The 72,089-nt window shown below is 36.2% G+C and overlaps 1 protein-coding gene across 1 annotated transcript; it reads right to left on the reverse strand.

Moving 5' to 3' along the window:
• Positions 1 to 15,504: 15,504 nt before the first annotated feature.
• LOC117722597 (vomeronasal type-2 receptor 116-like) lies at positions 15,505 to 56,212 on the reverse strand. Its single transcript, XM_034521839.1, has 6 exons — positions 56,016 to 56,212; positions 37,080 to 37,368; positions 35,887 to 36,693; positions 24,045 to 24,272; positions 23,194 to 23,317; positions 15,505 to 16,409 (listed from the first exon to the last, which is right to left on the reverse strand). The coding sequence occupies exons 1-6, from the start codon at positions 56,210 to 56,212 to the stop codon at positions 15,505 to 15,507; spliced, it is 2,550 nt and encodes an 849-aa protein (XP_034377730.1).
• Between the last annotated feature and the right edge of the window lie 15,877 nt (positions 56,213 to 72,089).

Below are 72,089 nucleotides of genomic sequence, written 5' to 3' on the forward strand. Positions count from 1 at the left end.
CAGAAGTTGGGTTTCTTCACAAGGGCAGAGCACAGGAGAAGGGGTACCAGGTCTCTAGTTACACAAAAGCTGAGTGCAGTCGAAATAGCAGTAGGTGGCAAAAGCCATAAGGAGAATAAAGCTGAAGGATAAGCTACTTTAGGTTCTCCCAAGCTTGGCACCACAGGTCAGACTAATCGTGTTCTATGTGAGCTAATGATATGTGCTCATGGTGTGCAGAAATGCGGCCCTAAATTAGCTGTTGTGGTCAGAATCAGGCAAAAGGCTGAAACATTATAAGCAAAGGGCCATGGGTCTGCGCAGGTGTAGAACATTTGAGCTAAAACAAGGCAGACACAGGAGACAAAGAAAAACAAATCTCTGGTCTACAAAATAAAGTCAGAGTGAGACCCTCTGTTGATAGATAGACTCTTGAAAATGAAAGCCTAAGCATGGGATTTCCAATGGAAGAGTTGGAGAAGAGACTGAAGAAGCTAAGGGGGTTTCCAGCCCCATGGGGGAGCAACAATGTCAACCTACCAGACCCCCTGGATCCTCCCTGGCTTTCGATGCCCCAGTGTAGGGGTATGCCAGGATGGGAAGGTGAGAGTGAGTGGGTGGGGAGCACCCTCATAGAGGCAGAAGGAGGGGGAATGAGATAGAGAGTTTGCTTCAGTTTCTGCTCCATTTTTGTCCCTGCATTTCCTCTAGAGAGGAACAATTTTAGGTTAAAATTTCAACTGGGGATCATAACTATCTACAGGAGGTGGTCTCTTCAGGTTCTATCTTCCCTCTGTTGGGTATATTGGCTAATGTCTTCCCTGTTTTGTCCTGGAAACCTCTTACTTCCCTGACTACAGGACCTTTCTTTTGGTTCCCCCATTCCCCATTCCATACTGCTACATTATTTCTATTCATCCTTTTGACACTCTGGACTTCTCTTCTGTTTCTTATACTTGGTCATGCCCTGTCCCCCTATAAAGATGCAATGTAAAGTTCTAGTCCTTTTTAAAGCTGCTATTATAAACTATTAGGAATAAATAAGAAATAAAAATAAGTAGTCAGACAGTAAAACTCAGTGATATTAGATACTAGTTTAGGTGCTTTCAAGGTTATTCAGATAGTAAATAACTAAGAATAAATTTTGACAATTCAAATATACTATAGATAAATAGCTGTTCTTTTAAAATCTCAGAGATCAACAGAAAATGGCATTTAAAGTTGTTTAGTTTTAAAAAGATCATTTTATGATGAGACAGGTCTGCTTTTGACAGTACTCCCGATCCACTTTAAAGAAGAGAATATGTACAAAATAATTTCCATATGGAATTACTTCAACTGTAGAAAGCTAGCCACTGGGAAAAGAAAATGCCCATGCATCAACTACAAATAAAATGCTGTCCAAAAAGGACAAAGAAGTCAACTGGCAAGGTCCTCAAAGACAAGAAAGTCCTTCATAATTCTTTCTTTCCAAAATGTCTGTCAGAAACATTGAGAAAGAAGTTGGAAGGTGGAGGTTCCAGCATTATAAAAAAATTCTGGGAAACTATTCAGACAACCATATATATGTCTGTATTTTATATAATTTCAGAAGTCACTTGTCTGTACTTTCTACTTACTAAAAAATATTTTTTCCTTCTTAGATCTCTAATGGGGTTAAAGACAAGATAATCATAGTCTCACAATTAATATTGACTTATTGAGAATTTAAGAAGATGTGTTATGTCTAAAAAGATGATTCTATATTAGTAATGAAAGTTAGGATAAAATTTGAGTTAGATACAAAACTTTGAATACACATAGATAGAATAGATAATAGAAAATTTCTTTAGGCCTAGCAGTGGTGGTGCATGCCTTTAATCCCAGCACTTGGGAGGCAGAGGCAGGCGGATTTTTGAGTTCGAGGCCATTCTGGTCTACAGAGTGAGTTCCAGGACAGCCAGGGTTACACAAAGAAACCCTGTTTTGAAAAAACAAAAAAAAAAAAAAGAAAACTTCTTTAGTTGCCAAATATTATAGACTGGACATTTTAATGTATATAATATGTTATAGTTTTCATAATTGTTATAATTGTATTCAATGTATATATGAAAGAAGAAGATCTTAAAAACACTATAGTGGACTAAAACACTATAACCAATTTCAATAAATTCCATATCTATCTATCTAACTATCTATCTCTGTATCTATATGAATCTATGAATTTATCTATGTATGTATATATACATATATAAATTTATTTATCTATCTATATCTATCTATCTATCTATCTATCTATCTATCTATCTATCTATCTATCTATCTGAAAATCTACCCATATAGATATATCCAACAATACCTCTCTGTGAATAGAAAGTCCATGAATCCAGTAGGTCACCCATTGCAGAGTATCTTAGCTGGTCTTCTATATATGCTGAAATCCCAGTGAAGTAGGCTTCAATCTCAGTGAAGGAATGGATGTGCAAACAAGGTGAGGACTAGCAAAGAACATAACATTCATTTTTACATTGTCTTTATAGTGGCTCCAAGAAGGTGTGATCCAACTTAAAGGTTTGTCATTTAGCCTCAGTATCTGCATCAAAAATGTGTGTCATTTTCCCCAAAGATTCATATTAAAACTCTGCAATTTTCTACCTTAATATCTGAAACACAGGTGTGCCTTACATTTCTAGATTGAAGATCATTCCAGATCCAGTCAAATTGACAACAACCAAAAATAGAATCCCAAATCCATTCCTTGTAAACTTGACACACAATCAATTCTCCTTTTGTCATTATTAAATTCCAAATGAAAATAGTAACCAGGTAATAATAATGCTTAAATATAACTATTCCACATATAATTGAAAACACATTACATATTGAATCCAGTCATAATTCACTTAACATGATAAAACTATTCCTTATAAAACTGCAAACACATTATAAATTTAGAATATGGGACAATGTCCCTTGGGGAATATTCTTTTAGTATCCCAAACTTAAGTATGACAATCAATGGTGTTCCCTACTAATGTTACAACATATGATGAAGAAATTGAAATAAATATTTGTAGAAATACATTTTTAACAAAATGCAACAGATGCACTAATGTCAATTACAATCTTCATTTTGCAACTGGTCACATGGCCTTAGTGGATATTTATAATTATTGCTCTGTACTACATATTCCTCTCTGCAAGTATCTCAGGAGGTCTGGACACTAATCCTGGTAAAGTGACCCACACTTTCATTCCTGATGGATCTGTGTTGGGAAGTGAGTTCTTGGTCAGAAACAATAGAATATGGAATATCATGATGGTAGATAGAACATTCTGTATGTTCATGGATGGTGGTTTTGGCAGAATCATTGCATATAGAAAAGAAAAATCCATAACCAAATTAAGTATCCACTCTAGTAAGGACAAAGCATTGTCTTTTCTACAGAGGAAATACTCCAATGTAGTCAACCTCCCACAAGGTTGCTGGTGGGTCACTTTTGAAAATGTGTCATATCCGGGGCCCGGATTTCTACTGTTGTCATATCTGGCACTCAGCAGCAGGTCTAGACAGGTCAGATTAGGTAAAAAGAAGTCCATGTTGCTGAATTCATGCATAACTCCCATTTCTTCCACCATGCCATATCCATTCATTGGCCTTTAGTCAATGACTGATTGTCCATAAAATAGGTCACCTTGTCTAATTGACTATTGAACTCTTCTTCAGCTGAAGTCACCTTTGGTGACCATTTACTGGGAACACATGTATCTTCACACCCTTTACCCATTTGGAGACATCTATCCACATATGTCTTCCCAAGATGAATATTCCAATCATGATAATTTATCCAGCTAATCCATTAGTGCACTATAGTGTACTAATCAGTGAATAATCACACATCTGGAAATTTCTCCTTCCAATCAAACTATAACATCATATGTACTGCCCAAAGTTCTGCCCACTGTAAAGATTTCCTGCAAGAGTATATTTCAGCATTGTCCAAGAAAGTGGATGTAATGTTATACAGCTCTCCACTTGTGAGCTGAGCCTGCATAACATACAGAGTCATCAGTGAATCCAGCCCTAGTCTTCCTTTGTCAAGCAATAATAAGAAACACCCCATGATGCTCTAGGTACATGACTGGCCGAATTTTAACAGGAGCAGAAAACAGAAACATTTGGACAACTTCTTCATATAACTATCTTGTGCCTGCAGGACCTGCTTGGGTAAAATTGGATGTATACCACTTCCATACCATAATAGATCACTTCTGTGCTCATCTGGCATTATGACTTGGTAGGTCTAAAAATATACCACTCATAATGGACAGTTCAGGCCACTTTAATTTGGTGGCTCCTTGTAAAATATTTAGTTTCCTTTAAGGCCCAATAGCAGGCCAAGAACTGTTGTTTAAATGGAGAGTAGCTGTCTGTAGAAGATGGTAGATCCTTGCTTCAAAATCTCAACATTCTCCTCTGTGCTTCTCCTGTAATTCCCTGAGAAAAGTTCCAGATGGCATTCTTTTTTTCCCACAAATGGCATTCTTATTTGCTACTGATACCATATCACAAGTACTATAGAATCTCTTGGATCATATGATATAAGTGCTAAAGCAGCCTGCATAGCAAACCTTCTCATCTTCTAGGCTCTAGACAAAGCTAGAAGATTTCTGAGTCTCTTGGTATATAAGACTGAATAACATACCCAATTGAGGAATGTGGTATCTCCAGAATCTAAATATAGGCCCAATAAATATGCCTCTTCCTTGGTGGGACGAACTATGTTCAATTAACATATCTTTCATCTGAGAAGAAATATATTTGTATGTCCAACACCACAGTGACCATAAGAATGTTGCTGAGGTAGAAGGTCCTTGAATTTTGCTTCAATTTATTTCCCATAATGCATATGTGTTAACGGTGAGTTCAAAGTGCTTGCTATTCCCTTTGACCTTCATCCAACTAGCATATTGTCATCCATATGAAGCACCCAGTGTGATATTTTGTGTAATGGATAGGTAACATGTTTCTTTCTAAGTTGTGTCACAGGGCAGAAGAGTTAATATATCTTTGAGATAAAATTGTAAAAATACACTGCTGGCCCTGCCAACTAAAAACAAATTGCTTCTTGTGGTCCTTTTGAACACATACCAAGAAAAAGGCATTTGCTAGATAAACAGACACAAACTATGTAATGCATTTGTATAAATTTGCTCAAGTAAGGATACTATTTCAGGTACAGCATCTGTAATAAGAGTTACTACCTAATTGAGTTTCTAATAGTCAACTGTTGTTCTCTAGGATTTATCTGCATTCTACACTGGCCAAGGAGGAGAATTAAAAGAGATATGATGTGAACCACCACTCATGTGTCTTTAAACTCCTTGATTCAGGTACTAATTTCTCCAATTCATAAAGGGATGCAATAGTTTTTTGATTTACAATTTCATTAGGCAGAGGAAATTCTAAAATCTTCCATTTAACTTTTCCAACAATAAGAGTTTAAATTCTACAAGTCAAGTAACCAGTTCAAGAATTTTATCCCAATTATACAATCTGAAAGTGGGAAAATAACAACAGGGGAAGGTCAAAGACCTACTGAAATTTCTTTCAATCAGCCAAAACTCTACTAATCATCAGGCCTCTATAATCCCCTACTTTAACTGGAGGGCCACAGTGTTTTCTGTAATCTCCCAGAATCATCATCAATCCTTAACTAGTATGGATGAGAGCCTTGAAAGTCTAATTTCCCCAGTATATAGTTGTTCTTGGAAAAACCCTTAAGTCTTTTTAGGGAAGAATGTCAGAAAGTCTAACAGTACAACCTTTTAGGGTCTTTTCAAAGTCCTTCCTTAAGGGACTCTTCCAACGCCTTCATTCAAGGGGTTCTGAGTCTGAAAACTTGCTACAGTCTAAAAATTCATTCACTGGCTAAGACTGACTTTTGACATGTAGGCTTTGTTTCATTTGTTTGAGAATTTTTCTGCTTATACAGGATAAACAAAATCTCAGTAGGCTTCTTATTTATTTCATGCCTGGAAAGACTATGATTGATTAGCCAATACTAAAGGTCAATATGGGCCATGCCAATATAAAAAGCATGTTGTCTGTGCTGACCAGTACAGTTTAGGCCATTATGGCCACTATTTTGTTCATGCTGCCCATTATGATAACTACTGTCACCTTAGATTTGGCAATTCAGTGTAGCTACCTGGCTCATGAAAACTTGCTGCCCAACAAAACACTTTGCATGACATTTATACAACTGAGCAGCAGCATCTCCATCTGCAAGGTCTAACACAAGGAAACATCTGACAACAGAACATTTTAAATGTCCTGGGTCCCCTCCCATGATTTCCCATCTTATAGGATTATTGAAGGAAATGTTTTATAGGCCTTCCCATTTTGGATGATTAGGTTTTACAAAACATAACCACTCTAGCATTCCAGTTTCCCTGGACTTTAAAATGCTTTAATCAATATTATGCTGAGGGATACCCAGCACCTCCAATTCCTTTTCAGAAGACTATCTTTTGATAAACAATTTAGCCGACAAATCAACCCCCCTTTTTAAAGATACTGTGACATTTTTAAAAGATTTGTTTATTTTTTATGTATATGAGTACACTGTCGCTCTCTTCAGAGACATCAGAAGAGGTTCTCAATCAGATTGTATCACAAATGGTTGTAAGCTCATTTCCCATGTGGTTTTTGGGGAATTGAGCTCAGGACCTCTGGAAGAGAAGTCAGTACCCTTAACCACTGAGCCATCTCTTCAGCCTGACAATTCAAACTTTTAATACCTTTTCTTTAAACTGTGTGATCTTTGATATTAAACCTAGATCTCCATTTAAAGGGTCCATGTCAATAAACCTAGATTGATCTTGTTTCTTCCACTATTTCCCACACTCATAAAATATATTTCCACACATATTCTCCAGGATTCTGTTTGAATGGATTATAAACTAATTAAGCTTTTTATTAGAATAGTATACAACCTCATGGACTATACTTTCTATCTCCACTCTAGAAGCCTGTTTTACCTTGTAATAAGTCCTGAGGGAAGTATTGGTGGTCCTAGAGGAACATCAGAATTGTCCTGCCCAGCATTTTCATCAGAGAAGCTCTCGGCTCTCTTAGCAGACAATTAAGGATTCTTTTCCTCAGTGAAAAGTGAAAAGTACTATGTTTCAAAAGGTGGAGTTCACACTTCTCAGCTTTAATAGGTTCTAGACACACATCCCATCCCATGTTTCAGGATCCCATTTTTTTGCCCATGCCCTTAGCTTACCAGCAGACATGCTTTTATACTGAGGACTGAATTTTTGTTACATTTCAGTCAACCTTTTAACAAGGGCAATGGTTTGACTTTCTGTACCTTGAGCTCTGTGACTGTAGGAGAGATGTTCTTCTAGGTCACATTGAGAAAACTTCAGATTATCTATGAACATCTGGAGCTGTTTAAATTTACCACTGAGTTTATTGTTGCCTCTCACTACTTACTAAAGTTGGTTAATTTTAACAAAGAGCTCACTTGCATTATTTATCACTTTATCCAGAGATATTAAGAGCAACCAACCAAACCAATATTTTTCTAATTTTTTCCCAAATTCTAGAAAGTTTTATAGATAAGGCTACAAAATGCATTGCCACTTACAACTAACAAATCAAGATAATTAAATGCATTTGAAGGTGCTTACAAATTGAAACACCTCTTCATATAATTCTGTTTCTCTAGAACCATTTTAATAATCAAATTAGTAACCAAGGTTATGTAGAGTACAGAACTTATGGAATGAATCTTTTAATCTATATACATTGAATATATTAAATAATATAAATATGTTATTTCTCTACATAAACATTTAAAATATAATTTTATAAAATTATATACAGATCTCCATATATACTACAAATAATTCCAAAACATATTTATGGAAACTAAGGAAAATATATAATACGGGAAGTTACTGATATGATTTACAGGCCGAAGTATAACTAATCCAACAATGGCTGGCTGTGAAGCGAATGGCCCAATAATCTTGTAGTTTCTCAGTCCTACCATGCTGGATGTCTTAGCTGGTTTTCTGTATATGCTGAAATTACAAAGAAATAGGCCCCAATGCCAGTGAAGAAATGAATGTGTTAGGCAAGGACAAGAAGGCAAAGAAAGCATTCTTTTTTCCATTTTCTAGAACAAGTTGTGGCTGAGATTAAAAGTGTGTCTTCCCACAGCAAGATCCTGATATTAAAAAAACCTGTCTCCAAGCCACAAGATTCAGAACAAAAGATTGCTTTCTCCCCACCTCAAGATTCAAATAGCAGGTGTGCCTTCCATTTCTAGATTGAAGTTGATTTCAGATATAATCAAGTTTATAACTAAGAATAAAGATCATGAAGGAGTGTTCCCCTTTCTCTACATCCTCACTAGCATCTGCTGTCACCCAAGTTTTTGACCTTAGCCATTATGACTGGTATGAAGAGGAATCTGAATGTTGTTTTGATTTGCATTTCCCTGATGACTAAGGATGTTGAACATTTCTTTAAGTGCTTCCCTGACATTTGTAATTCCTGTGTTGAGAAGTCTCTTTTTCACCCTATACCCCATTTTTGATAGGGTTATTTGGTTCTCTGGAGTCTAACTTCTTAAAATTTTTGTATAACTTAGATATTAGCCTTCTATTGGACTTTGGGTTGGTAAGGAACTTTTTCTATTCTGTGGATTGCCATTTTGTCCTATTGAAAGTGTCCTTCACCTTAGAAGCTTTTCAATTTTATAAGGTCCCATTTGTCAATTCATGATCTTAAAGCATCAGTCATTGGTCTTCTGTTCAGAAAAATTTTCCCTGTGCTAATATGTTCAAGGTTCTTTCTCACTTTCTCTTCTATTAGATTCACTGTATCTGGTTTTATGTGGAGGTCCTTGAAGCACTTGAACTTGAGCTTTGTACAAGGAGAAAAGAATGGGTCAATTTGTATTCTTCCACATGCTGACTATTGCATGATCCAACGGGGAGAACTTTAGTGAACATATCCAACAAAGGGAGATAGAACCTGTAGAGGCCATATCCAGTGGTTATGCACAGCCCCCAGTTGTGGGATGGGGCCACCTACCCATCTCAAAATTATTAATCCAGAATTCTTCCTGTCCAAAGGAAATGCAGGAATAGAGTGGAGCAGAAACTGAAGGATAGGTTATCCAGAGACTGTCCCATCTGGGGATCCATCCCATCTGCTGACATCAAACCTAGACACTATTGCTGTTGTCAAAAAGTGCTTATTGACAAGAGCCTGGTAAAGCTGTCCCTTGAGAGGCTCTGCCAGAGACAGACAAATACAGATGAGAATGTACATTGGGCTGAGTGTGGGGACCCTTAATGGGCAGTTAGAGTAAGGGCTATAGGAGCTGCAGAGGTTTGCTACCTCAGAGGAAGAATGACAATATCAACCAACCTGAATCCCCAAAGCTTGCAGAGACTAAACCACTAACCAAAGAGTATACATGGATACCCATGGCTCCAGTTGGATATGTAACAGAGGATTGCCTTATCTGTCTTCACTGGGAAGGGAACTCCTTGATCCTGAGGAGGCTTGATGATGCAGGATAGGGGAATGCTAAGCTTCTGAGGAAGGAGTGGATGGGCAGTTGGGGAGAACCATCATAGAGGCAGGGGAAGGAAGGGATAAGGGGCTTTTAGTGAGGAAACTGGGAAGGGGGATAACATTTGAAATGTAAATAAATAAAATAACTAATAAAAATCTTAAAAAGAATAAATATCATGTTGTTTATATTTAATTTTAGCATAGAATGTCATCATATTTTTGTCCATCATAGTAAGCAGGACTTCTATCTGTGGACACTTAGAGACTGTAAAATATCATTGAGGCCTTTTTTTATCTTTTAATGTCTCCACTGGAAAATTATTTGTAAATGTAGTAAGTTTGCATTTATATGTTACTTGGTCTTGTCTCCCTGCAGCTTTATCCAGTACATTTAATATCTGGAATATTACATGCCCAAGGAACTTTATTTTCCAGTCAAGTCTTTAATATTCTTCATGCTTCTTTTGCCTTGAAAGGTATTTGCATTTTTAGGTTAAGCCAATTTTTCTATAGTTTTGTTGAAAGTATTTTCTGTGCATTTGACATGGGTTTCTTCCCTGTCATTATTCTTATCTTTCCTAGATTTGGTCTTTCCATGGTGATCCAGATTTCTAGTATATTTTGTGGCAGGATTTTAAACAATTTATCATTTTCTTTGAGCAGTGAATCAATTTTTTATATTGGGTCTTCATGGCCAGAGATTTTCTCCTTTGCATATTGTAGTATGTTGGTGAGGCTTTCATTCTAAGAGTCATAGTCCATCAAACTAAACCTAAGAACCAGTATCGGAAACCTCCATTTTAGTTGTTTGCATTACAATGAAACAGAATAATAGGAATAGCTTCTCTTTAATATTCCCTTCAGAGGCAAGCTTGATATCTTCTGGGTTTCTGACAATATGGTACAGGATTGAAATGTGCTGTTTTTCAATATTAGTTTAAGCAGTGAATAAATATTTCAACACAATGGCTTTTAGGAAACCCAAATTCAAGCAGAATAATTACTTAGCATGTATTCTATGAATCATCATTGTATAAGAAAACACAAAGAAGCTGCAGAGATATCTCCAAGGTTAGGATCATTGACTTCTCTTCCAGGAGCCTGAGTTCTTAGTAGCTACATCAAATAGTACACAACAGTCTGTAACTTTAGGTGCATGGGAATCCACTATGTTCAGCCTATGTTGTTACCTACACTCATGGGCACATAATATCAACATCTACAAATAATCAAAAATAATGTAAATAAATCATTAAAAGAGAAAACACAGAAGCAGATATATGTGATTCTTAATGTAGATACTTGTTATAACTTAGTGTAATAACAATCTAGTTGTTAAGGATGTTTCATTTTGTAAAAGTATCTTTTTCTATACTTGTTATTAATGAATCCATAATTAAAAATAGTTAACTAGTTATCTTTACTCTGATTATAATATATAAAAACATGCTTTTAAAATATAATTTAATTTTGCATATTAATTAAAAGCAATGTAGGGTTGATTTATGTTTAATGGCAGTGATAAAATAAGTCTATGATTCTGGGTTTCTCAACATTAAAAATCTGAATACAATAAATTGTATATGGGTATAAAATGATTTGTGTTTTTTCCAAAGTCTGTACATATTGTGTATAGGTCTAATTAGAGGAGTCATTATTTTTGGACATTTATATTGGCTTTACAGCTCATCAACTGTCAGTCTTCAGATAAAGAATAGATGATTTTGAGTCTTGTTATTCAACCTTGATTTCAGATCTCTAAAACTTAATACTTAAATAAAATATTAAAATAACATAAAACTTTGTAAAACACAAAATGCCTTAAATTTTGATAACCACCCATCCACTGGTTTCTATCAACTATGGTTCTTTTAGACTATGGCAATGTTGTTAAATAGTGTGAATAATATGTCATTCACAAAGCTAAAATTTTCACATATCTAGCCTTTGCAAACAAGAAGCTAGACCTCAATTAGGCTGTAAAGCATAATTTTATGACCTTATTGCCTAATACAGTCAAGTTCACTTAGAAGCAATGATTGTCATTGTAAGATATGACTGAGAATTCACCCCAAATATAAGGATCAAATTTAGATGCACATATCAAAATTAAGATAAACAATTCTAGATCTGTATTGACAGTGACCAGATGCTTGGAAGAAGGATCATCTATTTTCATTGCCTTTGATAAGCATCAGTTTCAGTTGGGGACAATAACTTTTCTGTGGTGATGAGGTGTCTGATAAGCTACATAACAAGTAAATGCATTCAGTGCATCTGAAATCTTCATGTAAGATGATCAGTATTTGGTTGCATATAATTTAGCATTATTTGACATATTAATATTAAAATTCATACTGGTTATAAATTTAAGAATATATATGTGACTATGTATTGACTTACTGGATTCTTTTTATTCTCCTTTATAGTTTTTGGATTCATGAACTTACTTGTACAAGTCAAGTACTCTTCTGTAAACATTCACACACTAAGATATTTATTTTTACAACCAGCTAGCTATCAGTTAAGCATCCTGTGGTCTCAGAAAGTGGACCCAGGAACTCTGCTGCAAATTATGTTCTTCAAAAAGTTGTTCTCTTGGCCATGATTGCAGACACTTTAAAAAATTGTATATTCAATATGATCTCTGACAGTAATCTTGCCTTAGTAACTTTTTCACAAATCAAAGTGACAGGAAAGTGATGTTTACTGGAAGAACAAAAATGTCTGAATGAGAACCATTTTTTTAGAAGGGATTATAGGTTTTGGTGTTAATAACATGATTACTGTTAATGTCCAGATTTATATCTTGCTTATTCACTACTCTTGTTCTGTGACAAGTGGTAAAAATAATTTGCATACTCAGGCAAAGTTTTTTGAAATAAACTCATTGGTTATTTCCATATCTGACAGAAAAACTTACATTTAAATGTTTTTTTAAAAAATCTGGCCCATTTTTTAACTTTGCATTATGAAGTACAAGTATCAGTATGATACTTCACTGGCCATGTTTGGTGCATGGAATACCTAAGTTTACCATAAAAAGTACCATAATTTGGAGGCACATTTAAAAAATATAAATGGTGGAAATAAATTCAGAGTGAAAGGAGAGGTAGATTACAGATATACAACAAAGAACCATCTCAGTATTCACACAGCTAGAAAGAAAACTCTTCTATACAAATATTTGGAAATTAATGACATCTAATCATAGAATTCATGATGAATGTCAGGAAGAATGTTATCATGAGTTTTATGTGTGTGTGTGTGTGTGTGTGTGTGTGTATCTCAAAATAACAAATCACAAATCACAAAAATAGCTATATACATAAATATATATCATAATTTATGATTGTTATAACATTTAACTAGCAATTAAGAAGTAATAGATGTACAAAATTTTGACAATCAATATTTCATAAAAATATGAGTGAAGTAAAATGCCAGAGGTCATGCTACAATACGAGTACTTTGAGGAAGATAGAGAGGGGTACAGGGTCAGTGGTAAGGTCAAAGTTTATTTATCTTTAGCAATTCTTCTGTCTATAACTCTTTTTTATTCTAAGGCTAAAAGTCATTGGCTTTCTAGTAATAAACTCTGTTAATACCAGAGGATTATTAAAAAAAGTTAATAGTTGGAACTCCCTTCTTTTTTACCAGGACCTCAAGCTAGCCAGACAAACAGCTTGGACTAGCTAACTCTTCATGAACCAGAGATAAATAAAGGGAAAGAATTATATATTTTACACAGGCAATATGCACATAAACACAAACATTCATATACATACAGACACACTGGACACTGGTCAGGCCTGATCACCTTCTCATCAACCCATAAGTGTACATACATAGTTTCATATACATACATATACTCACATATTCATATGTACATTTGGTGAATAGAGCAGAAGCCCCCACAAGCAGAAAAATATGTCATCATTCTGAATTAAAAATTAGCTCCAACCTTTATTGCTCTGAAAAAAAATGCTTTTACTTTTTATTGATAAAAGTAAGAAAAATCTGAAAAAGAAAAAGCCTCTAAGGAAAGAATCTTCAAGTTAGAAAATGCCTTTCTCTACTATTCTTAGTTCTTACACTTTCTCTGAAAAATTGGTCACGTAGTGTTCCAAACATCTTTACATTCCATAAATTCATAGCAAGTTTAAGACAATAATTCAAGTAATAAAATGAGAGTTACAACAGAAATATTTACACGTGTTTCCATTAAAACTAGTACCTATCTAAACAGTCATTACTTGTTATTATCTCCATAATTTTTGTTTGTTTGTTTTTTGAGACAGGGTTTCTCTGTGTAGTCCTGGCTGTCCCGGAGCTCAGGTTGTAGACCAGGCTGTAGACCAGGCTGGCCTCAAACTCAGATATCTGCTTGCCTCTGCCTTCCAAGTGCTGGGATTAAAGGTATGAGCCACCACTGCCTAGCTTATCTTCATAAATTTGTTAAAAGTTTAAAACCAAAATTCTTGTCATAAATTAACAAGGTTTTACCAAGAGGTAAGTCACCTGACTTGTTTCTCATTAGGTTTGAAGTTTTGTAAATATAAACTAGTCAATATTTTATTTTCTCTCTTTATACCTACAATAAATTGTCCATTCCAAGTTTATTACCTTTAGTTATCAGATAATGGTTTCACAGCTAACCTAGAGGGAATCTTTTTCCAGATAGTGAATTTATTCCAGCTCTACATTCTTATATTAGTGCAATTAGCTCTTGAAGGTTTATAGAACTGTAGTTCAAGACTTCATTCTATAAAGGACTCAAAATTATGTTTACAGATTTAGATATTCTATAGAATCATTATTAATTATGGAATCATTGATTTGCCTACATAGCATTACTAGAAGGTTAATCTTCTAGTAGTCTGCATAATAAATCAGTCTTCATTGATCTGCAAAAGATCTGACCAATCAGGTAGAGTAATGCCCAGAAATCATTAAACTATGTAATGATAGCAGGGAAGACATAACTGTTACAAGAAGCAATCCTGAGATGAGATCACTGAAAACCCTGCAATTCAGAGTTTACCTATTATAGCTGTGCAACATTGTGGTCTACCTCCAGTATAATTACTTGGATACCTTTAGTCTTTCCTAGATGTCTCCTGACTGTAAATGAAATAAATTGTAGCAACACATCTCTTTTCAGTTTTCTGTTTTAATTTTTTAGTGTTTTGTCTTTTCATATAATTTCAAAGTTTTTAAAATACAAGTATAATGTAAGTATTTTGTTCTACATACACACATGTATAAATCTGTGCTACACTCAATAAATTTCTGAAATTACAAAAATGTCAGGGTAAATTATTAAACACCTGAATGTCTGAGTCTTTCCTAGGTCATCTTGCAATGTTCAGTACTTTTGCTTCTAACTTCTAAGTGCCACTTGTTTAACAAAATTACCCAAATGCCTCATGAGTCCACAATCATTCTACTTTGACAAATAATATCATTATTACCCAAGAGTTAAAGCTTTTTAAAACAATATGATGTGGAAAGCATTTTCCTCTAAGTATATATGTGTCTTTAAGTTTCATTTAGCATTCAACAATAATTAACACTCATATTTCCACCATTTCTCCCCAATAGACAAAAGATTAATTTTGATCACATTCTTAACATTTATTTAAAAAGTATAACTTATAACCTACCAAGAAACAAATTACATTTATAAATTAACTGAAAGGTTGTATATATAAAACTATAAATTAACTGATAAAATGTGGGTAAATAAAACCAGAAAACAGAGAATACAATATTTTTAACATTGCTACAAAGAAAAACCCAACGCATTAAAGAACAATTATAATTTAATTGTATATAGAAATGAATAGCCTATTGAAATGTATTATTTTTAGACTAGAATAGTGAATTATTGTCAACAGGCTTTATGGTAGTATTATACATGTGATTGAAACCTTAAGATTTCAGGAATAATTTTTACCCTTCAACTTTTGTATAAAATTTCTATCTGGTCTTAACACAATAATATAGCACTTGGGGATAAAGATGCAACCTAGAAGCCCTGCACTTGAGGCCAAGATGGAGAATACCTCCACAGCCACCATGACCTTCCCTTTGGTGCTGTGGTAGACAGGGAGAAAAGTGACCCAAACACTGCAAAACACAAGCATGCTGAATGTTAGGAACTTGGCTTCATTGAAAGTGTCAGGTAGATTTCTGCCCAAGAAAGCCACAATGAAGCTTGCTAGTGCCAGACAGCCCAGGTATCCCAGCACACAGTAGAAGGCTATGATTGAGCCCTTGTTGCACGTAATGGTGATTTGGTCATGCTCAGAGTTAGCATCTCTCTCTACAAAGGGAGGAGATAGTCCCAACCAGAATCCACAGAGCATTAGTTGTAAAATGGAACAGATTGGAATGATGACCTTTGGTGTCCCAAATAACAGCAGCCATTTCACTTTTCTTCCTGGAACAGTAATGTTAAAAGCCAGAAGAACAGTAATTGTTTTGGCCAAGACCGTAGACATAGCCACAGTGAACAGAATCCCAAACGTGATCTGCTGCAGGAGACATCTGGCTGAACTAGGCTGTCCAATGAAGAGTAATGGGCAAAGAAAACAAAGTGTGAGGGAAACAAGAAGAATGTAGCTGAGAGTACGGTTATTAGCTTTCACAATGGGAGTGTACTGGTGTTTCACAAAGATCACTAGAACAAGAGCTGACAATGTAGATAAACATAAGGCCATGCAGGCCAATATAATCCCTAGTGGGTCTCCATAAGCCAGAAATATCACAGCCTTTGGGAAGCAGTGATTTCTCTCTCTGTTGGCATACTGACCATCTGGACACTTCACACATTGTGCTAGATCTGAGGTGGAAAAAAATTTTCATTACTACTTCTTTTATTTCTGTTATTCATGAAATCTTTTAATATTTTTTCAGATGGTACCAAAGTTGCTTTTTTGTTGCTGTACAGCAAATCAATTGTATTGATGGACACCATGTATTGAAACCATTTCCTATTATACTTGCAGTAATGGGGGAGCCATTAAGTACTCCCCAGTAATGAACAAGTGTTCTCCTTGTTTTATATCCTCTCCAACATGAACTGCTATATTTATTACTGATCTTAGTCATTCCAACAGATGTAAAATGGAAGCCTAAAATAATTTTCATTTACATTTACTTGATGGCAAAGCATAATAAGGATTACTTTAAGTGTTTTTTAAGCCATTGAAAATTTCTCAAACTAGAATTTATTGTTTATATATGAACGTTATTTTCCAACTTAATTTAATTATATATTTAAAACATGTAATCTATTTTCAATATTTATTTATTTATTTATTTATTTATTTAAGAATTGTAGTCTCATCTTCCAGTTCACATCTGTACCAAGGAACAAACCTTGTGATCCAACTTTCACCCTACATCCAGAGACAACTTGACCTTTAGGATTTCTGACATCCCCAGGATCACAGGTGAGTCCCCAACCCTGCCACAATACCTGGGCATAATTGGAAACCCCTGGGAAACAAAAGATGCAGGACCTCCCTCCCTATAAGAGACACATTTTCCTTAAAGTTTGCAACTGCACCTGGAGGTTGATCCTGTCCTCCACCTCTCCATCCCAATTCACACCTAGAATCAGCTTGACCCCCAGAAATTTTAACAGCCCCAGGCCCACAGGTGACTCCCCTACCCCAACTCCAATACCTGGCCTAACTGGGAAACACTCAGGGTCCCAAATCAGGCTCTTACATACAGACCACCTCACATACCTAGAGACAGCCTAATCCAATGAGGCAGAATATAACCTGGCTCACAGGAGGGGCAGGTTCCAGTCAGAGACAGCAAGGGCAGTTAACACCAGAGATAACTAGATGGCAAGAGGCAACCACAAGAACATAAACAACAGAAACCAATGCTATCTGGCAATATTAGAACACAGTTCTCCCACGACAGCAAGCCATGGATACCCCAATGCAACTGAAAAGCAAAAGTCTGATCTAAAATCCTATCAAATGAAAGAATAGAGATGACTTTAAAGAGGACAAAAATAACTCCCTTAAAGAAATACAGGAGAACACAGGTAGAATTCTAGAAGTCCTTGAAAATGAAACATATCATTTAAAGAAATACAGGAAAGCACAATCAAACAGGTGAAGAAATTGAACAAAGCCATCAAGCATCTAAAAATGAAAATAGAAACATTAACGAAAACACAAAGGGAGAAAAACATGGAGATGAAAAATCTAAGAAAGAGTGCATGAGCCACAGATGAAAGAATCAGCAATAGACTACAAAGGATAGAAGAGAATCTCAGAAGAAGATAACATAGAAGACATTGACACAACAGTGAATGAAAATACAAAAAGCAAAAACTCCTAACACAAAATATCCAAGAAATCCAGGACACAATACCTAACCAACCTAAGGATAACAGATAAAGAAGTAGATGCCCCTAAACATACAAGAAACCTACAGAACAACAAACAAATTGGACTGGAAGAGAAGTTCCTCCCATCACATGATAATCAAAACACCAAATAAAAAAGAAATTAAAGATGTTTTTAGAATTTAAGGAGAATTAAAGCACAGCGTACCCAAAACTTATGCAACACAATAAAAGTGGTGCTAAGTGCTCATAGTTTTGAGTGCTTCTGTAAAGAAATTGGAGATATACTACACAAGCAGCATAACAGCACATATGAAAGCTCTTGATCAAAAAGAAGCAAATACACAAAAGAATAGTCACCATGAGGAAATAAACTTAGGGTGGAAATCAACCAAGCAGAAACAAAGAGAACTTTACAAAGAATCAACAAAACTAAAAGATGGTTCTTTGAGAAAAATCAACAAGATAAATAAACCTGTAGCCAACCTAACTAGAAGGCACAGAGAGAGTATCCAAATTAACAAAATCAGAAATAAAAAAGAAGATATAACAACAGAAACTGAGGAAATTTAAAATAAATCATGAGATCCTACTACAAAAGCCTATATTCAACAAAACTGGAAAATCTAGATGAAATGGATGATTTTTATAGACAGATAAAAGTTAAATCAGGATCACATAAACCATCTAAACAGACCCATAACCCCTGAGGAAACAAAAGTAGTCAACAAAATCTCCTGACCCCCCAAAAAAGCCATAGCTAGTTGGTTTAAGTGCAGAATTTTAACACATTTTCAAAGAAGACAATGAACACTGTCAATAACACAAGGATGATCTAAGGACTGGGAAAAGTTCTTCACCAACCCTACATCTGACAGAATGCTAATATCTAAAATATACAAAGATCTCAAGAAGTTAGACTCCATAGAACCAAATAATTATATTAAAAATGGGGTATATAGCTAAACAAAGAATACTCAATTGAAGAATCTTGAATGGCTCAGAGTACCTAATCAAATGTTTAACTTTTTAACTTTGTCATCAGAGATATCCAAAACAAAATGACCCTCAGATTCCACCGCACACCAATCAGAATGACTAAGAACATGGTTTAAAAAATGCTTAACCCTGGGAGTGACACTATTTAAAGATGTGTCCTTGTTGGAATACGTATGTCACTGTGGACATGTGCTTTAAGAAATAGTTCTATATAAAGACACAACTATACCTCTACTGTTTTAATAGATAAGTAGTACTCTGTTGGGTAAATTACTAGATTTTCTGTATCCATTCTTTCATTGACGGACATCTGCATTGTTTTCAGCTTCTGCCTGTTACAAATAAGGCTACTATGAACATAGTGGATTATGTATGTGTCCTTGTTATATGTTGGAGCATCTTTTGTCCAGTAGACTTTGTGGGATAGAGAATCTAAAAGAGAAGTTATAAACTTGTAGTTTTCTTAAATTTGACCAGTTATTTGGATTCAATCATGTACTGGTCTAAAAATCAATCCAGTATTGAAAATAACAATCTTCATTTGGATGTCTGATTCTAAACATTTTCACAGTTATATTTGGAAGTTAGATATAGTTCTCTATTATGTTAGGTTAGCAAGAGATAAGGTTGGGGTAGGATCTGGATTTCAAACAAGTGTTAGTACATGTGTTAAGGCTCTTTTAATTATCAAGTTTAAATGACTTTTGTTTCTTCTACAGTATTTAATGTAAGTTGCATTGATTGTACACTTTCTAACAGTGTTAGTGTGTTGAAATTTGGCATGTCAGTTATGAAGGTCTATTAGCCCACCTTTGTTTTATTTCTTCTTTATTTTTAAATATTTTCTGGTCCTTTGAGCTGGAATACTTCCTTTTCCTCTTCACCTATAATTCTTATGTTTGGTCTCTTCATAGTGTCTCAGATTTCCTGGATTTTTTAATCAGGAATTTTTGTAGATTTGATATTTTATTTGACATATGCAACCATTTCTTGTCTTGTATGCCTGAGATTGTCTTTCCCATGTGTTGAGGGGTTTTTTTGTGTGTTTACTGTTCATTGTAATAATAATTGCTAGCTTCCATGATTTAGAGTCTGCACATAGCCTGAGGAACCCTATATCAGGTTAATTCTGATTGGCAAATAAAGATTCCTGCAGCCAACAGCTGGGAAGAAGAGACACAGGCCAGGTTTAGGTTTTCAAGACTAGTGAAGAAGAGAAAGGAGGGAGAAAAAAAGCTGTCATGGAAGAGTAAGAAAGGCGGAAGAGAAGAAAGGATGGCTCACATTGGCTGGGGCTAAGAGAACATGGTCCAGTGGGCTGCCAAATTAGAGCTAAGAGTAGCCCAAATGAGACATACTAAGTAGTAACTTGGGTTACAGATAGAAGATAGATTTTAATAGCATGGTGGGTAGGAAGTTGCTCAGCTATTGTGCTGCAAAAGTCATATTAAAATATAAAGGCTGTGTGTGTGTTCTTTTACTCAAGAACATAAATGGTCAAAGGCATGTCACAACCCCACACTGGGTTGTATTAAATATTCTTTAACTACATCGATCTATTTTATTTTATTGGTAAGAGACTGTATAATTCCTGTTAAAATTCCCATTTTTTTTGCAGAGAATTTCTTCAGTTTGTCTTGTTATCATTGCTTCTATTTTCATTTTCAAGTCTTGAAATCTTTTGTTTCCTTCAAACTAGTTGGCTTTTTAAAATTCATTTTCTTTAATTAGTTGTTAGTGTTTTCCTGGCTTTCTTTGAGGAATTTATTCAACTCCCTTTGAGTACTGATACCATCTACATACAGTTGTTTACAAAGTCATTTTCTTGTTCTTCAGGTATATTAAAATAATTAGGATTTGTTGTGTTTAGATAACTGGGCTCTTATGGAGAAGTATTACTCTTGCTATTACCATGTTTTTACACTGCCATCTAGGCATCTGGGTTTGGTGTGACCATAGGTCTAGGCACTGATTTCTGGGTTTGTTTTGGTTGGGTGCCTGCTTTGTTTCTTGGTTTCTGTTTCCTCTATAAAATTTTCAAAGTCTATGCTACCTTTTTTTCTGGCTTGCTTGGCTGGTTATGTTTATAGGGAATAATTGCTTGTGGTGGAGGCTAGGGTAGAAAAAGGCCAGGAAGAGATGGTCTGATGGATCCACAGGATGTTTGGATAGTGGAGAGGTGAAGCATTTTGTTGCAACACCAGGGGTATCCATGAGAATTGAGTCTCAGGTATCAGAGAATGGAAAAATCCATGCCCAGTTTATTTGGTCTCCTGTCAGGCATGGGCTGTGGTTAAGCAGGGCTCTTGATTAAATTTTTATTGTAGTTAGATGATTTTGAGCAATTATAATTTTTTGTCTCTATTGAGTTCTTCTATTACTTTATAATGTATTTCTTTTTCTTCCTCTTCTTCTTCTTCCTCCTCCTCCTCCTCCTTCTCCCGCCCCACTTCTTCTTCTTCTTCTTCTTCTTCTTCTTCTTCTTCTTCTTCTTCTTCTTCTTCTTCTTCTTCTTCTTCTTCTTCTTCTTCTTCTTCTCTTCCTTTTCTTCTTCTTCAGTATTTTTCTCTAAGTATATGAGCATTTGGAATTACAGATTTAAAGTGTAATATAAAGTGTAATATATATTCTAGTTGTGATGCTGAATACTCAGCATTTCATTTATCATATAATTATCAAATAAAAGTGAATTATACACTTACAATCCCCAACTAAATATCATAACTAATTTGTTAGTTTAGATTATGTATTTATGTGATATTTAAAGAAGAATAATTATAATTTTGTAGCATTCCTTCCAACATATAACTATATTTAACTATATTTGTTGGCAGTAATGACTGTACTCAGGCCACAAAACCTTCCATATTGATAGGCTCCTGTTCTACATCATATTTAACCTACCCACATTTTTCTTAACCCCATATTGAAAATGTTGGAAAAATTTCTACAGATATGAAGTACAACAAACACCTAAACTCTTGATGTCAGATTCAAATCCTCATGCCTCAGAGATCTTGAGATAAAAGAAAAGATTTACCCAGTTTGCTATTTTCCATATATTAATTGCATCCTACTAAGACTATACTATGCATCCTACTAAGACTATACTATGTACATATTTCTATATAAAATCCTTCCTAAATCACCTATGAACTAGTGGACAATAGAAAATACAACCTGTTCTTTGATAGTATGCGCTGATGGAATATAGTTGGAAGTACAAAATTCATGTTGCTTAAGTTGAAAGCAGCATCTCTGAGAGTGTTCTACCCTTAAGTATTCTTGGAAGGAACTAAGACATAGGAGATTCAACAACCAATCTCAAATGCATGCATTATGCAAAGAGATTATTAAACATAGATATTCATGCTAGCATGAGTAAAATTCCCCAAATAATATAACACATTAAGGCATATTTCTTCAAATAGAAAATAGTCCACGCAGTACCTGTATGATGACTGAAAATACTTGGTTTAGAGAATAGGGGAAGGCCAGTAAGGCAGCTTAGTTAAGAAATTGTTTATAATAAAAGCTTGAAGACAATAGTTCCCACTCCCAGTATCCCAATAGAAAACAAATGGTCATAGCACACATTTTTACTCTCAACAGTGGTGTAGCAGAAAATGTCAAACTCATCTGCCTTGAACACCATTTGTATCCAGTCATTTTTTGGTTGTAACAACTGACATTGCTGCTCTCATTCTTAGAAGACATCCAAATTCATATTGTGTGGACTTGCCATATGAAATAAGGGATACTCTTTCACTTAGAATACCCGTGCCCTCCTAGGCACCCAGGTTCTTGAACCAAGTAATTATATATCTTCTGACTCCTGAGTATGAGACCAACCATTTTTGGACTACCCAAATCTTAGCATAAAAATTTCCTTTTACATTTTACTTTTTCTAATAGTTCTGTTTCTTTTGGGGACTCTGAAAACACAGGAATAAGTAAGAAAGACAGGGAGTGTCAAATATTACTTTCATACTTGTGAACATATACACAGTTGTACGTTCAATTGGAACAACACACATTCATCTCAAGACATATTCCACATACATACATACATGAAGGATACCACACAATATATTTGTAAAATAGTACTAATTATATAAAATAATATATTATTTTGAGAAACATAGGCATTTTATCTCTATATTTACCTTCCAGTTTCTTTCAAGGTCTTGTTTTGGAGGGAGGTGGGGAGAGAGACAAATATTCTGTAGGCTTTTCCCCTACAGTTTGCAATTACCTGTAGCATTTGAAATCTCATTTTCAGGGCAAGGGGAACAATCAAAACAGCAGGATGGTTTTTCTTTTGGGTAACATTTCTTAAATCCAGGAGCACAGTTCACACTGCATACAGAAGGGGGTATCTGTGGGGCAACGATATGCATTGTTACCAGATAGTACCTACTAGCTTTTAAACTATACTTTTTAGCACATATATAACTGACAGAATGTTTTGAAACAACTTTAATAAGAAAATTAAATTTAGTGAAAGGACTTATAATATACATACAATTCTATAGAAAGAAGACAACAAAATGTCATTCTTTCAAAATATTCAAAAGTTCAAAAAAAAATCTTATAATCACTGTGAGAAAGAAACAGTATATCACAATATTTCCATGGTTTTTTGTTGTGGTAAATCTCTTGCCTATAGGGAGTCCATAGAATAAAGACACAAGTCAATAAGTATCAAATGAATGCTGTATGCCTAGATTGGGCAGATTTACCATTAAACTACACTATTTCCCCGGCTAAGAGAGCTCTTAACAACTTGCGGTTTCCTAGGTCAAGGCCTTTTTCGTCTTCTCTCCCTCCACTTCGACTAACTGCCAACTCCCCCGCTTCTCTCTCCTCTCCCCGGCTCTCCTCCTCTTCTCCCTTTTTCTGCCTCTGGCTCCTCCCACTCCTCTTCTACTGCCCAGTCACTGGCTGTAACCTTTATTTAACAAATTTGATTGGACAGAAGGTTTATAAGATTCACTTCTCCTTCACAGCCCCTCCCAGGAGTGGAGTTACCATGACAACAAGAGGCTAGGGCTATCCACCACAGTTTGTGTCCACTTGTAAAACATTAAGTTATGCCAAACTCACCTGGCTATATCCTGAGACCCATTGTATCATGTCCTCATATAAGTACAATTTTTGATCATGCAGATAATGTGAATAAAACCGTCCTATTTTCACCTTCATTCCAAGTCCTTGTGGAAAATTCCAAATCATATGGAACTCATACTCTGCATCTGTTTTTGTTTTCTGATTAATTATTACTATGTCTCCAATAGGGTTTAAAAAATGCACATTTTTCAAGAATGCATGAACCTAAAGAGATGAAGCATTAGTAAAAACTAATATAAATTTACTAATTGGGAAACATATAATGGGGAGAGCCTTTTAGTTTTGAGATGTCTCTCAAAATTTAACTTTATTGGAGTTTCCTATCAAGTAAATAAAATCATATAAGCAATTTTTTAAAAAGGCATTGTGATTTTATGATTTCAGGCTTTCCATGAAAACACAAAAACTTGAGAACACAAATACTCAGCAAGCTATTGGGAGGATAAGTGTTGAGAAAATAATAATCTAAACACCCATTTTCTCTCTGAGTGTTTTCCTTGCATTGATGGTTAGTATTCCTCAGTTCTAAAAAAAATCAAAATTACTCTAATCCATGTAAATCACATTCAATTCACATATTTGTCACTTAATGTTAAAAGTTGTTTTTTCTAGTTTTTATTTAAGCATCATGATTGAGGCAACTCAGAACTAAAGAAATACTGCATGTGTTCTCTTATATGTGTATGTGGCGTTTAAGCTTTAGAAATGTGTGAATCAATCTTAATTACTGAATAATTGAATAGCTAGTAAGGGATTGTAGATGTTTGTTGCAATCTTTCAAGGCAGCAAATCTAGAATTTTATAGTATAAATAAAAGATGAATGGGTGTAGGACCATCAAAAGCAGCATGGATCCCAGTTGAGCTAAGGCTAAAAGCCCTAGAAACCTTGAAGAGATGGTAGGAGCTTTACTTGTCCCAGGCACCAGCCCCTGTCACTATCCATAGATTTGTGGCCATCAGTCATGTAAAAAAAAGTCCCAAGCCCCTCTACATGTAGAGGACATGACCTGTGGTCATGTAGGCTCAAGACAGGCCTTCACTCTTTATTGAGGTACCTAAAGGCCTGTAGAGAAAAAAAGCCAATAAGCTTTTCTTCCCAGACACTCCTTCCTGCAAAAGGTATTTAATCTCAGGCCCACAATGAGAAGTAGGTGTGGTTTTACACATCCACTTTCTTCCAGGAAAATAAATGCCTTAAAACCATGGACTGCCTTTTTTCATCAAGATCTGTCATGAGGAGCCATGGAGAAAGCATTTACCTATGAAGCCACTGTTTAGTCTCCCATAGAAGGCCTCACTGCACTCCCAACCACAACCACCAAGTCAAGCCCAAGCCTGCCACCATCAAGCCAAAGAATCTACCCATGGGACCAGCCAGAGTTTCCACCTATTTGCAGGCCCCAAGTCAGATCCAGCCCACAGCCAAAACTCTGTTCTCAGTTCTTCCAGAGTATCCAGTGGTACCTAGATGTCCAAGAGCCTGAGAAATAGACAGCCTCAACCATGCTGCAGGCCTGGGGATCCCTGAACCAGCTCTGGCTGTCCCATGTCTCAGACTGTGCTTTCCCACTCCCAGGGCAGTGTCTGTAGGGTTCCTAACACCTTAACACCTGCCTGGCAATGGTGTGGTATAAGCATAGCCAATTTCCTATGCCCTGCCTCCCTGAATGATCAAGCCCTGGGGCGGAGCAGAAGTACTACACACAACCCTACAAATATAGGTAGATTAAATGGGGAGAAGAATAGTAGAACTGGATAATGGAAGAAATATGTGGAGGAGTAACTAACATAAAAGTCTTTTGGAAAAGCTACATCAACATAGAAGCTCCTTAGATGTATACATATATAATGATAATTTAAATAGAGTCACTATAATTTGGAAGGCAATTCCCCAAGTAGCCATCTTATGCCACTGAATAAAACCTCCAGTATAGGGAATACATGGCATCTTGCTGAGTCACTGACCAAATTAGTCTTTTAACAACTACAAACAAATATCACAGGCTATTTTCAAGTGATAAAATGATGATAGGGTACTATTTCTGAATACAAAAATTACTTATGTCATTAAATGTTGAGAAATCAAACTGATGCCTAGAAGTCTCATTACTGTTAACTAGCTTTCATGGTGCTAAAAGATACTTTAAATGCTATCAGAGGAGAAAAATAAACATCAATGGTATTCAGTTACAAACACTGTTTGTACAACAACAAAGACTTGTCTCTAAGATAAAATGGTGCAATCCTGACATAATTGCTGTTAGAAAAACCAATTACTTTCTGGTTAAATTTAAGCCCTACTCCATGAGCAAGGACTTGAATCTGACAATGTAAAAGTGTTCAAGAATCCAAGACTAGAATGGCCACAGATCCTAGGAGCCATCCAGTACTGTCAGTTTGCTAAAGGAACATGGCAATAAAATTATATATACTGCTATACTTATATATTAGTGCCTAGCTCAATCATTATTAGAGAATTATTTTGCAGTTATAATCATTAACACAGACACACACTGAACAGTATAATATGAGATGAAAAAAATTGGTGCACTAATTTCTAAATGGAGAGTCTTAGGAAGCCCCCATCCTCAATATTAAACATCCATGTGGATGTTAAATAGAAGGATTATAAAAGTCAGAAATGGTGAAAGACTTTAAGGAAATTGTGTCTTTAGAGAAAAGACTTATGTGTGAGTTAATACACAGAGATTATTTGTGAACAAACAAAACCTGCATGAGTTTAAACCAAACAAAATCACATCATAGTGAAGAGGAAATAGATAAAATATCTCACCAGTGCCTTCTTGTCTGGGCCCAAGCACTCAGCAGATCCCAGGTGGCAGCTCTGCCCCCAGTCTCACAGAACCCAGAGTAAGTGGGCCTCCCAGGAGCTCTAACCTGAGCTGTATCATAGATAAAAAGACAGCAATACCCGTCCCAAACAGGGAATAACTGGGACCCAATAGGGCCCAAGAAGTCACTCCTGGACTGTAGCACTGGTTCCTTCCTGTCTGTGTCTGGAGCACTGAGCAGATCTTAGGCACTAGCTCTAACCCCAGAAGTATTACTCAACCCACACAGTTCTGATACAACCAAGATAATAGAAAAGGCAGGCTCCAGTCAGAGAAAGGGCAGGTAGCACTAAGGAGATCCAAATGGCAAAAGGCAAACACAAGAACATAAGCATCAACAACCCAGGGTACTTGATATCATTAGAACCTAGTTCTCTGACACAAAAAGTCCTGAACTCACCATATCACTAGGAACGCAAGAGTCAGATTTAAAATCACTTCTAATAATGATGATAGAGGACTTTAAGAAGGACATAAATAACACTCTCAAAGAATTTGAGAACACAGGTAAACAGGTAGAAGTACTTAAAGAGGAAACATAAAAATCCCTTAAAGAATTATGAGAACACACAAACAAACAGGTGAAGGAATTAAACAAAACCATCCAGCATCTAAAAATGGAAGTAGAAACAATGAAAAAAATTGAAAGGGAGACTACCCTCAAGATAGAAAACCTAGGAAAGAAATCAGGAGTCATAGACACAAGCATCACCAACAGAATACAAGAGATAGAACAGAGAATCTCAGGTGCAGAAGATACCACAGAAAATATTGACAAAACTGTCAAAGAAAACACAAAATGCAAAAAGTTCTTACCACAAAACATCCAGGAAATCCAGGACACAATGAGAAGACCAAACCTAAGGATAATAGGTATAGATGAGAGTGAAGATTCCCAATTTAAAGGGTCAATAAAAGTCTTCAACAAAATTATACAAAAAAACTTCCTTAATCTAAATAATGAGATGCCCATAAACATACAAGAAGCCTATAGAATGCAAAATAGACTAGACCAGAAAAGAAATACCTCCTGTCACGTAATAATCAAAACACCAAGTGCACAAAACAAAGAAAGAATATTAAATGTAGTAAGGGAAAAAGGCCAAGTAACATATAAAGGCAGACCTATCAGAATTACACAAAACTTCTCACCAGCTACTATAAAAGCTAGAAGATGCTGGACAGATGTCATACAGACCATAAGAGATCACAAATGCCAGCCCAGGCTACTATACCCAGCAAAACTCTCTATTACCATAGATGGAGAAACCAAGATACTTCACAACAAAACAAATTTACACAATATCTTTCCACAAACCCATCATTACAAAGGATAATAGCAGGAAAGCTCCAATACAAGGAGGGAAATCATACCCCAGAAAGAGCAAGAAAGTAATCCTCTTTCAACAAATCCAAAAGAAGATAGCCACACAAAGATAATTCCACCTCTAATAACAAAAATAACAGGAAGCAACAATCACTGTTCCTTAATATCTCTTAATTGGACTCAATTCCCCAATAAAAAGATAGGCTATTGGACTGGATACGTAAACAGGGCCCAGCATTTTGCTGCATACAGGAAAACCACCTCAGTAACAAAGACAGAATCTACCTTAGAGTAAAAGGCTGGAAAACAATTTTTCAAGCAAATGGTCCAAAGAAACAAGCTGGAGTAGCAATTCTAAAATCTCCAGCCTGAGAACACAAAGGGAGGGACTCATGGTTCCACCTGTATAGGTAGTTGAGGGTGGCCTTGCCAGGCATCAGTGATAGTGGGGGGCCTTGGTTGCTGAAAGTTTGGATTTCCTAGTGTTGGGGAATTTCTAGAGTAGGGAGGCAGAAATGGGAGGATGGTGGGAGCACATCCTCCTAGGAACTCCCAGAATTATATGGATTAGACATGACAGAGGAAGGCTGCCAGAAGACTAGATTCCAGAATACAAACAAAAAATTATCTTGATACTAAAATTTGTTTTGAGAATTGCATATTGCAGAATACACAGCCTTGGTATATCTACTCATCAGCGAGCTGAGCAGACCTGCTCCAACCTCTGATGTCCTGGAATTTTAACTGGATGCAGTGAAGACACCATGTCAGAGGCTTATCAATTTACTCTTCTCTCTGCCCCTCTTCTAATATCTCAACACCCATAATCAGCTTAAAGAAGTTATTGAAGAGTCAGTGTCCCTATTCTCTGGGCTTGGGGACTGAGGTGGTTAATATTGGGCTGTCTTTTTAGGGAAAAGTAGTGGTTTTGGTGGAACAGAGAGGATTAGCTAGAATTTATTGCATAGCCATAACCTATTGTTAGAAATAAGTATAATTGTTATTAAGCTAAAGTTATAATTTCTCAAATGGTACAAAATTTACTTTGATTTCAAATTTAAGGTTTTCATTGGTATCAGCTTCTTATTGATATAAAAGTAAGATTAATATTGTTACTCTTTTAGGCACTGTGCTTATATAACACATTTAGGAATATAAGGCCAGTCCTTCTTTAACTTTTGTAACTGATTTGAGATGGCTAGCCTGTGAGTTAAGGGCCTATACCAAATTCATGGCTCTGAGTTTATTGTTAGAGTGTTTTTTATATTTTATTTTGAAATAGCTGAGAGGAGTTAACAGACAACGGTCCAGATTGCCTTACATGGGTAGTTGGTTTTCAAAACATCAGAAATCCACAGAACTGATGTTACAAACATTTCTGTATTAATGTTCATTTTGATTAGAGACCTGTCTGCTCCTGACAGTTTCCTTTATTAGATTCTAAGAAAAAATTGAGCATCTTTGGAGTTACTCCAGTTGTGGTGAGACAGCCTCTAGGCAACAATTGCGTCTTTTTATCTACAGACAAATCACTGTCGAGAAAAGAACACACTTTTGGAATAGTTTTGATTGATTATACCTGCCAAGGCAGAGTAATCAGCTCTTGGCAGTAATCAGTAATAATTCTGCATCACTAGGTCTGTCAGATGATACTGGGCCAGAAGGATGAAGATCAGATTCTTCAACATTTTGTAGTATAAGGACTGTCCAGGTTTTCAGCGGTTTCTATAAGTTGGCTAAGTTTTAGAAGCTATGCTTTGTGCTTCCCATAACTTCAGTTAAGTCAGTCATTCTGGATTTCTGACAGGGTTGAAGACTTATAGTCTCATAGCCAATCCTGGCTATTTACTTTGAGAGAAAAGATTTGAGAGGATAGTTTTCATATGACATTCCTTTTAAAGCCAAGAAAAAAATCCAGGTTCAGAACTAAGTCTTTTAGTTAGGTGAGTAGAGGTTCTGGTTAGTCAACAAAATGATGGACTTGGCATTAGGTCTATCTTGTACCTTACTGACACAAATTGGTATAGTTATGCTCTAATTGTATTTTGAGAGAAAAGTTTTATTTTAACAGGAACTGTAATATGTAGGAGGAGCTAAGGTGGAAGGAGTAAGGAGAGGAAGAGAAGGAGTAAAGAGAGGAAGAGGAGAAGGAGAGAAGAAGCTAGGTAATGGGGGAGGGGGGACATGGAGGCAGATGTTTGCATGTCTCTGCCAATCAAAGATAGTTGAAATATCTAGTTTGGGTATTGGGTTACACTTTTGATTGTATGGGCATCTTGTTACTAAGCATTACCAAACTTATAAAACCTTTGATTGACATTTTTAAAAATGTATAAAAGCAAAAAGGAGAAGCGGGGATGGAATAGAGATTTTCTAGGGAAGAGAAATGGGATGGCATTTGAAATGTAAATAAAATATCAAATAAAACAAAATAAATTAGTCATAAAAAAGAAAATTTGCTACAATCACACCTTGAATGTGTGCCAAAAAAAGGAAAAAATCTCACTAGCATCCAAGAAGCTATTTGCAATTGATACCTGCTGGAAAAAAATCAATTTTCTCAACTGGGGTGTTACTCAACATATGAACAACAATCCAGACAAGAAATTGGCCAACATTAAACAGACTCCACAGTATTTTCTGATTTTTAATTTGTTTTGTTCATTTTATCATAAATTGTTAAATGTTTGCTTTAATTTTTATTTTTTGTATATAGAAATATATACACAGAGAAACAAAGTGATAGAAAAGAAACAAAGAGAGAAATACAAAGCAATGGCAATGCAGAGAAAGATGGACATATGTAGAATGAGAAAGAGAGGACATGGAGAATGATGGGTGAGGAAGTAGGAATAACTGTGAGAGGAAAATGTAAGATCACTTTTATCTAAAACCTTTTAAAAATGCTATTACTAGTTTATTTATTTTTATTTTATGAACTTTTGTGTTGTGCCAGCATGTATGTGTAATGGTGCTAGATCCTATGAAACTGGTGTTACATGCAGTTGTGTGCTGCAATGTGGGTGCTGGGAATTGAACTAGGGTCCTCTGGTAAAGCAGCTAGTGTTCTTAAATGCTGAGCTATCTCTCCAGTCTTCTGAAAAAAATTTAAACAATACAAGTACTTTTGTAAAAAAATGTTTCTTAAAAATTAAATCTGCCATTCACAACATTCACAAAATCATTGACTTCATCAAAAGTAGTGTCCAATATTTCATGTTATTTTGCTCAAGATTTAATATTCTAATATTTTACATGTTATAAAATGAAAAGGTGAGAAGATTCTTATTTGATGAAATGAATCCCAGAAAACTAGGTTTCAGTATCCCTTTCTTCTTTAAGAATATTGTTTTTCCCCATTCTATGTAGGATTGAAGAATCTACACTTCCTTCCTCTTAAGCTCCAAATGTTTTGTGGGTTGTATCACTGATATTCTGTGCTTTTAGCCTAATATCCACTTATAAGTGAGTACATACCATGTGTGAACTTTTATGTCTTCATAAATGTGTGAACTTTTTTGTCTGGGTCACCTCACTTAAGATGTTATTTTCTAGTTGCATCCATTTGTCTGCAAATTTGATGAAGTCATTGTTTTTAATGCCTGAGTAGTACTCCATTGTGTAAATGTACCACATTTTCAATATCCAAACCACACGTTGATGGACATCTGTTTTTTTTTTTCTTCAGTTTATGGCCCTTATAAATAAGGCTACAATGAACATAGTGAAGTGTTAGGAGCCGCAGTGAGCGTGACAGCATTCGCCATTACAAGATGGCGCGGGCATCCTGTGCTCCCACAAGTAAACAACTGACTGCGCAGGTGCAAAAGGCAAAAAGTGCGCCAAAGTCACTGCCCATCCCGGGGCGTATTATGGGTAATGAGTGAACAGCCAATCAGAAGTGAACACGTCACTCTAGGGTGTATATAAGCAGTGCCTTTTCTGGGCTTTGGGTCTTTCCGCTTCTGCTTATACAAGAATAAAGCCTCGCTGTGGTAACCACCTGAACACTGCCTCACATGTCTCTTTCGCGGGCGAAGGGGACACGGAGGGGCTTGGAACAGTGAAGCATGTGTCCTTGTTATATATTGGATTATATTTTGGGTATATGTCCAGTAGTGCTATAGTTGAGTCTTCAGGTAGAACAATTTTTCATTTTCTGAGGAACCTCCAGGTTGATTTCCAAAGTGGTTTTACCAGCTTGCATACCCACAAGTAATAGAGGTGTGTTCCTTATTCTCCACATTGTAACCAGCATCTGCTGTCATCCAAGTTTGTGTTCTTAGCCCTTCAAACTGGTATGAGGTAGAATTTCAGGGTCATTTTGATTTGCATTTCCCTGATGACTAAGGATGTTGAACATTTCTTTAAGTGCTTCTGAGCCATTCAAGATTCCTCAGTTGAGAATTCTTTGTTTAATTCTGTATCTCATTTTTTGTTTTGTTTTGTTTTGTTTTTCAAGACAGGGTTTCTCCGTGTAGCCCTGGCTGTCCTGGAAATTACTCTGTAAACCAGGCTGGCCTCGAACTCAGAAATCTGCCTGCCTCTGCCTCCCAAGTGCTGGGATTAAAGGCATGCACCACCACTGCCCAGCTCTGTATTCCATTTTTAATAGGGTGATTTGGTTCTCTGGAGTCTAGCTTCATATGTTCTTTGTATATATGGGACTTTAGCCCTTTATCAGATGTAGAGTGGGTAAAGATCTTTTACCAATCTGTTGGTTGCCATTTTGTCCTATTTACGGTGTCCTTTGCCTTACAGAAGTTGACAATTTTCTGAGGTCCCATTTGTCAATTGTTGTTTTTAGAGCATGAACCATTGGTGTTCTGTTCAGAAGAATTGCCCCTGTGCCAATATGTTCAAAGTTCTTCCCCATTTCCTCTTCTACTAGATTCAGCATATCTGGTTTTATGTGGAGGTCCTTGACCTACTTGGACTTGAGCTTTGTATAAGGAGATACGAACAGATCAATTTGCATTCTTCTACGTGCTGAATTGAGTTGTAATTTTGATGGAGATTTCATTGAATCTGTAAATTAATTTTGGTAAGATGGCTATTTTTCCTGTGTGAATCCTGCCCATCCATGAGCATGGGAGATATTTCCATCTTCTAAGGTCTTTGATTTCTTTCTTTAGAGACTGAGAGGGGATCAGGGAGGAAGATGGAATGAGGAGGAAAAATAGGGGGACAGGATCAGTTATTGGAAGGGATACCAGAGAAATTCAGAGGATCAGGAAATTTAATAGAAACAAGTAGCAGTGGGGGTTGGGGAACTGGGGGTAGCCACTTGAAAGTCTCAGACTCAAGGGAAGAAAGAGGCTCCCAGGAACGAACAGAGATGACTTCAGTGGAAATACCCAATAAAGGGGAGAGTAATTCTATAGAGGCTACCTCCAGCAAATAGACATTGCCTTCAGTTGAGGGAGAGGACAACCCAACTGTAGGGCACTGAGCTGAGAGACAACCAGGTGTCTGGTTGAACGAGTTTCAAACCCTGGAGACCCTTTTGAGGGACAGTAGGCCATTTGGCTCTGTTCCTGGCCCCCTGGTGCTCTCAGCTTCTGCCCTTTACCGCTTCACAGCCCCTCCCTTAGAGAGGTTGAGAGGTCTACGACCATCGGGTCACTTAGGAATGGTGCCCCAGGCTCTCCTCACATGCATATGAGGCATCCCCAAAACCTAGACTAAGCCAATGAGGTTACCTGTTGCTAAAACCTTCACCCACCCCAAACTGTATATATTGAGCCTAATTGAGAAGTAAAACACACACAAGAACCATCCAGGCTTGAGAGCTGTAACCCTTTAGAGCCCGCTGGGCTCCTACCTAGCCTGCACTTCCCGGCTTAAGAGCTGTAACGCTTCAGAGCCTGCTAGGCTCTTCTGCTATCTAGCTGCATTCCCCGGCTAAACAAAGAGCTGGCCGGCTCTCCTGGAGCGCCCGGCTGCCTTTCCGCCAGCTAGACTGGCTCCTTATCGGCCTGGCCCGAGCCTGGACCAGTTCAGCACGGAGTAGCAGGGGCAACACCTGGAGAAGATTAGCCAGTGATGGCGGACGCCAGCGGCAGGGGCAGGCAATCCCCCCCTCCCCACTCACGCCCTGCCACCAGCCGGGAGACTGCTGTGGGACATCTGCAGGACCAGGTCCCCACACCCAACCATCTCAAAAATTTCAACCCAGAAATGTTCCTGTCCAAAGGAAAGACTCAGACACAAAATGAAACAGAGACTGATGGCCATCTGTAAGGCCATGAAAGGGGTTTTGGTTTTGGTCAAAGCGCTGGTTGGAAAGCCCGGAGACCCAACAGGTGTCCATTGCCTATAAGGGACCAGCATCCATTTCACTGAACTTCCAGAATCCAGGCACCTAACACGTGGTGTGGAACCCCATTGACCTGCACTGTTCAGTCATGTTCAGGACAATGCAGCCCCACCCAAAGAGAACAAGTAGAGGGCATGACTACAGGCCTCAGACCCTAGAGATATTTACATACTAATGAGATGCCTGAAGACCAGAGGGCAGAGCCAATTAAGCATTCTTCCCCAGCCCCTTCCCCCTCTTCCTCCCTATTTAACTCAGGTCTGCCCTGAGTTTCACTGGGGTGCACATCCAGATTCAACCATCATCCATCATGACAATAAAGCTGTTTTGGAAACCCAAAGACTTTCTTATGTCATTGGGCCGGGCTGTGAGGAACCATGGAGAAGGCCTTTAATGAGCCACTGTAGCCACAGCCACTGTGTCTAAGTTCCTGCCTGAAGAAACTTTCAGCATTCTAGCCATCAGACTCACAGCCATTCAGAAACTGGCCCACCTAGGAAGTCATCACATCTGCAGACCAAACCCCTACACTGTTGATCGTACCAAGAAGTGCTTGCTGACAGGAACCTAGTATGTTTGTTCCCTGATAGGTTCTACTAGCACCTTAGCAATACAGATGCAGCTACAGTCAACCAATGGACTGAGCTTGGAGACTCCAATGGATGAGCTATGAGAAGGACTGAAGGAGCTGAAGGGGATTGCAACCCCTTAAAAGAACAATCTCAACTAAACTGAACCCCCTTGAGCTCCCAGGAACTAAACCACCAACCAAAAATTTTACATGAAGGAAGCCATGGATCCAGATACATATGTAGAAGAGGATGTCCTTAGCTGACATTAATGAGAGGGGAGGCTCTTGGTTCTGTGGAGGCTTGATGCCCCAGCATAGGGGGATGCTAGAGCAGTGAGGTAAAAGTGCATGAGTGGATGGAGGAGTACCCTCATAAACACAAAGGAGAGGTGGAAAATGGAAAATGGTATGGGGAAGGTTGTGGAGGGGTAACCAGGAAGGGAAATATCATTTGAAATGTAAACAAATAAAATGATTAATAAAAAGAATATTGTTTATCTTGTCACACCATATATTGAAACAACAAAAATAATCTCAATAAATTGCATTTATACATTTTTTAATTCACACATATATAACAATAATAAAGAAAGAAAAGAGGCTATCAACTCAAGAAAATATTGGGTAGACACCTTAATATCTAACAGAGGACAGAGTAGGAGAAAAGTATAATTGTTTCAATTAAAAATATTTTTAAAACATGGGTCATTTTGAAAGTACCAATAACTGCTAATGAAAGACACTTTACCTTCAAGCACTTCTGCATTACTTGGCTCGAATCTTTCAGTTGCTCAAAATCTATATTTTGAAGGAACATTTCATGGAAGACATGGGCCACAGCATATACAGCATTGTATATATTGTAACACTCATCATTCATAGCCATGTCAAAACTGTGCCATGGTAACCATTCCCACGAATTGCTGGATGTGCAATGATTTGCTGTTTTACAGTTTAATTTTAATATTGAACAGTGAGAATACATCCACCCCAGTCTTTCAGAAGAAAAGTAATGTGTGTCCTTAGAAAGATTCATTCTGTGAAAAAAATTATTTAAAGTTGAAACATCTCCATGATATTGTGAAATAGTGAAAGTCCCATGGAATGAATTAGGGTTGAAGTCTCTTTCCCTTGTGATGACATCCCATTGTGAGGTAGTGAACCAGATTTTCTGTGTGCCTAAATATTTCCAATGTTTAAAGCTCACTTCTAAAGCAGTATTCATTTCTCCATAAATTATAACAACCTTTGATGATGATGTAATTATTTGGTTGTAATATATCTCAGCCCTTGTTGTAAATAACTGCATGTTCTGTGGAATCACGTTCACAAAGGCTAAACAGACTCCATTTCCTTGCATTTCTTCTCTTATATCTAAGAGAAATTGAATACCTTGCTCATCATCTTGGATGACTAGTCCTACCCATGTCCAGCTGAAATGTAACAGCAAGGATACTATGGCTTCAGTCAGGAATCTGTCTTTGGAGGCAATCTGATACAGATTAGGAAACCTGTTCTGATCACTCAGGAGAGGGTGGAATGGTCCATAGGTAATCTAAAGGAAACAGAACAAAAAAGCAACATGAGGAAGAGGGTTGCTATCAAGGTCAGTTTAAGTTGTTAATTGTATTAAGGGACATTTGGAAGTGGTAGGAAGAAATATATTGCAGTTCATGTCTAAAGTAAAACTTATCTACCCACAATCCTCTAAAAATGTAGACTTTAACTCAAATCTTCTAGAAAATTTTATTTTCTCTTAGTCTATCTTTTTTTATTTGAAATAATCTTTGAAACTACATCAAGACTCTGATTATTAACCCTTTGCAAAATATAGATCAAAGAGTATAAACCTACAATACCCAATCTCTTTGATAATGGCAGTTAACAGGCAGTATCCAAACTCTTCCTCAAAAACAAACAAATAAACAAAACATATCTTACCTGTGGAATGAAGTTGAGCTGAAGAACTGTTGCCACTTGTGCAGATGATATCCACAGTGGACCTGTAAGTGCTATTTCACATGTACCGAGATCACAGATGTAGTTAGGAACAGTGTGATGATATTTTGTCATTATATTTATATCAGTGAATAATGATAAATAACCATTGCATTTGCGATTAATATATGCAATTTCCAGAGACTCATTGGGTAAAAGGTAGGGGTCACTGTTTATCTCCTCCATAGCAAAATACAGTGACAGAACATACTGATATATTTTGGAAGGCAAACTGAAAATAGGAAATTATGATAATTATAAATGTAGTACCCAATTGGCATATTTTCTGATTAAATTGATCAAATATTGTAAACTTAATATTAGTCTCCTTAAATTCCTATTTTAAAGCCTTTCCTGTTTTTGGAAGTCCAGTATGCTTGAGATCATTAGAGATCCATAAGAATTTTCAAATTCATAAGCATTCCTTAAATTAAATGTTTGTTTTTCATAAAATCCACCTGATTTCATTCATGTTATATAGGGAACAAGCAAAAGATGTATATGCTATTCTGAGCCTGAAATGGGCCTCTTATGAGACAGTCTATCTTCTCCTAACTTCATTGTAGAATTGTCATCATCAAGCAGTGTGATAAAAACACTTTACTCACTATGGAGTTTGTTGCATTTTCTCACAGTTCACTGCACCAAGACAGTGATACAGATGATGAATATACAGTTTGTATAAGGTTGCAACAGTTGGCCACAAAGATCTTTTAAACACATTCTTATAGAATGAAAATATTACCATCCTACTTTGCTTCTCTTGTGTATTTATTCCCATTATTCTAATCATTTTCTAGTTGCATCTATAAAATATTGAATGATAAATATCTCAGCTAATAATAATCATCGAATTAGTTCACAATACCTCACTATTATTTGGCCCATTGTATAATATAAATTTTCTTCCTTTAAGATGGGCCAGGCATGATGACACATTACAATAGTTCTAGCATGAGAGAGAGAGAGGCAGGTGAATGTCTGAGCTCATGAGCAGTGTACAAAGCTCTAATTCTAAGAGAGTTCCAAGACAGTGAGCAACACACAGAAATACTGTCTCAAAAATAAAAACACAACAAGGGTTATATCATCATATTGAACTAACATTTATTTTAGTAGGTAAGAAATATCCAAAATTTTGCTATGGTGTTTATCAACTCATATTTTATATCTGGCACACATTTGCTTTAACACAAATGACCCCTTTCTAAATTTGCTACCCAGTTTTTCAATCTTACCTAAGAATTACTTATTGAATTTTACTTTTAAAAATATTGTATCATGACATCATCCATTTATTCATTTCACATTTTCTGTACATTACTATTAGTCTTAAATTTAATTAAATGTATTAGATCACCATTTTATGGGGGTTTTACAGCATCTCAAATGCAAAAAATTGGTCTTTGTTAGCAACTGAACATCTACTTTTGCCTTATTCATTATTTTGTTCTTTCATGTCCTAATTTTCCTCATTTGCCCCTAAATACATGTGATATTTTGTGTGTATCTATGTATTCTGTCTACGGATTTCTTCTAAAATATGTCTTACTGCTTTACATTAGCTTTTACTTTGTTCCCTTTCACCATAAAGATTTCTCCAGTTTTTTAAACTAGTGGATTTATAGTTTTTATTTTCAATTTTTTGTTTCATTTCTTTAACCAATATATATACAATCATTTTGTTTTTTGATTTTGGGGGTTTAAAATAGTTGATCTAGCGTGTACATCTATTTTAGTTCTAGATAGTATTTTGGTTTAGTGTAATTGAGAATACCTAATTTGTTTACATTTTATGACTTTTCCTTACATGTTTTGACTTTAGATATTCCAAGACACCGAATTCATGGAGTCTTAACTGAAGGTATTTTTTTCTGTATAAAAATCTTAGATAGGGTGCTCCAGAGACACTTCAATACTTAGAAGCAGATACTGATTTTATAGAGGACCCAAATTGTTTAATCAATAGAAAACATGCCAGCCCATAATCACTTGTCATTCCAACTTCAAGGGACTTGAAGCCAACAGCCTCCATTAGCATCTTCACTCACCTGAACTTATCCCCATCATCTTTAAATGTAAATAAATAAATAATATATATATCTCCAAAAACTTCAAATTGTGGATTAGACCTTAAATCCAAACAGAATGTGATTGGTTATTTTCATGACACATGTGCCACTATCAAACCTATAAGCATTGGACTTCTTAGTGATCATTGTTTCTGTGTCTTACAAAGTTCCATAAGAGTTATGATTTATTTTTCTCCTTCATTAGTGTGAATAGCACCTTCTAGATCTATGAATGTTAATCACTATGGAAAAAAAACTTGCGCTGTGTAGCAGCTTGTTTTATCATGCTAACTGTGGTACCCAAAAATTCTGCTTACAGTGTTCCACATGTAGGCTAAAGGAAGTCTGCTCTGTTAGGTCTGACTGTGAAATAAAAGTTGCACTGGCCAAAAGCTGAGCAGGGAGACAAAAGCTGGGATGGTATATTTCCCAGACAAGGGACAAAGGGAAGAAGAGGTTCCACCATGAGAGGGTTGTAGGACAGACCACACACCATGATGGAACAGGAACATGAGATGGCTAAAATATAGGTACAAAGGGAAAGTGGCCACATGGGATGCCTGCCTGCCCAGAAGAAAACAGGGCAACAAAGCTAAGATGTAGATTGAGAAAATGTTAACTCAGGAATAGCAGAGGGGAGTATGTAAGTTGTATGTCATTTTATTCATGAATTCAGAGAACTCTGGCAGGTGACAAAAAGTATGATCATCTGCTGGAAGCTCAAAGTGGATTGACAATTCAATTTACCACTACAGATGTTGTACAACATGGTGGGCTAGTACTAATAAAAATTATTTAGAAATTCTCAGATGGAATATACACACACCATGATGGAACATTCGGAGTTAGGGAGAATTGGCTTCTTAGCAGGCTTTGCATAAGCTACATGAGTATTTCTTTCTGCAGTTCAGAACTAATACAAAAAGTTTGGGCTCAGGGGCAGTTGGAACCCCTGCTGTGCAAAAAGATAGGGTGAATGAAGGTAGAGAGAGAAAGAGACAGATGGTAGAAGCTGCCTGCATTCCCAAAACAGATACATAAAGAATAGTGATGAATTGAATTTGATTTAATTATTTTTAAGGGATTGTAATGGTAATTGATTAAATGTTTTCAAATATACATGGAATAAAGAAGTCCAGACCTTTGATCTCAAATGTAGAAAACAGATACAGAGATAGAAGGAAGAGTGAATGAGAAAAATGCATTAAAAGAAAATTTAAAATGTCTATACCAGGGCAGAACTTGGGATATTCAAGCATGGTCTACATGGGGTTGCTTAGATTGGTATGACAAATATCAAGCCTGGAAATAGTAAGTAGAATGGAATTTAATTGAAGTTAAATACATAGATGAATAAATATTTTAAGGCTTTTGATATGAAATTGTTCATCAAGAGCAGGGGGTAAGTAGAAAAAACTTATCTCAGACAAATAATATTCAAGTTATATAAAGATACAGGGAACATATGTAACCATGGTGGTATGAATCTCCATTGAAAAGAACACTTAAGTATACAGATGAATAAATAACGTAAGTCTAGATCTCATATAGGTCCGGGCTAGAGATGGTAGGGGAGCACAATTTCAACAGATAATAATATTTGTTTAGAGTGTTTCAACTGCTTTAGTTGTTTTAATTATCAAAATGAAGATAATTATAAATATTGTGGTATTTATAATTTTTAAATTTTTTGTGAGAAAGGTCAAGCTATTAAATTAATGCAATGTATACCTTTAATGATTTCCAGTTCCTGAACCAAGAACATACTATTTTGGGAGAGAGGCTCTGTTTTTGTGTTGACAGGAAAGGAGAAAAGACTTTGGACCCCTTCCAGAGTGATATAGATCAGATATGACAGGGGAAGATATCCTGAAGATCTTAGCTACAAAAAAGAAAAATTCAAGAAAATCAAACAGTATCAGTAACTTGATCTGCTGGTTCCTTGACATGTGAACAACCCTATAACTGCTTCGATAAAAAAAAAAATGTCTCTAGCAAAAACTTTAGGTAAAATTATACAATAAATCTTGTTGGGTATGGAATCCTTAAGACTTTTTTGCCCTCCACATGGCATGAGTGAAGATTTAATATTATTCATTATTGATTAAATTAACTCACAAAAGGATAGTTGTCTTTCATCTGCTCAAATATAGAACATAAATTCATTCTTAACGCATCTGTAGCCCTTTGGCTGGAACAGATACCTAAGGGTTCTGCTCCCATGAAGACACCATATCCTGAGACATCCTAGAGGAGCTGCTGCACTCAGAGAACAACAAGTAAAATCCTTCTCCCACTACCCTATGCCCCAGAGCTACAACTGGGAAACTGGGGAGCTCAGGACCCATCAGTCACCCAAACACTGCCCCTCCAGAATACCACTCACCTTCCACCCCTTGCTTGGTTCTTTTGGCTGGTATAGCCACATAGCTGGTCTGCTCCTTTGAAAACACCATATCCTGAGAAATTCTAGAGGAGCCACTCCACAAAGAGCAGTGAACACTGAGCTGGTCTGCTCCTGTGAAGACACCATATCCTGAGCCATCCTAGAGGAACCACTGCACTCAGAGTAGCAGGATTTTAGGATCCCAGAGGAAGCCTGAGTCCCAGGAGTTCCTTCACCAAGGAACTCAGGATATCAGGGTCACAGAGACATCTGGACTCTGAGGAGTTCAGACACAAGCAAGATAACTGGAAAAATAGACTCTAGACAGAGACAGTGAGTTCAGGTAGCACTAGGGTTAACCAGATGGCAAAAGGCAAGTGCAAGAGCATAAGCAACAGAAACGAAAGTTACCTGGCATCATCAGAAACCAGTTCTCCCACCATAGCAAGCCATGGACACCCCATCCCACAGGAAAAGCAGAATTCAAAATTAAAATCACATCTCATGATGAGGATAGAGGACTTTAAGAAGAACATAAATAACTTTCTTTAAAAAGTACAGGAGAACACAGGCAGAATCCCTTAAAGAAAAACACAAAAATCCCTTAAAGAAATGAAAGAAAACACAACCAAACAAGTGAAGGAATTAAACAAAACCACCCAGGAGCTAAAAATGGAAGTAAAAACAATAAAGAAATCTCAAAGGGAGACTAACCTGGAGATAGAAAACCTAGGAAACAGGTCAGGAATTATAGATGCAAGCATCATCAACAGAATACAAGAGATAGGAGAATCCCATGTGCAGAAGATACCATGGAAAACATTGACACAACTGTCAAAGAAAATGCAAAATGCAAAAAGTTTCTAACCCAAACATCCAGGAAATTTAGAACACAATGAGAAGACCAAACCTAAGAAAATTAGTTATAGATGAGAGTGATGATTCCCAACTTAAAGGGCCAATAAATATCTTCAACAAAATTACAGAGGAAAACTTCCCTAATCTAAAGAAAGAGATGCTGATGAACATAGAAGAAGCCTATAGAACTCCAAATAGACTAGACCAGAAAAAAATTCCTCCCATCACATAGTAATAAAAACATGAAATGCACAAACAATGAAAAAATACTAAGAGTAGTAAGGGAAAAAGGTAAAGTAACATATAAAGGCAGACCTATAAGAATTACACCAGACATCTAACCAGAGACTATAAAAGCCAGAAGATCCAGGACTGATATCATACAGACCTTAAGAGAACGCAAATACCAGCCTCAACTAATATACTCAGCAAAACTCTAAATCACTATAGATGGAGAAACCATGATATTTCATGACAAAACCAAATTTACACAATATCTTTCCACAAATCCAGCATTTCAAAGGATAATTGATGGAAAACTCCAACACAAGGAGGGAAACTGCGTGCTAGAAAAAGAAAGGAAGTAATTTTACAACAACCTCAAAAGAAGATAGCTACACAAACCTAATTCCACCTCTAATAACAAAATTAACAGGAAGCAGAAATCATCTTTTTCAATATCTCTTAACATCAATGGACTCAATTCTCCAATAAAAAGATGTAGACTATCAGATGGGATACATAAACAGGACTTAGAATTTTCCTGCATATAGGAAACACAACTCAGTGACAAAGACAGACACTATCTCAGAGTAAAAGGATGAAAAACAATTTTACAAGCAAATGGTCCCAAGAAACAAGCTGGAATAGCCATTTTAATATCAAATAAAGTCAACTATCAACCAAAAGTAATTAAAAAAAATTAAGTAAGGACACTTCATAACTCATCAAAGGAAAAATCTACCAAGATGAACTCTCAGTTCTGAACATTTATGCTCCAAATGCAAGGGCACCCACATATATAAAAGAAACTTTACAAAAGCTCAAAGCATACACTGCAGCTCACACAATAATAGTGGTGAATTTCAGCACCCCATTCTCAGCAATGGACAGATCACAAAAACAGAAACTAAACTGAGACACAATAAAATAACAGAAGTTATAAACCAAATGGATTTAACAGATATCTATAGAACATTTAATCATAAAACAAAACAATATACCATTTTATCAGCAGTTCATGGTACCTTTTCCAAAAATAGACCATATAATTGATCACAAAACTGCCCTCAATTGATACAAAAAGATTGAAATAATCCCTTGTACCCTGTCTGTTTACCATGGACTAAGTCTCTTCTTCAATAATAACCAAAACAATGGAAAGCCCACATACATGTGAAAACTGAACGACTCAATGATGGTATACTCAATGATGACTTGGTCAAGGGAAAAATAAAGAAAGAAATTAAAGGCTTTTTAGAATTTAATGAAAATGAGGACACATCATACCAAAACTTGTGGGACTCCATGTGAGCTCTCAGAGAGAGCATACATTAGCAACTTGACAGCATACCTGAAAGCTCTAGAACTAAAAAAAGAGGCAAATACACCCAAGAGTAGTAGACTGCAGAAAATAATCAAAGTCAGTGCTGAAATCAACCAAGTAGAAACAAAAAGAACTATACAAAATATCAACAAAACCAGAAGCTGTTTTTCTGAGAAAATCAACAAGATAGGTAAAGCCTTAGCCAGACTAATCAGCGTGCACAGAAACAGTATCCAAATTAATAAAAGCAGAACTTAAAAGGGAGACATAATGACAGAAACTGAGGAATTTTAAAAAAATCATCAGATCCTACTACAAAGGCTTATACTTAACAAAACTAAAAAATCTGGATGAAATGGACAACTTTCTAAATTTAAAAGTTAAATCAGGAACAAATAAACCTTCTAAACAGTCCCATAACCCCTAAAGAAATAACAACAGTCATTAAAAGTCTCCCAACCAAAAAAAGCCCAGGATCAGATGGTTTTAGTGCAGAATTCTATCAGACATTCAAGGAAGATCTAATACCAATTCTCTTCAAACTATTCCACAAAATAGAAACAAAAAGAACACTACACAATTTGTTCTATGAAGCTACAAACACTCATACCTAAACCTCACAAAGACCCAACAAATAAAGAAAACTTCAGACCAGTCTCCCTTATAAATATTGATGAAAAATACTCTATAAAATTCTCAAAAATTGAATCCAAGGACACATCAAAACAATCATTCATCATGATCAAGTAGGCTTTATCGCAAGAATGCAGGGGTAGTTTAATATTGGAAATCCATCAATGTAGTCAACTACATAAACAAAATCAAAGAAAAAACCACATGATCCTCTCACTATATGCTGAGAAAGCATTTGACAAAATTCAACATCCCTTCATTTTAAAAGTCTTGGAAAGATCAGAAATTCAAGGCCCATATTTAAACATAGTAAAAGCAATATACAGCAAACTAGTAGCCAACATCAAACTAAATGGAGAAAAACTTGAAGCAATCCCACTAAGAACAGGGACTAGACAAGGCTGACCACTTTCTCTTTACCTATTCAATATATTACTGGAAGTCCTAGTGAGAACAATTAGACGACAAGAAGAAGACAAAGGGCTACAAATAGGAGAGGAAGAAGTCAATATATCACTATTTTCAGATGACATGATAGTATACTTAAGTGACCCCAAAACTTCCACCAGAGAACTCCTAAACTTTATAAAAATAAAAAACTTCAGCAAAGTGGCTGGTTATAAAATCAATTAAAAAAATCAGTAGACTTCTTCTATTCAAAGGATAAACAGGCTGAGAAAGAAATTAGAGAAATGACACCATTAACAAGAGTCACAAAAAATATAAAATACATTGGTGTGAATCTAACCAAGCAAGTGAAAAATCTGCATGACAAGAACTTCAAGTCTCTGAAGAAAGAAATCGAAGATTTCAGAAGATGGAAAAATCTCCCATGCTCATCGATTGGCAAAATAAACACAGTAAAAATGGTCATTTTGCCAAAAGCAATCTATATATTTAATATAATCCTCATTAAAATCCCAACTCAATTCTTCACAGAGTCAGAAATAAAAATTCTTAAATTCATTTGGAATAACAAAAAAACCAGGATAGTGAAAACTATTCTCAACAACAAAATCACTTCTAGAGGAATCACCATCACTGACCTCAAGCTGTACTACAGAGCAGTAGTGATAAAAACTGCATGGTATTGGTACAGAGAGAGGCAGGAAGATCAATGGAATAGAATCAAATACCCAGAAATGAACCCACACACCTATGGTCACTTGATCTTTACCAAAGGAATCTAAAATTGTCCAGTGGAAAAAAGACAGCATTTTCAACAAACAGTGCTTGTTCAACTGGAGGACAAGATATAGAAGAATGCAAATTGATCCATTCTTATCTCCTTGTACAAAGCTCAATCCAAGAGGATATAGGACCTCCACATAAAACCAGATACACTTAAACTAATAGAAGAGAAGTTGAGGAAGATCGTTGAAGACTTGGGTACAGGGGAAAAGTTTCTGAACAGAACACCAATGGCTTATGCTCTAAGATCAAGATTTGACAAATGGGACCTCATAAAATTGCAAAGTTTCTGTAAGGCAAAGGACACTGTCAATAGCACAAAATGGCAATCACCAGATTGGGAAAAAATCATTACGAATACCACATCTGATAGAGGGCTAATATCCAATATATACAAAGAACTCAAGAAATAAGATTCCAGACAACCAAATAACCCTATTTAAAAATGGGGTGTAGAGCTAAACCAAGAATTCTCAACTGATGAAACTTGAATGGCCAGAAGCACCTAAAGAATAGTTTAGCATCTTTAGTCATCAGGGAAATGCAAATCAAAACAACGCTGAGATCCCACCTCACACCAGTCAGAATGGCTAAGATCAAAACCTCAGGTGATAGTAGATGCTGGTAAGGATGTGGAGAAAGATGAACATTCCTCCATTGTTGGTGGGATTGCAAGATGGTGCAATCACTCTGGAAATCAGTCTGGCGATTCCTCAGAGAATTGGACATAGCATTCATTATCTGAGGACCCAGCGATACCATTCCTGCTCATATACCTAGAACATGTTCCAACATATAACAAGGACATATGCTCCACTATGTTCATAGCAGCCTTGTTTATAATAACCAGAAGCTGGAAAGAACCCAGATGTCCTTCAACAGAGAAATGGATACAAAAATGTAATACATTTACACAATGCAGTGGGACTCAACTATTAAAAACAATGAATTTGAAATTCTTAGGTAAATGGATGGAAAATACTAGAAAATATTATCCTGAGTGAGGTATCCCAATCACAAAAGAACACACATGTTATTTACTCACTCATAATTGGACATTAGCCCAGAAACTTGAAATACCCAAGATTCAATTCACAGACCACATGAAGCTCATGAAGAAGGAAGACCAAGTGTGGGTGCTTCAGTCCTTCTTTGAAGGAGTAACAAAATACTCAAAGGAGCAAATATGGAGACAAAGTGTGGGATGGAAACTGAAGGACGGGCTGTCTGGAAATCATTCCACCTGGGTATCCATCCTATGTGCAGTCACCAAAGATAGATGCTGATGTGGATGTAAGGAAGTGCATACTACCGGGAGTCTGATATAGCTGTCTCCTTAGGAGTCTGCCAGAGTCTGACATACTCAGAGGCAGATGCTCACAGCTAACCATTGAACTGATCAAGGGGTTGCCAATAGGGGTGTTAGAAAGACTGAAGGAGCTGAAAAGGTTTGCTGCCCCATGACGTGAGCAACAATACCAACCAACCAGAGCTCTCAGGGTCTAAACCACCAGCCTGGGAGCACATAGGGAGGGACCCATGGCTCCAGCAGTATATATAGGGGAGGATGTCCTTCTTGGGCATAGGTGGGAAGGAGATCCTTGGTCCCATGAAGGCTGGACACTGAGTATGGGGGAATTTGTGGGTGGGGAGATTGGACTCTGGGGATAAGTGGGGGCTCATCCTCATAGAAGCAGGAGGAAGGGAATAAAATAGGGGATTCCTGGGCAGGGAGGGGATGGGGTAAAGGGATAACTTCTGAAATGTAAATAAAATAGCAATAAAAAATAAAAAGAAACACACCTGTATATCTTGCCCAATTCATACAAATATCTTAATAGTACTAAAACTTTGATTGTAAGATTCATATGTTGCAGAGTTTGCAGCTCTAATAAGATTCATCCATGGGGATGCTAAAGTGACTTGCTATTCCAGCCCACTGCTTCCTGATGCTATTCAGAGATGTGCTTCCAGAACAGGTTCCACAATTGCTTCTGATTCTTGGTTGACTCCACTCATCAGGCCATTCAGACAGATAGAGTCAGAACTTCAGTCAGGCTCTGAGACTTCTAAGCATACATAGATTAGATAACAAATGCTAAAGCTAGCTCTTTTAACCCTAACCAAATTTTCTAATTTTCCTACCCCTCTCAAATCCTTCAAAGATACCCTTATTCAGCAGGAAGAAGTTGTAGAGAATTGTCATTCTGATCCCTTGGGTTTGGGTGTCTTGTTTTGGTTATTTTACAAATTATAGATAGGTTGTCATTTTAAAGGATAATTTGAAAATGGTCATAATTTTGAACAGGGAGGAAATAGATAGGATGGTATAGCCAAAATCTTACATTGGTGGTATTCTTTAAAATTGATTAGAATTGAAGTTATAATTTTATAATGGTACAGAATTTATACATTGATGCAAATTTAAGGTTTTCATTGGTATAAATTTCTTATATCACTGCAACATTTGAAATTAATATTGTTACTCTTAGGCATTTTGCCTATGCAACTTACTTAAGAATATATACTTAGACTGGTCCTTCAAATAACTGCTATTGCAAACTGTTTAGGATTATTAAGTAAGGAAAGTTAAGAACAAGACAGTAAACTTATGGCTATACTAGATTCTGATCTACTAAAGTGATTCTGATCTATTAAAGTGTTTCTACAATATTCAAATAGAAATATCTAAGAGTACTCAAGATATAACAGTTCAGATACACTTTATATACATAGTCTTCACAAACATCAGAAATCCACAGAACATGACATTTAATATTAATTCATTATTAAAGATCAATTGATTATAGAAATGTCTGCTGCTGACACTACTCCGTTCATGTCTGAAAGATAAAAATTAAGCCTCAAAACCTACAAAGAAGTTGCTCCTGTTAAGGTAAGGTAACAACCTAATAAAATTGTCCTCATTCATCTACAGACAAAAAATATTGTCCCATGTGGGATAGTTGACAGGTTAGGTCTGCCAAAACAGAATAAACTACTCCTTCATAGTTTCTTTTTCATTTAAGGCCTTTCAGATGATCCTGGGCCAGAGGGCTAAAGACAGTTGCTTCAAAGTTCTGAGGAGTAGTAGACTGTCCATTTAGAAGGCTGTCTCTAAATTTGGCTAAGTTTTGGAAGCTATGTTTTTGTGCTTCCTACATATTCTGATAATATTTAATTCTTTCTTGGATTTCTGATTGGGTTGAAGACTAGTTATAGTCTCATAATAAAACTTGAGTTATTTAACATTGAGGAAGATGATTTAAAAAATGGTTTTCTGATGGGAATACAAGTTAAATTCAGAATCTAATTCAGGTATAAAATTGTAAACTTTTAAAGTTCAGGTAAATAATAGAGTACTTTATCTAAGTTAACAAAATCAATGGACTGGATGTTTATAGTATCTATAATACCTCATAGTTTACATGAAAATTATAATAATCTTCAATGTATATTGGGAAGAAAAGGCCTATTTAGTGGATAAAGGGAGAGGGAGCTGTAGCCACTTATGTTCTCATACTAATTGTGTTACCCAAAGATCTTGCTTGCAGTGTCCTGTATGTAGGGTAAAGGATGCCTGCTCCCAGTTATCTCTGATTGGGAAATACAGTTGCCAATGGACAATGGCTGAGAAAGGAAACAAAGGCAGGGCTTTTCGATTTTCCTGACAAGGAACTAGGGAAGGAGAAGGCCTTCTGTCATAAGAGGGCTCTAGGATGGATCATACAGAGTGAAGAAACAGGAAAGCGTGAAGTCCAAAATATAGGCATAAAGAGAAAGTGGCCCCACAGGAGGGCTGTCCAGAAAGAAACAGAGCAACAAAGGTAAAATACAAACTGAGAAAATGTTAACTCAGGAATAGTGGAGGCAAGTGTGTGATATCTGTGGGAAGGTTTGAAAGTGCTCAGCCATTGAACTAGTCAAGTCATTTCAAAATATAAAGGTTGCATTTATGTGTCTTTATATTTGGGAATCCAGAGAACTCTGGATGTTAGCAAGAAGTGTGATCACCCCATGGGAGCTCCGAGTAGATTAACAATTCACTGCTACATAGCTGAGTAACAGTTTATCTTAATTATTCTTCTATTGATCTGATTAAACAGCATGGATAAGGCAACTTTTAAAAGAAAGTGATTATTTTGAGTATGGTTTTAGCATGTTAGAGAAAATGAAGTTAGAGAGAGGAAACAGTTAGAAGCTCACATGTTGATCTACAACCAGTAGGCAGAGAAAGTACACTGGGAATTTCATCATTATTTTTGAAACCTCAAAGTCTGTTCCTAGTTATATACTTCTAACAAAGCCAAATCTCTAATCCTTCCCAAACAATTCCACCAACTGATAACCAAGTACTAAAACATATAAACCTGTGGAAATAGCACTATGTGATAGTTTAAATGGCCAAAGCAATATACTAAAGCATTCTTTCTGAAGGAATACAGAAGACTTATATTTTATTGTGTTACTTAGATCTTAGATAAGGCAGTCAAAGGCAGCTTGAAATAAAATAATGTTTAATGGCTTTGACATCTTTGCCATGTGTTAAAGCTAGTCAAGTGCTAATGTTTGTTCAAACTAATCACTAGTCCATATATAACCAGTAAAGCAATTATATTAACAGAATGAAAGACACTTGGAGAACTTGAGTAGGTTTATAATTATTATATAGGTAAATGCTTTTTACAAATTCTGAGTAAAAGAGTCCTTAAGCCTTTTCACTCCTGTCATTTATACTTATTGTGCCTTTACCTGGGCATTGTGATCACAATTGTAATCTTAGAATGCAGCAAGCAAGGGTTTGAGGATTAGGAGCCCCCAAAAGGCTGTAGCTTCAAATGGAATAAATGGACAAAGATTCTTGAGTGCTATCAAATGTGGTCTAAATGTCATTTACACTGTATTAAAAACAATTGAACTAATATACCTAGTAGCAATATTAGGGTCTTTCCATTCATACACACCTCTCAATTTTAATACATGAATATTTTCACAGGGCTGGGTATCAAACCCTACATGCAAAGCAAATGGTACTGTTGGAAGTTAATCTGTATGCTACCAAAGAAAAAAGGTGAACAACAACCCAGAAAGCAACCCTTTGATGTACAATGGAAACCTGCCTGCAGTGTGCACTAGTGCAATGATGGTACACATCTTATGAGTCTAACCAACCAATATCTGATTGGATTCAAGGCTTATTCCATGAGATGAAAACTATCATCAACATTATTTGACTGACTAAGAACCTGTAACTAAATAGGCTTGGTAACAAGAGGTAAAATGCTTTTCTTCTGCTAAAGGAGTTTAACAACAAAATTTCTTCTAATGACATCCTGCTATACTCTTTATGCCTTCCTCAGATATCAACAAAACCTTCCTCCTACAGTAGATGGGAATAAATACCGAGTCCCACAACTGGACAAGGTATAAATACTGAGGAACCTAGAAACACTTTGTCCTAAAGGAATGTCTCTATGAATTTTATTCCTAGAAAGAGGAGCCATAAAAGAGTATAGGAGCCAGAGGGAATAGAAAACACAAGGGAACAAAACATTCTAAAGACAGCAAGACTCATAAGAAGTAGAGACAAAAACAACATCTCTCACTCAGTAGGTATCTTCAACTGATACCCACTCAGAGATAAAAATTAGTTTTCTGCCATATTGTAGAAAAGGGTATAAAAACCATTTTCAAGTACAGGTCCCATGCTCAGCATATATGGTCAACACAAATTAACTCAATGCTATTCTTTCATATATATATATGAAAGAATATATATATATATATATATATATATATATATATATATATATATAATGTTTCTGGTTTTATGTTTTAAGAGATTTCTGTTCTGATGCGTGTGTCTCTGATTTATTTTCTTGTAGTTTTCATTTGCTGTTTGTTTTACAGCTTGTTCATTTGTTTTGTTCTATCAATGTGGGTTTCTTTTTATTTCCTCTTAGTTTATTCTATTTTTCTTCTTTCTCCTTATTTTTAGTTGTCTGTGTTTTCTAATGAGAAAGCAATAAAGAACAGTGAGTTTTGGTGGGTTAAAAGATAGAAAGAATGTGTGAGAAAGTGATAGGAGGGCAATAATAATCAGAACATATTATATGAAAAAAATTCTTTTTAAGAAATAAATTAATTTACATATATAAAAATATTTATAAAATCACCATCAACTTCTCTACTGGTATCCATGGAGAAGATTAACTTGGCCATCATTCTAAAATGTACTGAGTAAGGTAATTCTAATTTACCCAGATTCAAAGGTTGACAAATAATTTTACTGAAATTATATTGCCACTCTGTGAAGAAATTAAAAATATCTCAGGATAGACTTCTTATTGCTGTTCCAAAGTTTAATTGCTATTTTTTAAACTATATGCATGGAAACAACATAAGTGAACACAATATGTTGTGTTTAAATGTGTGTGTGCATATATACATATATAATAATAATGTATCAATAATCATCAAAAAAAGAGTATATCATCTTATAAAATGACAAGAACATAGGATGGTCTGGATGTAGCAAAGGGCCAGGGTAAGTGACATAATTCCATTCCAATTGAAATATATCATTTCATATTAGTGTGTATAGCTTTTCTGAGTTGTGCATTAGAACAAACAGCTGGGAAGTGGTGGATATAAATCTCTATGCAAAACATGTCATAAGCATTGTTGTTGGTGCATAGCTATCTATAACTCTATATGTACAAGATTCTTGTAATGATTTGAATGAAATAGCCCTCATAGGCCCACAAGAATTGACACTATAAGGAACTGTGGCCTTCTTTAAATAGGTGTGGCTTTGTTGAATTAAGAGAGAAATGGGACCTCATAAAATTGCAAAGCTTCTGTAAGGCAAAGGACACTGAAAATAGGTCAAAACAGCAACCAACTGATTGGTAAAAGATCTTTACCAATTGTACATCTGATAAAGGGCTAATATCCAATATATACAAAAAACTCAAGAAGTTAGACTTCAGACAATCAAATGACCCTATTAAAAATGGGGTACAGAGCTAAACAAAGAATTCTCAACTAAAGAATATTGAATGGCTAAGAAGCACCAAAAAGTAGTTCAACATCCTTAGTCATCAGGGAAATACAAATCAAAACAACCCTGAGTTTCTTCCTTACACCAGTCAGGATGGCTAAGATAAAAAACTCAGTTGACAACAGATGCTGATGAGGATGTGGAGAAAGAGGAATACTTCTCCATTGTTGGTGGGATTGCAAGCTGCTACAACTACTCTGGACGTCAGTCTGACAGTTCCTCAGAAAACTGGCCATCATATTACCTCAGGACCTAGCTATACTACTCCTGGGCATATAATTCCCTTCCCCCAAAAGAGAGTCATTCATGATATGCTTTAATGTTTTACAAGTTGTAGCCAGACCCAGTGTTACTGTCTCTTCCTGATGCTTGTCAACACAGATGTAGAAGTCTTAGCTACCTCTCCAACACCATGTCTGCCTGCATGCCACCATGTTGATGATAATAGGCTAAACCTCTGAACTAAAGGCCAAACTGAATTATATGTTTTCATTATTAACAGATGCCAAAATGTTTTTTTCCAAAAAAAATCACTGACCACAACTCTTGTCTTCTGCAAATGTTCTTATTCTCTTCTCTATCTCATACATGAAAAAGCTTATCGTATGATGAAAATGATACCAAAGGAATCTGTGTTAGGCATACTCAAAAAATGTAGACTGTGATAAATCCTTTTACCAACAGAATTTTTCAGTATTTTTTAGGAATTTTCAAATAAGTAGGTATGCAATTAAATACAGGAAAACCACAAAAGCCAAACAGTTCTAGAGAGTACTACTTTTCACAAAACTGAATAAAAAATATGACTAAAGAGGAACACAATAGTCAAATAAATATAACAAATTAGGTGATCATCAAAGATTTGGTCAACTCACAGAAATGAAGCAAACCAAAATAGAGATTTTTTATAAACTGTAGTAATATACTCAATTACAATTTTGGAAAGTCAAACAAAGAGATTCTGCTTAGGCATGAAGGCTAAATTCATCATTGGAGAATAATCAGTGTTTCTTATCTTGGCTGAAAATTAATAAAAACTTAAGATGAAAGTTGCAAGACAATTACTAAATTATATAGTTTTATATGATTATCATAAAAGATTAAACTGCTTGTGAAAACAGTTCTGAATCACAAAAAATACATCATTATGTACAATATAATATCAACATCTTACTAATTACCTATAATATATTTTAGAGTTCAAAATAAATATATGTATAAGATATAATAGAAAATGGAAGATGACACATGTATGTGTAAATATATATAAATATGTTATTCAAAAGACAGATAAATTTTCCATAAGACTATTTCCATAGCTTGTGTTTCAAATAATCATATTTTAAAAGTAATTTGAATCACTAAATTATAAATGTTTTAATGATTATCTTACTTTCTTTAATTTATAATATGCTTCATATGAATATATATGTGATAACATTACCATATACACCTAACAATCAAGACTATACTATGTCAATATCAAATAAAACAAAGAGAAGACAGATAGGCACAAATGTATTTTAGTAAATCATATTTATATTTTTCTCAGGTTACAAAACCATAAGTATTGTATTCCAAAATCTGAAAGAGGTTTGTCAATTTTGTCATTAACTACTTAACACAACAAAAGATTCTATTAGAAATTTAAGATATTCAAATATGAGTAGGGCATACTACTATGCTGGCCATGTAGAGGAGCTGTATACAATATAAAAACATACTGATTTATATAACTTTTGACACATTGCTGAGTAACATAATGGACAACAGAAAGATTCAGTTTGAACAATCTGGCTTTGTAAGAAGTTTGTAGATATTTAAAAATCTAACATTTTCATAAGTGATACTTTGAAACTTTTGAGGGCCTGAGGCATTTCTAATTATATGCATTATTTATTGTTTGTTTTGTTTTTGGTATCAATACAAGTACTACAACTAGTAGTTTCCATTTTAGGTGGTAGAAACCCAAATATAGTTATAAATATTTGAAAATATTATCATTATTTTAAGTTTATTTACCTCTCTTGACCTTAAGATTTTTAAAAACAACTATGAAATCTTTATAAGTCTGACACACAGGGGGATATGCCATCTCAGGTTTGGAAGGCATATAGTGTTATCATGCTTTCCAACCACAGAAAGCTTTTCAGTGCCCATTTCTGAAGAGAAATGAGAGCTGAGGCTTTCTGCATCCTGATGTAAAGAGAATGGAATGAAGAATAGCAGAGGAAACCCCAAAGCCAATGTTACCATTGCTTACTGTTACTGGAAACAAGGTTTCTTTTATTTTCTACAACTGTTCTAAATTAGTTCTTAATACTTAATAACTGTGCATAATATTGTTACAACTGAAAATGAATGTCATTGGTGTGAAATTTTTACACCCACCAAGAGATGGATACTAGAAATCTCCACAACTGAAAGTCCAAATCCTGCACACATAAAATCAAGACTAAATTTTAGCTGTTTACAATCAGTATTAGAGTGAGAATAATACACATGGTCATAAAAGTATGTGAAGTCTGAAAATATGTGTAAATGTGACATCAATGTTAGAAACTATAAAGACCAAATGTTAAGATTCAAGCATTTTCAACAGGAGTAGAATTGAACTAGTGTGAGACACATTTTTTGCTGTTGTCAATGATTTGTATTATTAATAACCCCATCATTCTTGGATTTGAGAGAGAAAAGAAGCAGCAAAGGTTTCAGTGTCATCTAGTTTTCTATCAAGAGAACAGACATTCTGTTACAATTCCCCAAATGTCAGGTCCACTTATTTGTTGAGTAGAATTCTGGCAATTACTAACACCTCTAATTGTGGACAGAGCATATTTCACAGTGAGGTACCTCACAAATAAAAAATCTAAAAATATCATATCTTTTTGAGGTCTCTAAGTTGGGAGAAGTGTAAGAGAGAGTTTAATAAAAAAAGAGACACAAATAGAAACTGACCCATTAAAGAATATATAATTTGTGTTCAGAAAAATCCTCAAATACACTGTGGCAACTTTCTTCAGTTCTGGTTCAGAAGAAGAAAGAAGTTGTCTTACCCATGTCCGGAGCTCCGACACTGTGTCTATGAGAATCATGAGGTAGAAAACAAAGAATTGCAAGGGGAACTCACCATAATTCAAAGAGATATTTAAAAAAGTCTTTTGGTGCAGGTTCCTTTTCTGTATAAAGGAGAAAAGCACAGTCCTGGGGCAAGTCACCATCACAGTTTTCATTGAATTTTACTCTCCAAAAACACATGTTTTCAGTTGAATTGCATAGAAGAAAAGGAAGCTTCAAGAGCAAAACTATAAATATTGAAGTGAACATTATCTATATATCAGCCACACTGGAAGCCTGAATTGTGCAAAACCCAACAGAGTTACTCAAAAAAGCATGTCATATGTACAATTATGAATATATGCCTGCTTTTATTATGCTTGTGGCTGAAGAGGGCACAAATAAATCTCAATTTTTTTCTTTCCAGTTTGTACCAAATTCTCAAGAGGAATAGAAAATACCTTGGCCTTGAGTTCTGCAGCTGCGTTTGACAGTCAGATGACAAACAGTTTTCAAAACATGTTATGAGAAAAATCTTCAGCTGCCTTGGGGGCTATGATTTTATTCAGGCCCCTGTCTTGAGCTCCTCACAGGAGAGCTCCTTTGTATGACCATATACAATCTCATTAATGAGTTCATTTCACAAAGGAATCACAATCTTAGCTCAAGACACAAGAACCATTATATGCCTCATTCTCTTAAAGAAGTATGGATAAAATTGCAAACCCAATCCAGACCACTCCAAAGCATTCACTGTGTCATATTTAAATTACTCAAAACAACACTCCTGTGCAGAATAATCAGTCATTCAATGTGCTTTCCAATACAGAGAGACGCAAACATCATGCTAATTACATGCATTTGCCAAATTATGATGACCAAATAACACCTAGTCTTTCAGACTCTATGACTACACACACAGCTTTATGTGGTGTACTAAAACATGGTTTCTTCCTCATTCCTTAATTCCTATCGATTTTGTTGATGTATTTCTTCACCTACAGCACTAAGTTCCTCCAATGTTAGTGCTATTTATAGCAATTTCTTTCTAGAAATCGCTTCCATATTTTATCTCCTTTGGAGAACATCAGACGAGTAGACAGAAGCAGAAAGACACACTTATGATAGACAGAATCATACTTGAAAAAAAAGGAAATTCATTGTTCAATATTGAATTTGGAATTCTGATGTGCAGATAGTGTAGTACACTGTGTACTTTCTGAAACTGCCACTATTTTTTCAAAGAAAATATATAATCTCAACAAAAACACTGAACAGGGAATCCAATGAATGTGGCAGAGCCAAGACTGTAGGTTTCAGAGGAGATGGAATACACCAAGAAAACATGTCCATAAAATTAACTAAGCAGAGCACACAGAGAAAGAAACTACAAACACAGCACAAGGCCTCCATGGGTCTGGACTAGGTCCTTTTCCTATGTTATGGCTATTAATATGGTGCTTTCTTCTGAGCCGTCTAACAGTAGGAACAGGTGTGTCTCTGACTCCTTTGTATGCTTTTGCTACTCCTTTTCTACTGCTGGTTTGTGTCATCCAATCTTAACATAGGGGTGTTTGCCATGAGTTTTTGTGTCTTGTTTAGTCCTGTCTATAGGTTGTCTAAGTGGAAACAGGGGAAAGGGTATAGATTTGAGGGAGAAGAGAAGTTGAGGGAATGAAGAGGAATGGTGGAAGGGAAAACTGTGATTAAGATGTACTATATAACAAAATAATCTATTTTCAATAAAAATAAATAAAAGCCTATGTTACAATTAGTTTTCCTTGTTAAAATTTCTATTGTTTCATATTGTATATAATTTAGCTAACATTTCTCGCCAAATGTTATGATCTCTAATATTATAACACAAAAATGCACTTAACTGGACCTAATTCTACTAGATCATCAAAGAACTGTCAATAATACTATTCAAATTGTTCCATATAATAAGGAAGAAACAATTACATATATTAAAAAGCAAATATATATGTATTTTTTAATTTTTGAGAATATAATATGATTACATTTTTTTCCTCCCTTCAAACCATTTTATATATTCAGCTCTTTTACTGTTTCAAATATGTGATGCCTTTACTCATCAATTATATATATATATATATATATATATATATATATATATATATGAGACAACATACTCATTCTATATAATGTTACTTGTATATATTTTTAAAAATATTTTCCACATTCATTCATATTCTCATTGGTTTCAAATCCTGACCATAAAATCACATTCCTAACTTCTTTTTCCATGTTTTAACAGACACAAACAAATATGAACACACAGGCACACATGATTACCCACAAGTACAGTCCATATATTTTAATCTACAAGTGAAAATGTTGTAGTTGTTCTTTTACCTCCATTTTTTACATGTTTTCTATTCCCAAGTCTGTTTTTAATAATTCCTCCCCAAATACACCCTACTTTTGTCAATGACATGTATATTTACTGGAAAATGGTACAATCTACAAATTGGAGTAAATATTTTCATGATGCTGGCAAGGATGCGGAAAAAGAGGAACACTCCTCCATTCTTGGTGAGATGGCAAGCTGGTACAACCACTCTGGAAATCAGTCTGGTGGTTCCTCAGAAAACTGGACATAGCATTACCTGAGGATCCAGCTATACCACTCCTGGGCATATATCCAGAAGATGCTCTAACATATAATAAGGACATATGCTCCACTATGTTCATAGCAGCCTTATTTATAATAGCCAGAAGCTGGGAAGAACCAAGATGTCCCTCAACAGAGGAATGGATACAAAAAAATGTGTATATCTACACAATGGAGTATTACGAGAAATTTTTAGGTATATGGATGGATCTAGAAATTATCATCCTGAGTGAGTTAACCCAATCACAAAAGAACACACAGGGTATTTACTCACTGTTAAGCAGAAGTTAGCCCAAAAGCTTGGAATAGTGAAGACTCAACCTGCAGACCGCATGAAGCTCATGAAGAAGGAAGACCAAGAGGGGATGCCTCAGTTCTACTTAGAACGAGTAACAAAGATACTCAAGGGAGCAAATATAGAAACAAAACATGGGACAGAAACTGAAGAAGGGGCCATCAGGAGACCATTTCACCTGGGTATTCATCCCATGTATAGTCACCTAAGCTAGACACTAATGTGGATGGCTGGAAGTGCATGCTGTCAAGAATATGATATAGCTGTCTACTTAGAGGTCTGCCAGTGACTAACACATTCAGAGGACAATGCTCACAGCTAACCACTGATATTATCAAGGGTTTCCCAATGGAGAACTTAGAGAGAAGACTGAAAGAGCAGAAAGGGTTTGTGATCCCAGGAGAAAAGCAACAATACCAAACACCCAGAGCCCCCCAGGGTCTAAACCACCAGCCTGGGAGCACATAGGAAGGGACCTATGACTATAGCAGTATATGTAGGGGAGGATGGCCTTGTCAGGCATAGGTGGGAGATGAGTTTCTTGGTCCCATAAACAACGAACACAGGTGTGGGGGGGAATGTGAGGGTGGGGAGGGAGTAGTGGGGGGTAGGTGCGGGCACTGCCTCATAGAAGCATGAGGAGGGGGGGTGGGATAGCAGGTTTCTGGGTGATGGGATGAAGTGGGGTAAGGGGATAAAATCTGAAAGGTAAATATAATAAAAAATAAGAGATGAAAAAAATAGGAGATTTAATAACACAAAGGGAAGGATGTAGAAATCTAGGAGGCAATTTATGTTAATGGAAACAGCATCATAGAAACTGGAAAATCACACCCTCATAGAAGCACAAGGAGGGGGGATGGGATAAGTGGTTCCTGGGTGGTGGGGAGAATGGGATAAGGGGATAAAATTTGAAATTTAAATATTACAACCAATTTTAAAAAGAAAAAAAAAAGAAAAGGTGTTAGAACCAACATCTTTAAAAAAATGTCAGCCCTCTAGGGAAAAAAATTTTTCTTGATACTAAAACTTGTTCTGAGAATTGTATATTGCAGAATACACAGCCTTGGTGTATCTATTCATCAAGCATACTGAGCAGACCTGCCCAAACCTCCCATGTCCTGGAATTCCATCTGGATGCAGTGAAGACTCAGCATCAGAGGCTTATCAACTTACTCTTCCCCCACCCCTCCTCTAATATCTCAACACCCGTAATCAGCTTGAAGAAGTTAAAGAAGAGTCAGCACCCCTATTCCTTAGGCTTGAGGAATAAGGTGGTTAATATTGGTCTGCCTCTCTAGGGAAAAGTAGTGGTTTTGCTGGAACAGGAGGATTAGCTAGGACTTATTGCATAGCCATAACCTAGTCATAGAAATCTGTATAATTAATATCAAGATGAAGTTATAATTTCTTAAATGGTACAAAATTTACTTTAATTTCAAATTTAAGGTTTTCATTGGTATGAGCTTCTTATTGATATAAAAGTGAGATGAATATTGATACTCTCATGGGCATTGTGCCTGTATAACACATTTAGGAATACAAGGCTTAGACCCAGTCCTTCTTTAACTTTTATAACTGATTTGGGATGGTTAGCCTATGAGTTAAGGGACTATAGCAAATTTATGGCTTTGAGTTTATTGTTAGAATGTTTTCCATATTTTATTTAGAAATAGCTGAGAGGAGTTAACAGACAACAGTCCAGGTTACCTTACATGGATAGTTGGTTTTCAAAATGTCAGAAGTCCATAGAATTGACATTACAAATATTTCTATATTAATGTTCATTTTGATTAGAGACCTGTCTGCTCCTGACACCTTCCTGTCGTAAATTCTAAGAAATTGAGCACTCTAAGCTCAGGTTGCACCACTCCACTGCCATTGCTGTTCTTGATGATCATCCCATGGTGCTGGTTTCTCAAAATAGACTAGGGTCTTCTGCTGCAACTAGGCTTCACCAATAGCTCCTCATAGGCTCTCTTCATGGTGCCAAGCCTCAAATCCTTTATGTGACTCCTTAGGTCTTAAGCTGTCAAATGCAGATGAGGCTGCACCTTCACCAATGGCCTTTCATGGCCTCTCACTGTGCCAAGCCTTAGCTGCTCTTCATGATTCCATTATGTCTTCAAAACCAATACCACCTGGGGGAGTCTTAAACATTACTAAGTACAGATGCAGCATGAGGTACATACAACCTTGGCTACCTCTGGAACACAGCTTCTTTTGTGCTCTCAGAAAACATTTCCCAGAAGATTTCACCTCAGTGATGCTGGTTTCTTAATCACCACTAATTTCTTAGCTCCAGCTAACCAGCATCAATTATCCCAGTAGTCCTTTCTATATTTTACTCTAAAGCTAGAGCTACATGGCTTAAGCTGCCAAGTTCTGCTGCTTGCAGAAGCTGGGACAGGGCCCCCTTGTTTAATTACATTATCACTAGCTGTTTTCCAATTACTCAACTGCCTACATTTGGCTGTCCTGTAGATTGACGTTGAACTCAGAGATCTGAATGTGTTTCTCCTGAGCACTGGAATTAAAGTTGTAGTCAACCAAGGTTGGATTCAAGTTTTTCTTCATCTAGTACTTGCTCTGTCTCAGGCTGGCCTTGAACTCAGAAATCTGCTTGGCTTTATCTTTTGGGATTATGGGTGCATACAACCATTGCTGGATCTAAACTTAGCTGGGTAGAATCTTGCCCCAAACTCCCACTCCTTTAATTCAACTTAATATCCTTGAAAAAAGATTCAGCTCCATTTAACTTCCTGGTACCCCCTTTAATATTCTTATATTTTTCCTTTCTAAGCTTGCTAGACTTGTTAAAAATGCTCTTGCTGAGACTTAACCAGAGAATAGTTTCTGCTGGGCTTTTTTGAGACTTTCGTTGACAGCACAATTAATATACATCTCTTTACCTTAGCCTCAGGTAGACTCTTTAGACAAGGGCAAAAGCAGCCACATTATTCACCAAAAATACCAAAATAAAAAAGTCTCTAAGCCACATACTAAAATTCTGCTCTGAAACCTGTTGGGCCAAGTCTTCACAGTTTAAATTACTCTCAGCAACAATGTCTTCCATATTCCTACTAGTATGTCCCTAATGGGCTTAATAGCCCAATTTAAAGCATTCCACTAGTTTCCAAATCCAAAGTCCCAAAATCTACATTCTTTCCAATAAAATCATGATCATGCCTAACACATTAATTCCCCATCCCTGGTACCAACTTCCGTGTTAGTTAGGGTTTTACTTGTGTGAACAAACACTATAACCAAGGCAAGTTTTATTACAAAAGACATTTAATTGGGGCTGGCTTACAGGTTTGAAGGTCCAGTCCAGTATCATCAAGGTGGAAACATGACAGCATCCAGGAAGGCATGGTACAGGAGGATCTGAGAGTTCTAAATCTTTATGTGAAGGATGCTGGTAAAAGACTCACTTCCATGCAGCTAGGGTGAGGGTCTTAATCCCAGGCCCAGAGTGACACAGCTATTCCAATAAGGTCATACCTTCTAATAGTGCCATTCCATGGGCCAAGAATATACAAACCATCACACCAAGTTAAATCAAGTGATATCTATAAACATATAAGAAACTTATAGAACTCCAATTAGATTAGACCAAAAAAATCCTTCTGCCATAAAATTACCAAAACACAAAATCTACAGAACAAAGAAAGAATATTAAAAGCTTCAAAGTAAAAAGGTCAGGGAGCATACAAAGACAGAACTGTTAGAATTACACCCAAATTCTAAAAAGACTCTAAAATCTAGAAGGGCCTCAAGAGATATCTTGCAACCTCTAAAAACCATAGATACCAACCTCAATTAATATACCAAGAAAAAAATCCCAATTAACATGGACAAAACTCTTAGGAGTCTGGAGGTTTAGGTCACGGAGAGTATTTTTTCTAAGGTGAAAGAAAGTTTACTGCACCTGGCTCTCCTTATACCAAGAAAAAAGCACAACATTTAGTGGGTCTATTTGGATTCAGGAGACAGCAAATTCCTCACTTGGGTGTGTTATTCAGGCCCATATACAAAGTGATGCAAAAGCTGCTAGTTTTGTGTTGGGACTAGAACAGGAGAAGATGCTTCAAAAGGTCCAAGCCACTGTGTAGGCTGCTCCACCACTTGGGCCATATGATTCAGCAGACCCAAAGCTTCCTGAGGCATCAGTGGTAGATTCATGTACTATTTGGACACTTTGTCAGGTCAGGAGATACTATAGAACTTGAGGTATCAATAGCAAATAAGAATGCCATTTGGAGCTTTTCTGAGAGATCATAGGTGTATTATAGAATAGACCTTTGAAATTTTGAGCAAGTTTCTACCATCTTCTTCAAACATCTATTATCCCTTTGAAAAACAGTTCTATGCCTGCTATTGAACCTTAGTGGAAACTGAACATTTGACAATAGGACTTGGAGTAACCATGTGACCTAGGCTACTGATCATGAGTTGGGTGTTATTGGGTTCACCAAGTTATAAAGGAGGACATACACAGCAGGTTGGTAAGCTGACGACATTGGACCACTTCTTCAATGGAAAGAACAGTGTTTTGGTCTTATTGGAATAGATAACTTAGTCTAGTTATGCATTTGCCATTCCTGCACATAATGCTTCTAACAAAACACCATCCATGTACTTATAGAAAACCTTATCCACCACAGGATATTCCACACATTTTTGCTTTAGACCAAGGAATTGAATTCATAGCCAATGAATTGTGACAGTGGTCCCACAACCATTCAATCCACTGGTCTTACCATGTTCCCCACCATCCTGAAGCAACTTCTTTTATAGAAACATGAAACGGCTTTTGAAGATACTAACTGATTTTATTACCCCAGTTAGGTGGCAGCAGAATTATGGGCTATGGCAGGATTCTCCAGAAGGCAGTACATGCTTTGAATCAGTGTCCAATATATGGTAGTTTCTCCCAAAGACAATATCCATGGGCCTACAAATAAAGGGGTGGGAAGGAGATAGTTCCACTTACTGTCATGCTTAGTGACCCACTAGTAAATATTTTTGCTTCCTTTCCCCATAACACTAAGTTTTGCTGGTCTAGAAATTTTGGTTCCAAAGAGGAGTGCTCCTTCCAGAAGTTACAACAAACATTCCATTGAATTAGAAGCTCAGATTTCCAATTACTTATTTGGGCTTTGTAATGCCCTTAAACTAACAGGGTAAGAAAGGAATAACAGTGTTAGGGGTGATAGATCCAGATTACCATGGGGAAGTTGGGTGGCCTCTCTACAATGAAGGTAATGTCTAGAGTGCAAGAGATCCTTTAGGGTATCTCTTAGTACTACCATGATCTGTAATTGAAGTCAATTGAAAACTACAACAGCCTATGCCAAGGAGGATGGCAAAGGGCACAGACATACAAGGAATAATAGTATGGGTCAACGCTCCAGAAAAGATTCATGTCTTGCTTAGATAGTTTTCAAAGGGCACAGAAAATACAAAATTGGTCCAAGAGGAAGGTAGTTATAAATACCATCTAAGGCCACATGACTGATTTCAAAATCAAGTATTATACATGACAGGAGTAATTTTGTTTTACTTTGTTATTAAAAGGATGTTTCTCAAGGAACATTGGTCTATCTTACATTTACAAAGCATTTAAATTTATATGACAGATAATTATATCATGTTTGGTGTATTTATAACTTGGTTATTCTTTTCATCTGGACATGAGATATGAATGAGTGGTGTTAAGTTGACAAGGGGTAGATTGTAATAACTATTCCAACTTGTCAATTTGACTATATCTATAACAACCTACTATCCAGAAATGTAGGTTGTCAGGGACCGCTCTGTCAAATGTTGAAACCCTCACTGCCAAAAGCTTGGGGGTGGGGTGGCTAAATTGTCAGAGCCCACACTGCTGCTCCAGTCCGTGGGTCAAGGTTCAGCAAGACAGAGAGTGAGGGTGGACACAAAGAATGGCGACCGGACAGAGTGTGATTCAGTCCTGTTTACTCTCAAGTCTCTCTTCCTCTCTCTTTCTAAGTCCCTTGTTCCTAGTCCAAGTTCCAAATCTCAAGTTCCTAGTCCCTAGTTCCTAGTCCCTAGTGCCTCCAAGTTCCAAGTTTCCAGTCCTGTCTTCTGTCTGCCTCTCACCTTTTATATGTCTGAAATCTCAAGTCACGATTTTAAGTCATGCCTTTAAGTCTCATCTCTAAGTCACACCTTTAAATCACATACACCCAAGGGAAAATCCTGGGTATACAAAACAAGATGTTATCAGAGTGTGCTCAGCTGTTGTAGGCTGTTGAAAACAAGTCTCTTGTCAGGGTATATGGCTCAAGATAGCTGCAAGGATGATAGCCACCTTCTGTTGGCTCTGCACAGTAGGGCACACCTATGATCTAGATCTTGAGGCTCTAAGATACAGGCTTTTGATCCAGATCTTGGGGCAGAGTGGGCATTAAAAGCTTAGGCCCAGGAAAGGTGGTACACACTTTAAACCCTAGGAGACAGAGGCAAGCAGATCTCTGAGTTCAAGGACATCTGTGACAGAGTACATTCCAAGTAAAGAATAGCTTAAGTAAAGGCATGGTGGTACACACCTTTAATCTGGACAATACCCTACAAAAGGGTAATAGAAGAGGGAAGGCATCCTTTTTCCTCTGCTTGCAGTTACTTGTCAGCACATCTGTTGGAACCTATATTTTCAGGATTCCTGATTATACAGAAGACCAGCTGAAACACCTATCCTCATGGGACAGAACAATTACTAGATTCTTGGTCTTCCCTTTCACAACTGCCAATTGTTGGGTTAGTTGGAATGCAGATTGTAAGTCATCCTAATAAATTCCCTTAATATATGCATTCATAAGTTCTGTGACTCTAGAGCACCCTGACTAATATAGATGGTGTCTTTGCCTTAAAGAAGTGTTTCAGTTTCATAAGGTCCCACTTTGTTGGTCTTAGTGCCTGAACTATTGGTGTTCTCTTAAAGTTTTCACCTGTACCAATTTGCTCAAGGCTATTACCATTTTTCTCTTCCTATCAGGTTTAGTGCATTGCATTTTATGTTAAGATTTTTGTGACAGTGAAAATTGTGTTTTGTGCAAAATGATATATATGGATCTACTTAAACTTGTCTACAAGCAGACATCCAGTTAGTCAAACACAGTTTACTGAAGACACCATTTTTTATCCATGGTAAAATTTTGGTTTCTCTATCAAAAAGTACGTGTCCATAGATATGTATACTTATATTTGGATTTTCAATTTGATTTCTTTTCTCAACTTGTTTTATGCAAATACCCTGAGACTTTGATTACTATTTCCAGAAAGATATACTAAAGTTGGAATCAAGAATAAAAAATACCCCCTCCTCGGAGAATAGCAAGATAAGGATGCATAATAAGGAGTGTGATGACTTTTCATGAATACAACTGAGAAGAGAAATAGGCTTTGCACAGATTTGTGACTAAAGAAATACATTAATTACAAATCAGGTCCAAACATGAGGCTGCAGTTGTGCCCTATGATAAAGCAAGGCCATATAAAGCTATTTATTAGAACTTATAAAGAGCTTATAAAATGAAACACTTCATCTACACTCTGCTGTAACTCACTTTTGTGTAGAATTTTATCTATGAGGTAACATTTTTCTTACATAAAGAACTTCTTGTCTAAAAAGCTATGAAAAGCTGAAAGCAAAAAGAAAGATTGGGTGTATCTCCTTTCTGTTTCATCCAGTGTGGATTGTGTTTCTATGTGTGCCTGATTTTGTTTCTTTTCCTTTCTATCTGTCTCAGAGTAAAAAAATTCAAATTCTGAGCCTCTTGCCTGGCAAGCAAGAGACTGCTGATAAGGAGCACAAATAACTAAATTTATTTTATTTTTGTTGAATATTTTATTTATTAACATTTCAGATCTTATCCCCTTTCCCCATCCCCCCCCAGAAACTCCCTATCCCATCTGCCTTCTTCCTGTCCCCACCCATCCACTCACTCACACCTCACTACCCTTGAATTCCCCCACACTGGGGCATCTAGCCTTTATGGAACCAAAGATCTCCTTTCCCACCTATGCCCAAAAGGCCATCCTCCCTTACATATACATCTGGAGCTATGGGTCCCTCTCTGTTTGCTCCCAGGCTGGTGATTTAGATACTGGGAGCTTCTGTTGGTTTATATTGTTGGCCTCAAACACCTTCAGCTCCTTCAGTCTTCTCTCTAACTTCAACATTGGGAACTTCTTGATCAGTTCAATGGTTAGCTGCCTGCATCCACCTCTGTATCTATCAGGCTGTGGCAGACCTCTAAGGGGACAGCCATATAAGGCTCCTAACAACATGCTTCCTGGCATCCACAACAGCATACACCTTTGGTGGCTGCACATGAGATGAATACCCAGGTGGGGCAGTCTCCAGACAGCCACTCCTTCAGTTTCTAGTCCATAGATTCAGTTTCTAGGCCATAGATTCTGGTGACAGCCCAGGTTAAAATACCTGTTAGAAAGAAGCTCTTGATTTTTGACTGCTTACCCTCACTTTCACTGAGGAGTTCATATATAAGCCATTTCTTCACCAGTGTTAGAATGTACTAGAAGACTTCAACTGTGGTGGTTCAAATATGTTTGGTCCAGGGAGTGATACTATTAAGAGGTGTGGCCTTGTTGGCAAAATTGTGTCACTGTGGGAATGGGCAATGAGACCCTCCTTCTAACCAGATGGGAGCCAGTCTTTTCCTAGTGGCCTTTAGATGAAGATGTAGAACTCTCAGGCCCTCCTCCACCATATCTTTCTGACACTGCTTTGATGATAATGGACTGAACTTCTAAACCTGTATGCCAGTTCCAATTAAATGTCTTTATAAGAGTTGTCTTTGTCATGTTGTCGATTCACAACAATAAATCTCTAACTAAGACACTAACTTTGACTGTAAACCTGTAGGTCTCTAGGAATTCTCCAGGTCTAATATACAGCAGATTGTGTCCACTGAGACATCCAATTTGTTAGACTGAACAACTAACAAGTTGTGGACCTTTCTTTTGTGAGATAGCCATTGTTAGACTTTCTAGCTAATGTGTGTATGTGTGCATGTAATAAATACATAAATGGGGTACATTCTCAATACTTTTAATGTTGTATAAAATATTTTATGTACAATTTTTAAAAAGTCAGTTCCACCACTGCTTCTGTCAAGTCTTACAGGCCAAAGACAGTCTGCTAAAACTTTCTAAAGCTGTGCTTCATTAGTTTATTCAATTGGCCCCTGTTTATAGACCTTGCATTGATAATTATCACTTTTCTTTTCCCTTTTTCCCTTTGCTCAAGTGTCTACAGAGGAACTAAGGACCACTTAGTGGTGGATCCAATTCACTCAATGGCCTGCATTGTGGGAGGTGCTGACCAGCCCTTAGTGACTGTCTGGGCACTGCAGTCTTCATTTCAGAACTAGGTACAGAGGTCACCTGCACACCCTCAGTCCATTCAGCCACTTCTGAACTCTAATCCCTCAGTTACAATAATATTAATAGTAATAACAACAGATGAACCACAACAGTAAGAAATATCAAGATTGCTGAAGGAAACTCAACATAAATACAGATACTCAATAACCCATGATGAAATTTTAGAGCAGAATATCTGGAATAACATAAAAACATAATATGAACACCCCAAATAAAATATATCAGGGAGAGGTTAAATTTAAGAAATTACTACATTTCTTTAATCATAAATATAGGCTTGTCTGTCATAACAATGTTTTTTAAAAACTCTGAGAAAAAACCATGAGACCAAACATTTGAACTTTTGAGGTTAAGGCCATTAATGAAACATATATTAAATATATAGGTTAAATATCTGAGGAAATTCTAGCTAATGACACTTCAAATCTTTAAACAGAATGGAAGGGGTGTTTAAAATCCTAAAGAAATGTGACAAGTGTAAACAACATATTCAGGCCCTGTTAATTCATCAAGCTGAGTGAGTGGGAACAAAGGGTGAATTTTAACCTCCCCAACAAGATGACTAGGGCTACATATGTCAAAACAGAAGCATTGCACACAAGAAAAACATGGAACGATGTATGTTTTATCATGCCTATTGCTATCAAGCAAATGTAAAAACTTAAATTATTATTTAAGCACATACTAATAAAATTCTCAAAATGAAATCATTTTTCCAGAAAGTATCTCAAGGAGTGTGTTGCTTATACTAAAGACACCAAAATTGACAATCATAAGGACCTAGGAAAAAATTTAAATAATAAAAATAGGGAAAGATAAATATAAATAAAATAACAAATATTTGATCCACTCAATAAATCAAAAACACACTAAGAGAAAAGAGGCCAAATAAAGTAAGTGCTCCAAACAACAGCCTTATCTTATCACACTCAATAACTAACCAAAGTGTAAATGAAGTTAACTGCATAAGTAAAATATACTGTGCAATATCCACTCTCACTGTCAAAAGATACACAGAATCCAATGATGCAAAATCATATTGCAAGAAAATGGAACTTACTGTCTAAACCTTTACAATTTTGCTGTTTTATGCTGAATGAAGATTCACCTAGAATCATCTACTTCCTAAATTAAAGTATGCTAACCATTATCACTAAACTCCACTCCTTAGATGTGATGCTCCCTCACCAGTCACAACCATCCAAATCATCTTCAGCCAGTGTATGAGAATCTATAACAAACCAGGGTGGAACAGAGATGCAAAGAGGTATAAATTTTGACTGGAAATGTGAAACCACAATAAATGTCAATAACATATTTTCCCAAATTAATGGATGTAATATTCAATATTATGTTTATTGTTTTATTATGTCTGTTATATTTATTATTCTAAATACATTACTAACTGTTTTTATGAAGAGATAGGGGGGATAGCATGAAAGATGAAGAACGCATCTGTGTGATTTCCTGGCAGCTATCAAACCTGATGTTATATAAGAAAATGTAGGTAAATTCACATGGCTAGCAAGCTAAAAGCTAAGAAAAAGTGTGAAAAAGCAATAAACATTCCATCCTTATCTTTGTAGAAAGTATTAATAATTATCAAAGAAAAACTAAGGAGGGAATGAGTCTCTGCAGAGCATGAATATGGGTAAAACTAAAGCCTGAGTTATCAAGCATAAGTGTACTTTTATCATTCCTTTGAGCATATGTAGGCTTGTACTATTTTTCAAAGTTTGATAATCACTCTAAACTCACACAACTTCTTTCAGCCCATGTTATTCCTCTCAAATTGAGAATGTGAAGAACTTATTTTTGTCCAGGGGCTATACATCTGAGGTCTTTAGTTGAGGTGAAAAACACAAGTTAGACAATATTATTGAAAGCCATCATCTTCATACTCAGGTCTCATAAGTCCTAATTTACTGAACGAAAACAGATAATAAGACCCCAGGGGATTAACACTTCTGGGCAGATCTGCTTCTAAGCTTGTGTTTATCTGCTAATTGGAGGGGAGCCATTTAAAGTGATGCAAATTCATAACATGATAGTTTAAAGAAAAGAGTCAAAAACACCACATAAAACTTTCAAAGTATTAGCTAAAAATATAAATGATAAACATTAAAACATTAAACCCATGTGTCTATGACTTGATCATTTCAAAAGAATGTCAATATGCAGTCCAGACAGAATGTCAGAAAACAGGCTTTGCAATTCTGCTTAGAGCCTATAAAATTATTATCTCACACACTCAGGCCCTCCTTCCCTAACTCAATGAGAATTACAATATGTGTAAAAATGTGTCACCCCAGAAAATATTCAATTTTTTTTTCAGATTTAGGACCAGATAATACAACCAAACTTGGAAATATGGAGTTTGAAGTTATCATCTAATTAGATGAACTCAATAGGGTAATTTTAAGACAGCATGACTGAGGTACTTTAAACAGACTAACATAAGTTATAGTAACAGAGATGGATTTTAGCACATGCAGTCAAAGATATCTATGAATGAAACTACACAACACATGACAAATAGTTACATTATTGTGAGATTTTTTTATATTCTATTGATTGCATAAATCTTGAAAATTAAGTTTCTGTACTGACAACATATGTTTCAGTGTTGAGAGCTTAAATGTGCTTGTGTCTATCATAGGATAAAGAAGAATCAGTGAGGTAGTCACAGGCCATGTTCTACTCTGCTCATCAGTGGGTTAATGGTAGTTTGGAGCAGATAGGCTTTCACTGTCTTTGTGTACTCACAGGTAACTCAAGAAACACCAGTGGATAGCCTTAGACCATCATCACTCTGGAAACTCTGGTTAAAGTCATTTATTCCGCAAGGACTAAAGACATTATTGTGTTAAAGGGACTTATGAAGAGGCTGGGGGTTGACAGTTATGGAAGAAAGATAGAAAAAGGTGAGCACTAGACATATTCCTATGCTAAAGTAGCAATAAAGATTCATTAATGAACAAACTCCTGGTCAAGATAATAGTATCTCTAGCTTGGGTTGAGATATAACATTCTACTTCTGACAAGGAGTCCTCTGGATGATGGATTACCCTCAGAATTTTAGGCCTAACCCAAGAAACATGAGTCTACCATGAGCTATGCTAAAGACATAACCACAATAATTGTTCTTTTTATATTTTTTCTTTCCCCAAATTCCCACTCTGTAGTGCAGTCTGTTATAGAGTATAGATATTTTGCTAAGTATACTTAATTTTTTCTGAATTACTTAGAATAATATTTTTCTTCTTTTTTTCTAAGCATGATTTTTTTTGCTAAGAATTTTTTGCTTCACATTTTCTCTAATGTTGTCTTCCTGACATGTGGCTTGTTATTTCCCATGTTTCTGGCTATTACCCTTGCTTAAGTCATGTGGCTTGATTTTCTCCAATTCTCTTCCACATAGCTACTGAGATTTACAGCTTGCTTCCCCAGGTACTTGGTTTTATACATAATAAAATTTTCCTTGAGCTTATGTTTAAGTCCAGTTTAAAATTATTTTATTAATGTTACTAAGAACCCCAAGAAGCAAAGAACTTCAATTTTCCTAGCATCATCTGGTAAGGACACCAGGATTCCCCAAATATCTGTTAGAACTTTTAAAGGCTATTCCTCCACACCTCTAATCTGATTGATAACTTTACAAATATGGAAGTGGTTTGTATATGGAACTTTAGGGTGGGTTCAATGGGTACATGGAAATTGTAGACACAAGGGTGGGACAGGCTAAAAAGGAGTACAGGATATGGATATTCATGTAAAAGTAT

This window comes from Arvicanthis niloticus, chromosome 17 (assembly GCF_011762505.2).
Source record: "Arvicanthis niloticus isolate mArvNil1 chromosome 17, mArvNil1.pat.X, whole genome shotgun sequence".
Classification (NCBI taxonomy): domain Eukaryota; kingdom Metazoa; phylum Chordata; class Mammalia; order Rodentia; family Muridae; genus Arvicanthis; species Arvicanthis niloticus.

Bases quoted from the DNA above. Each gene is read 5' to 3' on its own strand.
- LOC117722597 (XM_034521839.1), bottom strand. From the start codon at position 56,212: ATGTTCACTTCAATATTTATAGTTTTGCTCTTGAAGCTTCCTTTTCTT. The intron at 24,273-35,886 runs GTAAAGTGTCTT...TCATCTCTTTAG, and splicing joins TAATGCAGAAGTGCTTGAAG to GTTCATGCATTCTTGAAAAA. The intron at 16,410-23,193 runs GTAATTGCAAAC...TTTCCACCTCAG, and splicing joins TGAGATTTCAAATGCTACAG to ATCTAGCACAATGTGTGAAG.